Here is a 72089-nt window from a genome sequence, read left to right on the forward strand (position 1 = left end):
GCATGTTATGCAGTACAATTTTAATGTCCTTTTAAATATTTTTTTTATATTTAAGGGCATCTATTTAGAAGCTCCTCCTCCCTCATCACCATGGTATTTGAGCATCTTCCGGACACGAACGTATTTATTTTCATATTAAAGGTGGGGAACTGAGGCACAGAGACACCAACAGGACATACAATACCAGAACTGAACACAAGTCTCCTGAGACCTAGTCCAGCGCTTTAACTGCAAGAAAATCCTTCCACCTCTTTATGAAAAAGGGCAGCAGCTTGACTCACCATCCACCAGTGTATGTCAATTAAGACGACTCTGTTGTATTGCCCAGTGTACCACGATACCAAGAAGTTACCACCAAAGTGCTTACTACCTTGCATCCAAATCATCTCTCCTTTGGCAAAGACAGAAAAAATTGACCTTTCGTGCAGGGGAACTCTGGCCATGGAACTCCAGCAAAGTAACTCCATAGCAGTTACTACAGCCCATTATCTGCAGAGGCTATTGCTGGCAGTGTCCGTCCGTACAGCAGAGTCTGGGGGATTTGGCTAGTGGCTCTGCTGAGTTAGACTTTCTTAGGACCATCTTCCCTGTGGCACCACTCTATGACATGCAGGGCACTGTAGCTCTGCATATGCATCCTCGCATATCAATCCACTCAACATACCTGAACCACTTCCACTTCAGCTACCTTATAGCACTCAGGCATTCACAGGTCAGACTTCCAGGGCTATGACTAAGCTTCTTAATGAAATATTGGATCACGAGTAATAGTCACAGTCCACACACAGCTCTGCCTCAAAGAGCTCACCTTCTTTGGAAAGTGAACCCCTCCCTGTCTTTACTAGTCCAGCGAGTCTAACAAGTGCGCTGCACCATTCTTGTTTCTCTTCTAATTATTTTGAAATTTGGATAAAATAAGCAGACCCAACACTATAGCAGCTGAGGTTCTACAAATGCTTCATTTATAGAAGTGCAGAACATTCGCCTTCTTTTGTTAATTTGCAGTGTGAAAGTAGAATTAATTATATTGTGAAAATAAGAATGGATTAAAGAAATGTTGTCTGCACCTTTAAGCAAAATTGTTGGAATGTTGCAATCCAGGTGTCAGGAACACAGACATTAGCATAGAACAATTGCACCGTTTAAGGGCAATTGGAAAAGTATTAGCCTTAGATCGATACCAATCAGTAAGGACGTGGAATATGCATGCTGTGTCACAGGTGGTTTTTCCTGTCTGTTGCTTTCTTTGTCCCTTTGTCTAAACTCCTGCCCTTTTATCTGTATAAATAAGATAGTTTGTGTCTTGTATGGTGCTCACATTATCTAGGTGTATTAGCAGAGCGCTGTGCTAATAAAACAGAGTGGTCTGACAAACTGAGTCCTGAGTCTAACTTTGACAGCAGTCTATACAGAACACAGAACTGGTCATCATGTTTGTCACGTACATAAAAGGTACAGAGTTATAGAATCTTCTTTATTTGGCTAAGAAAACTGAATCACCAGACCTTCTGAACATGTCTCTTCCATTAGAGAGAGAGAAAAAAAAGAATGCAGAGCAACGTGGGAAGCATGGGGTGCCAGAAAGTCATTCATTTCAGTGAATGTGAGATCAAAGGGAGAGGATAAAAAATAGAGCCAGCTGCAGGTGTGGTGACATGAAGTTTCTCAAATTAGTAGCTCTGTCTGGATTGGACTGACAGCAGGTTTGATCACTGGGACTAGATGGCAAAAGAAAATGAAATGAGATAAATATGCAAGAGAAACTCATTCCTCAGCTCTTGAATTCAGAAAGCTACACAAACTCCTCGAGCAACTCATCATGCATTGACTGTGTAGGTGGTTTCTACATTGGGAGCAATTCAGCCTACAGTGAGTGTAATGCACACTCTCACCAGTGTCCTTTTCTCCCTCCTTGTTAATGAGAAAGTTCAGCCTACCACAACTGTACCTGGCTTTTTCTAAACCTCCTTGCCTTTGATCTCTGAACTTCATTATGAAGTCTGCACCCAGGATGAATCTGCTCCAGAGACTGTCCCTCAGGACCTTGCCTTTACAAACCTGTCTTTAAAAAAGAAAATCTAGTAAAATTCTCAGTTGCAACCATAAGAGTTATTATACAGCTGCCTTTTGCCAAAGAGTTGCTCCACATACTTAAATATTTGTCTTTTTCAAAGTATCAAGTAGAACTAGACTATATTAGGGATTCAATAGTTGCCAATTTTTCTCTTTCTTTTTTAAACATCATACCGGTATCTTCACTAATTCATCTTCTTTAGCTCAGCTACAAAGAGTGTGAAGTAATTTTAACTTTGGCACTTCAAATAGCGTTGCAAATTATCACAACCTTTGCTGGGGAGACAGCGCTGTCTGGTGGTTTGAACCTGGGGTCTACTTCCAGCTCAATCACTGACTTAGTTTCGAGCAGATCCTTTTGTGTCTGTGTGCCTCCGTTTTCCTCTCTGTAAAATGGGTTCAGGATTCAGCCTTTGCAGTAGATAAGTTTTCCAAGCTGTAGAACCCTTTAGTGTCCATACTTACCATAGCTCTGAAAAAGTGGAAAGCTTCTAACAGTTTTCACTGCACAGACTATCTTCAGAACCTGAGCAGATGGCTGAAACCAGAAACATACATGCCTTCTGACAATCAGGAACTGGTCACAGTCCTTCCTAAAGCTTTTTGGGGCAAGGAGCCAGGAGCTACTGAGCCACCATTTTGTTGGGCTGTGTTTGCATTTAGAGGGGTGTTAAATAATTATCATATTAGCCTTCCCCAAACTCCAAAGGCCAGCCTTGCCAGTTAGGGTATGCCTACACTGTAGTTAGACACCGGCATTTGGCCCTAGCCAGCGGACTCAGGCTCACAGGGCTTGGGGTAAATGGATATTTAAGACTTGCCATACTGGGTCAGCCCAAAGGTCCATCTAGCCCAGTATCCTGTCTTCCTACAGTGGCTAATGCCAGGTGCCCCAGACAGAACGAACAGAACAGGCAATTACCAAGTGATCCATCCCATTGCCCACTCCCAGCCTGCCCCTGCTCAGGTTCAGCCCATGCTTGGGGACCCTCAACCCTTGCAGGGTCCTGGAGTCCAAGCTTCAGCCCGAGCCCAAACATCTACACTGCAATTAAACAGCTCCTTCACCCAAGCCTGAGTCAGCTGGCAGGTGTCAGATTGCCGTGTAGACATACACTAACTTCCCTTCCTAACAGAAGTGATGTCAGCCTGGATGTTTGTAACTTGCTTTAAGACCCTCAGACAGAAAGCACTAGATGAGCGTAAAGCATAGCTATTCATGCTTTATCATCACATCATTAAATAATAAGAATTATAATTTACCTACAATTACATTCCCGGTCATTGCCTTTTTCAGAGAATCAAGTAGCATTTAGTCAAACCCTTTGCAGGCCAAGCTCAATGGTTTTTTTTCGTCATGTCTTAAATAGCCTTTCCCACTTTGATCTTGAAGGAAGGGTGTTAAAATTCAGCCTGAAGCCATTACACTTTAAAACCTAACAGTGTAAGGTGCTAATCATGCAATGGGCTGCATGTGGATACAGGGGCCCTCCCAGGGAGAGGACTGAGACCAGTTTGGAAGTCTTGAACATTCTTTTAAGGATAGCACTGAAATGAAAATCAAGTGCTGTTATGGTGCTATACCCATCACGAGCTACAACTAATAATACACTGTTATTATTAACTAATGTATGATCCGTTCTGCTGTTTCATTTTGACTCAGATCCAAAAATCCTTTAATGGATCAGTGTTTTAACAGCCCTTGTAATTAGGTCCAAGTGTTTTGCACCTTGAATAACTGCATGCCTGAAATTCCTATAATTCTCCACCATATACCTTCTTCTTCTTTGCCTCTGTCAATCTATCATAATATAATGCCATTCTGAGGGTGGGGGAAGGGGCACTGAGTGTACTGCAAGCTTTACTATATAGCATGGGGCACTGGCCAGCTCTCTCTATTGTTCCACAGGCATGCACCAGCTCAGCAATGTGGTTTCAGTCATTCTAAATCCCTTCCTTTGTGTTTTCCAGTGAACAGGGACAGTGGCTCTAAACAGTAACCTCCTTGCCTAGTGCACTGAGACAAAGAAAAGTACAACTACATAGTTATGACTCATGACTCAGCTAAAAAGATACGAATCAAACGGAACTCTCCTGAGAGAAACAGGAGCTGCACATTAACCGTGGTATCCGTGGCTTGTTTGTGTTTTTCCAGTAGGTCCTCAGTCAGAAGTGAAGCCAGCTGCTTCTTATAATGAAATGTCAGCTATTTAAACTGGATGTTGGTGGTTTGACCACTTGCTTAACAGAGTTGGCCTTTCAATGGCCAAGGGGAAGTTTTGAAGTTAGCACCCTGTGAAAGGGGGGGGGGGGGGGAACCACTGTTCAGTGTCCTTGTGGTTTCAGTCTGTTCTTATGTAGCTGAAACAAGACTGACGTGCATTGATTTTCTATTTTTGCAACAAGAAGGTACCCTAAGCACTTGTAGAATGAAAATGATGAACCTGCAGAATGTAGCCAACACCCGCAAAAAATATTTATTTTAATTGTGTTTTAACCTGAGCTAACAGCATTTCATGCCATTTTTGCTGACTCATAAAACCAAGATTTTTTTTCAAGGAGTGAGGAATGGAGCAGTTTCTGGCAGCATACTACTAGCTTCCTTACTGACATTGCTATTGCTATCAGTGCTGCAAACATTCAAAAACCAGGAGATTGGCTAAAAATCATGAACTTTTTAAAACTAATATTTGGGCCTTTTATTTTTCTGGCTTCTTTGATTTTTGAACCATTACAGTGATAAAAACTGGACAGGTGCTCAGACCACCCCATTTGTATTCTACCGGCTTGCTGAGTGAACTTGGGCAAGTCATCCAGGACTCTGTGCCTCAGTTTCCCCATCTGTAAAATGTGCATAATGATATGGACTTCCTTAGTAAAGTGCTTTGAGCTCTACTGATGAACAGCACTCTGTAAAAGCTAGGTGATATTATAGCATTAATACTGATGATTTCCTTCACAACCACAAGGGCTAGAAACTTTTAAAACTGATATACTCAGATAATCTAAGGATTCCAGGAGCTGGGACTTTTGAGAAAAATACCAAACATCATAATACTTTCAATATAACTACACAATTGTTGTTGTATGTGGTATTTTATCTGAAACCTGATAAAGAGCAAAGCCTGACAGTTCTGATTTTGTAAGCACTTAACCACATGAATAAATGTATTCATGTGAGCAGTACCATAGGAGTCAATGGCTAAGCAAGTAGTCTGGGGCTTGTTTACATGAGAAAGTTGCACTGGTTTAAGCTAATGTATGATTTTAAACTGATTTAATTAAACTGGTGCAAATCCCTTTGTGGACAGTCGTATTTCAGATTAAGAGAGTCTTATGCAGTTTAATTTACGTTGCTTTGGAGCAGGTTTAAGCTAAACCAAAAATGCCTCTTTGACACTGATGCAGGGGTGTCCACACCGGGGTGTGCACCAAGTAAACTACATTCAAATAAAAACTGATTTAAGTTAAACTGATGCAACTTTCCTATTTAGACAAGGCCTAGAATTCATGATATCTGGGTCTGCTTTCCAGCTCTTCCATAATTTCCTATGTGACCTTTCCTTATGGGGCTGGAGTAGTTAAGCCAACGGAACAGCTTTCTTCCATTGGCTTACAACAGCTACATTAAAGAGCTTACAGCAGTGCGGCTGCATTGGTGCAGTGTAGCCATGCCTTTATTTTTTGTGAAGGGCTCTGAGGAGCAGGAGGGGGCTGCACAAGTAGCTAGAGAGACTGGCTTACCTACAGTTGATGATCTTTAAAGCACTTTGGGACTACTGAGTCATACTTGTCCTTCCACTGTTTAGAGAGGCAAGGTGGGTGAGGTAATAATTTTTATTGGATCAACTTCTGTTGTTGAGAGAGACAAGCTTTCAAGCTTACACAGAGCTCTTCTTCAGATCTGCATAAGCTTGAAAGCTGGTCTCTTTCACCAACACAAGTTGGTCCAGTAAAAGATATTACTTCACCCACAACACTGCAGACTCACATACATTTGATAGTTATCACCCCTGTGTGAATATTTCTCTACATTTGACTCTTTTCTACTAATATTTCTTCAGTTTTGTATTGGCACTTGCACGTTCCCTGTGCTTCACTTCCCTGCTTCTCCACCAAAAGTATTCAGCAATCCCATCTGCTATGTAATCATATAGCTGAAAGCAATTGCTTGACATATTTTACTCGCCCACTCTTTACCCGTAGAGGTTTTTTTTTGTTAAAACAGAAACAGGGTTTTTTGTAGGCTTGTATAACCATGAATGGAATATTAATAAAGATTATGTAAAAATACCCACATTATGTAACTGAACTTCATGATACAAACGCCAAAAAACATTAACAAAAATATTCTGGAAAGTGACATGCATTTTCATGAACATTTCCAAAGGATTTATAGAGCAAATTACAGACTGAGAGTCTCTTTTTAGTCTAAATCCTCAGTTGTGTGCACAGGTAGACCCTACGCAGAACTTCACTGACTTTAATTATCAGGAGGTAGCTGTGTTAGTCTGTATCCACAAAAACAACAAGGAGTCTGGTGGCACCTTAAAGGCCAACAGAGTTATTTGGGCATAACCTTTTGTGGGTGAAAACCCCACTTCTTCAGACTTTAATGGGACACTGGGTGCACATAAGGGTCTGCCCACTGGAGGATCAGGGCCTAAATGTACAAAAACTGTTACTGACAGTAGTGGTGAAAGGCAGTGAGTGACAGAGACTTGACATAAACTAAGAGGAAATTGGATTCTAGTAAGTAACCAATTTCTCTTTAGTACAGGAGCTGATTTAGGCTGCCTTAATTATGTCAAGTAGTGCCCTACTCTGAATATTTCCTTTGGTGAATGTAACTCTGTAAGGTATGTACTTTCCCAGCCGAGCGAAAACAAAACAACCTGTGCAAAGTGTACTGCACATGCAAATTTGAAAGGGTCAGACATTGGTCAGATAAAAACCAAATTTTACTTGAGTTCTTTCTGTACCAAATCTCAGTTTTTACTCCTAGCCATTTTCCCTTTAGAGCTGTTCAAAAAAAACTTTTTAAATGATACAAAAAGAAACTCCCAGTCCCCTTTACTCAAAATAGCTGGTGTTTTTGCTTAATCTTTCAAAACAAAACAAAAAAAAAGCACCACTGAATCACTTAGGCGGTTTGAGTAAGAATGGCAGAATGAGGCCTGGAATTCAAACAAGTACTCAAAAGCGCTTCATTTCATTTTCCTTTTAAATATGCAGTCTATAAACAGAGTTCACCATAGCAGCAATTGTTTGCCTGTTGTCCTCTCGGATGTGAATTGTAGCACAGCAATGAAGGAAACATTTAGTAATCATTGGCTTATCACTTAAAGCAGGATGGTCCCTTGGCCTCACACCTTTACATAGATGGGTAAGCCCCCATGCCCCTCCTTACACTCCACATAGACTTTGGGGCTGGGCTTGCAGAGGTAAGTAGGTATTATTCACTGACTAGTCCCTATGGCTGTCAGGGGGATGGGGAATGAGCAGAGTCCTAGTTCTGCCCAATAGGCACTGGCCAGTAGAGCTGAGCCAGCAGGGGAAGGTCAGTGATTTGTTTCTGGTACAGATCAGAACAGCTGGCTGAAGCCTTTGACGGAACCATATTCTATTGGAGTGCACAGTTCCACCAAAACTGAAATCCTTTATGACATTGGGTTGCTCGGGCCAGAATTTCATTTTGGCAGGAACCCCCCACCCCCAAATTCCAACAATGTTCCCTTTCATCATTGTTGGAACAAAAGGTATTGTTTTTAATTACTTCTCAAATGTTTTACTGTTGCTTCTATTATACAGAAGAAACTTAACCAAAAACAAACCCCCCCCCAACCTCAAAATCAAACCAAAACATTTCAACTGACCTATTTTTTTTATATTTCCTTTGCCGAGAGATTTTAAACATTTTTAGTTTTTGTTCCAAGTTGGAGCTAAGCCAAATTTCAAAACCTTTCCCAAAATGGAACTTACATCCTTTGCACAGTTCTAGTCAGTAGCAAATTACCGTCCCTTGGAGGAAGGCGGGCGCAGGAAGGAAATCTGGCTTTTGAAATCACACTTCATTTCCAGAGATGCTCCTGGGGTGACACAGCAAGTGCTGCTCCGATGATGGGCTGCTGGAATGAATATGCCTAATTCCTCCCATACATATAGTAGGAACTGCCACTACCATTAAAAGTAAGGTCACATGCTTTCATTAACCCTGCTTTCAGTAATTCACACCTACTTGATTTTTCACCTTTCAGGCTGAAGTTTTCCAGACTTGGACACTACCAATGTGAATATTTTTTGTGCGCCTACACTTGTGCGAAAATTTAAGCAAACGATTCAGCAATTTTTAAGTTCCAGAAGAGTAAGGGGGAAATATGTTTCTCATTATAAAGTAATTCTTATGACTTTTTTTTTAAGCAGCCCTTCTGTTGAAATGGCTAGAGATAAACAATTGAAATTCACCATGGAACTAATTCTCCCAATGAAATTTGATTGTACCAAGTTACAACCCTTTGAAGATTGAATTAGCCAGGCATGTAGGAGTGTTAGTGGGGGGAAGGTTACTGAGTGTTGTATTAGACCTGACCCATTGTTTTAAACATGGTAAGAACTGTTTTTTTTCCCCCCATCTCATTCCTGTATCTAAAGTTGTATAAAACACCCACTGGGAAGGAAAAAAAAATCTTTTGAGAACAGGAGCTACAGCCTGGGAGTAACAGCTCAGCCCCTGCGGGGAAGATCCCCTGATAGCTAGTCACCAGGCTAAGTAAGGTGTGGGCCAGGGAAGCACAGAACACCATTACTTGTATTAAAAATAGAAGCTAACCAAACGAAGTAAGGAACCAGTTACACAGGATAAGGAGGAAAATGAATAAATACAAAATGTAAACAGATACAATTTTTTTTTAAACTAATTCTTAATTTTGGGTGTCCAACTTGAAACTTCTTAACAGGGCCTGATTGGATGTTTCAGAAAGTGCTGGACACCCAAAGACCCTTTAAGGTATCAAGCTGGGCACCCAAAACATTCTGAAACAATACAAGCAAGTAAACAAACAGATAAATTTAGACAGGAGAGCGAGCAGCAGCAGGTAGAGAGGCAGAAGTGCAATAATTATTTGAATTATTTTTGACATTTTAATATAGTTTTTCTATTCTATGGGCTTGATCCTGTAAAATAAAGTTAAGCATATGCTGAAACGCTTTGCTCGATTGGGACCAGAGTGATTAACACCTTGTGGATCAAACTCTATCATCAAATGTTCCGGTTCCTTCAGAATAAGAATCCCAGCTAGTCTTGGTCTGCTTTCTAGAAATAAACATTAGACCTACTGTAATTTTTTGTCCTTGCTTTCCAGCCAAGCTTTTCACTTAAAAATAAATGGAACACAGAGCACGTATGTCAATTATGCATGAGATTAAAGGAAAAAAATAGGTATGAAAATCAGAAATCCAAAGACTCCTCAGTCTGGTCTGGATAACTCAAATAGAATCAGTGACATTGGATCTATTTAATGTTTACTGTCTTAACTCATAGATAAACAATCAAAATAATACTCTGATTCCATTTCTCTTCTGGAAATTCAGCGTTAGTGGTCACCAAGGTACAAGACTGACAACACTGGAATCTAAAGCTCTGTCTACAGAACAGTCAATTTAAAAAAAACAAAAAACAAAAACGTAGTGGCCATGCAAGCCTCTCCTCATCCTGTCGCACCTCTGACCAGGAGCATGGTCCCAAGGTTGCAGGGGAAGCAGCTAGTTCAGTCTATGTCCAAACGATCCTTTGGACTATTTGGCACCATTTTTGCTGAGACCAGTAAAAAAGCCCAATTACTTTGTGAACAGAAAACGCAGCCACTGCTTTTCATACAGACAGTACTCACCCATCTCTGCTAGATTTGAAACTGCTGCAGTGGTTAAAGGTTCAGAAGCCCATTCACAATCCCCTAATCCATCCACCACCCACAGCTGGGACATTCTCTGTTTAACTGGAGGCTACAATTCTAATTTGTGGGACGTGATCATTTCCAGTAAGTCACATGTACAAATATTAATTCCATATGAATCTGGCACCATTTATTGTAGAAACAAATTGATGATGCAGCACAGCTTTAACATACTTCCATAGTAAGACAACATGACACTTCAATGCAGGTGAAAACACAACGGTTCTTAAAGCTGGTAAAGAGAAGCAGTAGCCATTTCCTAGAAATGAAGTCAGCCAGACTCCCCCAGAGCACCAGTAGGCAGGTGTGCCAGGCTTCTCTTTTTGTAGTGTTGGTAGGTGGAAAAAAACAAAGCAAAGTGTCGCTCACCAACCTGCTCCTCTCCAGGAACGTTTGGAAAGGGGATTTTTACCTGTATTACATGATGAATACTCTAAGTTGGGTCCCTCTGATTTTCAATCACCCATTCCTTCTAGACTGTAATTTTTATTCATAATTGGGTTTAATCGGGTGTGTAGCAGCCAAGTGTACATTTATAGTAAAAGAAAGCTCCAAGTGTGAATTCTGTACTAACAGCACAATTCTCTCAGACTCAGGTGCCTGGGGCAACTTCCAAAAATGAAGTTGCTCTGGTTCTTTTCCCGATATCACTGATTTTTTAACCTGTGAACAGGGCTAGAGTAACTGTAGAAGAGAACTAAAAAGTATTATCCTTACTCTCTGCACTGGCATCATTTTAGTACATTTCTACTGGCAAATTTATAACATGAGCAGAAGAATCTGAGAGTTCCATTGCTTTGAATGCTTAAGGTCATAAAAAAAGGTTGTCAGATTGAAAATCATTTTAATACATACACCCAGCCATTCCATTTCTAGTGCAATCTTCACATTGCTTAGAATTCAAACCATAGCAACGTACTACTTTGTGGATGCACAGGACACTGAATGTATGGTATGTCAATATCTTTCCCTTCCCCCCTTTCTCAGTGGGGAAGACTCCTTCTGTCTGTCTCATATTTAAGCTGCTTGTTGTAAATTTGCGCTCTAATTACTCTGTATTAATTGTGAAACCATGTTCTTGAACATGAAACATTTACATATTGGAAATGTGTGTAGTAGAACAGAGTCCGATAACACCAATTAAAATATTGGTAAAAAGAAAAATTAAAATATAATAAAAACCTCTCGAGAACCAGGAAGTTCCTGGACATTAAAATTGTAGAAGCACGTCATAAAAATTAAAAAAAGGTTCCTTATTACATACCATTCCTCCTTCTCCTCCCAACACCACACATAATCCCTTCTCTCCCCTATGCCCTGTCAATGATAGACATCTTCCTACCCGTTTTAATTAAGAAAATATTAAGAGGTGGCAGAAAATAGTGCCTAGCACACCGATTTAAAATTATAGGTTTTAGATCAAGTATCTGATAAAGTCCTAGCATGAGGCTATTCTACTAGAGCTAAGTAGTTTCTTGTTACAGAAATAACATACATGCACTATCAAGTGACTTCCAGTACAAACAGTACACAGATAAAATGGTTAAACTGAAAAGCTTTTGTAGCTTTCTGGGCATCAATATGAAAGGCACTTTTCAGGTCACATGACTTTAGTTCAGTGATTCAGTATAGCCTTGATATCTCAATAACTCCTTCAGTTTCCATGCAAGTGGCGGCCATTGACTGCCCAGTCCTGCACTTCTCCACTGCCAAATAATGCAAAGAAAATTGCTCCAAATAAGTTAATAGAAGCAGCAATATAGAAAACAGTCTGCCATTCTCCCACAGTATTCTGCCAAGAGAAAAAAATAAAAGCAATCAGTTTACAGCATCATATCTTAGAACGAAGAGTTGCTAAAAAGACATGCTCTTTCTTGTCAAATGAAAATTCTACACAGTGCATTTTCACATTGAAATCAAAAGTATTACAAACACAAAAGGTTAACTTAAATAGCAGTATGAGTCAAATGCATTTTAAAACCATGCAATTTAACATTGCGATAAGGGCCGTCCCATCCAGTTTGTCATTTAACAAAGTGAAACAAAGTCCAAATGTATTGTCTAAAAATTGTATTTGGGCTAAACCAATGCATGGAAAATGAATCTAATGGAAAAGACTATTCAGTTTTATTATTTGTTACTATATTACTATTCCAGCCATGGGCTTTACATGAACATTTCAGCCCTGGATAGATTTTGGCCCACAGAGAAGTTAACTATTGGCAGTGAAGGGATGTCACTGAAACAAGGATGAAGGTTTATAGTCTAAAAAAAGTCTAGGATGAATTAATGACACTGGCTAATACTTTTCTAAGAAAATAAAAATAAATACTGAAGTTTACATATATGTAGATGTTTTAAGGTTAAAAAGCCACCTTTAAAATAGTAGGTGACTATTCAAACAGGCTTGCAAAGTGTCTTTACTGGTAAAGAAAGGAAAAGGGCAGCTGAATGAGACTGTATTAACACCAAACTAAACAGTATAAAGGAGAATTTTTGTTAAGCTGTCCAGACAAAGCTGATCTGTTTGGACCCACGGCATTAAATAATACTTCAGTGTTTTTCAAAGCAACGGCTGGAGCGATTTATGACTAGGTTACTCAATTCACCAATTGTACTACTAAAGTCACTCATCCCCACCTGCCCTCCCTAAAGTATTCTTAAATAATTCTATCAATAATTTTAAAAGAAAAGCATTTTGGTTATGTACAGTAAAAGCTTTGTTATCCAGCACATTGGGAGAATGGGAGGTGCCAGTAAGTGAAAAATTCCAGTTAATTAAGAGGGAGGGAGTTTGGGTGTGGCAGGGGGCTCAGGGCTAGGGGTTGAAGGGTGGGAGGGAGTGCAGGCTCTGGGAGTTGGGGTGCAAGCTCTGGGCAGGGAGTTGGGGCGCAGGAGGGGTTTCGGGATGCCGGATCCGGGCAGCGTTCACCTTGGGAGGCTCCCCGCAATCAGCGACAAGTCCTTGCTGCTTCCAGGCGGAGGCATGACTAGGTGGCTCAGTGTGTTGCCTCCGCCTGCAGGCCCTGCCCCTGCAGTTGTGGAGCCAGGGCAGTGCACAGAGCCACCTGGCTGAGCCTCTGCCTAGGAGCACCAGGGACTTGTTGCCACTCGTGGGGAGCTGCCAGAGGTGAGCGCCACCCAGAACCAGCACTCCACAGCCCCTCCTGCACTCGGAACCCCTCCCAGCCATTCCTCCGCCTAGAAGCAGCAGGGACATGTTGCTGATTCCAGGGAGCTGTGCGGAACCAGGTAGGGAGCTGTGACAACTGGACTGTAAACCAGACTTTCAATGAAGATCAGAAATGCCAGTTAATAGAGCTTTCTGGTGGTAAAGTGCCAGATAACACAGCTTTTTACTGTACATGATTGTTTCTCATTGTATGATTAAGTAGTGCTGGGAATAAAAAGTCTCAGATTGGGTATCTAAATCATGTCTCTGAGGAACTGTGAAGTGTTTTATAATATATACTAAAATCCCAGGATACACATTACAAATAAATACAATTGAAAGGAGTTCCTTCCTTGCTTTCCTGACAAGTTTTTAATTCAGGATTCAAACGCCATCATTCTTCCATAACTAACCGAGGTAGTGTTTACCTCAACCGACCAACACATGTTAAAATACACCCACCTTTTTTTTTTTTTCTCTCCTTAGTGAAGACAAGGCCAAAGTCATTGACAGCCAAATAGCTAAAGCCCTATGTGGCTCTTTGAAATGCAACTTCACATTTTACTGCTAGTATAACAGCCATCAAAATAAAAGCCAGGGCACAGAGCTTTATCACAACTTAAGAGTAAGACTAGCATATACATCACGTTTTATCCCTATAGAAAACAGCATCTCAGAATGGAGAGTGTCCATTAGAAGAGGGCAGATGAAATTTTATCAGCGAAACAACAAACTAGCAGTCTTACATGATGAGTCAGGCTTTTTGCAATGACTGGCCCCACCATTCCTGGGATAGTGGCAAATGAATTTGTGATTCCGAGCAGGATCCCAGCAAACCTGTAGAAGAAATTGTTCACACTGCTTATTAACTTATTCCCGTATTTGATAAAACTGTTTGTTACAGGAGCCAAACCACCTTTAGCTGTAGTCTCGTCAGATCACATGAGCTAAACAAAGCCAAGGCAAGTTAGTCCTTGCATGGGAATGGCTCCCATTTACTTATTTTAAGAGCAACTCAGTGTCACCTTAAAATGAGTTACAGGCTTAGATGCTTCATGCTGGCCAGTTACAGGGTTGCCACCTTTTAGCTAGGCCAAAACCAGTGAACTGCAGAGTCTCATCCAACCTCTTACACCAAGCCATGCCCTCTTTGATAAGCCCCAACATTTGTCTAGGATGGATCCATTGGAGAGGTGAGGAGAAAAAGGGGTTGGAAGGTGGAGGTGGGTAGTGTGTGGCGCATGACAGGGTGACGTGTGGGATAAACAAAGAAGATCCAGATGCCATTGGTAATAAGACAGGAGGCATTAAGGATTTCTCCACTTATCTTTTATTGCAAAGCATAAGTTCCACCAACGAAGGGCTTTCGAACACATGCTCCATTTGTTCCCTTCAGATTTGTATGGGTCATGGCTATAGCAAACAAATGGTGGGTAGGTTTAACTTACGTCACCCATCTTTCTGGTTGCTACATCTACTTTTTCAAGTCCATTTGCAGACATTTGGATCTCTCTGGGATTCCAGAGTGTGCTGCTCTCAACACACACAGCAGCTGTCTTACTTAGATGTAGACTTGTTCTGTAATCTCAAAAAACTCACATAATCTCTTTGAGCCTCAATTTCTCCTCCCTGTGTCTGTAAAATGAACATATTTACCTCTTAAAGGGGTGTTGCAAGGCATATGGATACCATGTTTGCAAAATGCTCTACCAGTGCAGAACATTAAAGCAAGTCAGTGGCAGAAGTGAAACTAGAACTAAAAATTTTATTCTTCCAGTTCAGAGCTCAAGGGATCACAGAAGCAGAAAGGGGTAACACGGCAAGATCTGCAGGCTGGATTTGCTGCTCCCAGAAGCCACATAAAAAACACTAACTAACGTTGGCCATGAGCTAATAAAAGGGAAAGGAGATATTCCTAATAGCAGTATTGGTTAAACTCACTGTTTAACACAAATGGGATGAAATCCTGGCCCCCCTGAGTACAATGGCAGAATTCCTGTTGACTTCAGTATTTCACCCCATGGAACCTATAGCCTTCCTAAAGAGATATGCACAGCCCTGGCATTTTACCTACCGAAATAGGAGAATCCAGAGGGAATCTCACACTGGAGATAAAAGGCGATGATACGTATGTACAATAGGGGTGTCGGAACATTTTGTATAGTGGGGGTGCTCACAGCCATTGAACCAAACTGTAAACCCTGTATATAATGGAAACCACTTCAAGCTGCCCCGCATCCCCCCCAAACACCCCTTGTTCCAGCACCTATGCGTATAATCAGATGGGGTTAGCAGCATATGTGTGTGTGTTCTCAATATAGCATTTACAAGGGAGCTACACATTCAAGCATCAAGCCTATTGGCTGATTTTTATTTAAAGTTAACACACTTACCAAGCTTTATTAAGGCAGTGCACTGTATTTTACTTCAAACTTTGAAATTTTGACTAAAGTGATACTTATTCTTTTAAATAAGGTATGTATTCATACTCCTTTGGCAACCTGAAAGTGCATAAAAATTAATATGGCATTCAGCTTCATAGAGCCCAAGGGTAAAAGCCTCTAGAGGCAGATAAGTGTATATAACAAGACACTATGAAGCCCTTAATGGACCAACGTGAAATTTCTTCCTTAAAACATTTAAGCAGTGCAAGAATATTAATATGCACTTTCAAAGCTCATCTAGGCCCCACAGAAGCATTTGCAACTCATTCCTGGCTAAATGTCTTTCGTTTTTAGTGTTTCTGACATGGGTTGTGTACTTGATAACACAGTCTGATGCACATAACCGTGGTGCAACTCCCTGTACAATGTGAAGAATCTAACATGAAACAAAGCTAAACATGACAAATCGGCAAAGCAAGACAGTCCAAATGACTAAGATCTTCTATAACATAGTAGGGGGATACATGAATACAATGGACTCATGGATTAAGTAAGGGGCAGAATGAGGAGACAGGGCAAGATATGTGCATTCAGCACATCAGAGAGCCATGGGAACAAGATGAGGGGTCTATGATGAGCGAGATATTAAGAATCATCATCATTAAGGAAATATATTACTGTAATTGGTTGAATTAGCCAACACTTCAGGAAAGAAGCCAGAAGTCATTATATTTTCCCCACACCGACAATTTTTCCCCTTCCCCAATAATTTCAAATGTTTACAACATCCTGGGAAGAGACGCACCTACATTTGTATATTATAATTCATGTTTGCTACTTGGGTATGAACATTTTTGTTCATTTATGGAAATATTTCCTGCAACTTAAATTTATTATACAAATTCCTGCTCTGGTGTGTTACAAATTTTTTGAATAGCAAAAGGCCCTTTGGTAATAGCCAACAAGCTCATCACTATGTTCTTTTATGTGCCCACAGTAATTCCACAATTCATTTGCTTCCCCTTCTATGGCGGGTGTCTGCCTCAGTCTGACTTTTTTTTTGGAAGATTTCAGTCAAAATGGTTCAGCTGTCTCCAAGCATGACTTGTTTTTCCTGGGTCTCATTTTGAAAAATTCTGGCAAACTTTTCTTTGAAAAGTGCTAGGGCTTCCCTGCTTTGGAGCAGGATATTGAAATGTGTAGGGGTGGGGAGTGAGACTGTGTGTGTGTGTGAGTGAGAGAGAGAGAGAGAGAGAGAACTGGGGTGGTGGTGCTGTTGCTTCTGGACTGATCATTTTGCCACCCCTAGGAATATCTGACCAATATAACCTTTGGGTAAAAAGAGCAGTTTTCACATGCTCACTAAAGACTTCTTAGATAGTAGCTAAATTTCCTGAAGATTCCATCTACACTGGGCATATTTAGCAGGATGGGGAGTGGGGGAAAAGTAGGACTGAGTGGGCAAAGACACCTGTAATGGAGAGTCCAGAGAACTGAGAATAGGATGTGCTGGGCAAAGAGATTGGGAACAGAAGCCTGAGGAGTGAAGACTGGGGCTGGCTAGGTGAGGAAGTGAGACCGGGACAAGAATTCAGGAGTAGAAAGAGATAGGTTGGAGGGGATAGGGTGAAAAGGGTCATGCTTGGGGGGAAAATGAACAGAAGATTCTGTACTCATTAGTATCATTCCCTCCACTGTGCCTAGAATGGAACCCACAGTATCTTAAATCTGATAATTCCTCTGCTCCCAGCAGATATCTGTGAAACCTACAGGCAAGCCCCTCTAGTGCTGGTTATGCAGAGGATGACAAACTACTATTACTCTCTGTTACACCATTAGCTCAAGTGGCAGATATCTGTGTGATTGATTTAAGAGTTCCAACCCTGCTGATGGCCCAGGTGAGGGTCAATATGATGGTACTTGTTTGTTTTTTTTTCAGTTTGCTTTTTTTTTTAAAAAAAACTTAGGAAGTCACACATACAAAAGCGATGTTAAAAAACATTAAATTGCTAAGTCAAACATTCAAAACTTAGACAAAGCCAGAATTAAGAATGTCCGTGTAACCTTAATTCGGCCCTCTTGTGTGCACTATAATACAGTTTCTCATTATCTGATTACATAATATTTTTTGCAAAGGACTTGTGACTTATTCACTGCACAGGATGGACCTGCTCTGGGGATGAATCAGGATTGGGTAGGGAAGGAGATTGGACTCCAAGACCCTAGCCTCACTTGTTGCAGAAACTGGAAGGTGTGTAGTGACTCTGGAAGGGGACTGCAGAAATAGAAAGAAAGGTTCATGGTTAAGGCAGTTAAATGCTGCACCTAATACATGGATTCTACCCCTGCCTCTTCCACAGAGTACCTGTGTGATGCTGGGCAAGTCACTTAAGCTAAACTTTCCACACAGTCACTCACTGTGATTTTAATTCCCCATTTTCTGGGTATCCCTGGGATCTGATTTGCAAAAGTGCTGTGCACTGACATTGAAGTCAACAGGAATTGTGCTTTCCACATACAAAATGCTATATAATGACAAGTTCTTTGTAAAATCAGATCATAGGTACCTCTAATTGGGTACTCAAAATTTTTAAGTATCAGGGGGTATCCGTGTTAGTCTGTATCCACAAAAACAACCAGGAGTCCAGACTCCTCAACATTTTTAAATACTTTAGACCTTATATCTCTGTGCCTCATGTCTCCATCTGTAAAATGGAGTAATATCATGCCCTTACCTCACAGGAGTTTTGTGAAGATAAAGTCATTAGCGTATGTGAAACACTCAAACTGTAGTAATGAGCACCACAGAAAAGCCCATGAATAAATTAATAATTCTGTCTTTGGAGCAGGGTTCCAATGTTGTGCTGCATATAAGGCCTGGGATCTGAACAGTGGGGACAAAACAAAATATTGAATAGCTGCTCATTAAGTGAACACTGTTCATTCTGTGGAACGAATGAGGCAAGGGTCCTGTGGAAAAGACAGTATCGTCTTCAATGACATGATCACATATAATACAAGAGGCCTGCACTATGGCTGTACAGGCAACCTTAATTCTGTCACTGCCTATCTTGAGTGCCTTACTTTGCAATCAGGGCTGGCGGCCAACACAAAGGGGCTGCACTCCGTCCGCTATTTGGGTGGCATGTCCGGGTCTTTGGCAGAAATTCAGTGGCGGTTCCCTCAGTCCCTCTCTTCCTCTTTGAGCTGCCACCGAAGAGGAAGAGAGGGAGTGAAGGATCTGCCGCTGAACTGCCGCCGAAGAATGGAGCGGTATGATTGAGCTGCCACCAAAGTGCTGCGGATCAGCTTTTTTTTTTCCTGAGTGTGTGTACGTGTGTAAATAAATACTAGGCCAATGATTCAGGGCAAGAGATCTGCAGGATTGATCTGCTCATAGCCAGTGACTATATACTGCCTGCTTATAACACAGTAACATCTGACCAATTTACACAGCATGTTTTTCAAATGCAAATAACCTTTCTAAAAGGTTATAATGCTTCATCATTGTTAACATTTAACACTAAATGGAACACATCACTCAGCTTTCGTGTTAATTCATGAGGAAGATCATCAAAATGTCATCTGTATTAAAACCAGCTTTAGCAACACTTACGATGGTGCTATGTCCAGGTGGTTGATGCCAAAACCGGATGTACAAAAGCCTCCTAATGCTGTTGATATGGTTAGGAATGCAACAGCCAGTGTGTAGTCACAGCCTATGAATCCAGCTGCTACTAAAAATACTGCAGGTCCAATCATTCCTAAAAACAACAACATCATTTAGAAATCTCTAGACTCTTACCACCACGGAGATGCTTAAATATTATTTATCATACGAAGAACCTAAAACTAAGTTATGTACTTCGGTGTATTTTCTATATTATTACTGCCACCTAGTGCACAAAACATAGCATGGTACTATTTAAATTAAAATGGAGATTTGCAATTTTATGGCTCCATTAGAAGAGAATCCAGGATGTCTGTGCTACACGAGCCCACTGAAGTCCAGATAGAAGAGAAAACTTGAATTGGATGAAAGCTCATCAGAAATGATACTGATCAGTCTAGTCTTATCAGATCAGGTCAATTTTATGTATATACTATGATAAAATTAACAGAGGCTGCAATAGCAGATAAAATGGGGGAAGACTAGAGCTGTGTGAATTATATATGATGAATAAATTATCTAAATTGAACACTTTCTTTTTGATGAACTGATCCTGACTTCATTATCTGTAATTGTGTAAACAGATGATTTGACCCACTTTCAGCCTCTTGGTGTTTGTCAAATGTTTAGTTTGACTGGTCACTTAAGTCACATGTATTGTTTCTGCTCCCTCAGGGGTGACAAACATTTTAAGACAGGAGAATAATGAATAACAAAAGGTGAATAATGAATACTGATGTTGGGCATAAATACCCCCATTCAAATGCCAATATAGCATTGTTCTCTTCATGTGGAGAACAGCCATTCCCCAACCATCTGAGTGACCAGAAACTCATTTGCATGAATATTTGCAAATAGGAAATAAGGGTGGGTATAAGTGAACCAAACCACCATTTGAATTCAAAGGAATGTCTTCAAATACTTTCTGGTCTTCAGGCAACTCTATATGTAATTAGTCAAAATAGTCTGAGCTTTGCAAACCATGAGATACCAAGCAGGAACAAGAGATTATGAATTCTGTAGTGAGATTCAGACATTATACTATCTACAAGTACACTCTAATGGAACGGTTTGCTATCACAAGACATTACTTTAGATAGTCAGTTTCAAATGGTTCCATATGTTCCTCAAAAGCATTAGCTTCAGAAAATTCTGATGCAGTATTTTGTCATAGCTCTTTCCAGTGGGCTCTTTACAATAGGTAAGTTCTGGAGCATCTTGAGACATACAAGCATGCAACCAAATCACAAGTTTTGGATTTATGTGAGTTTTATCAATATACTGATATGCCACAACACTTGGATACTGAAAAGATGGCAGTCAGTTGTAAATAAGTTAAAAACATATGCTCTAGCAATACATTTGGAAACTATGAATCCTTCCTTGCCCTCTTTACCACAGATGGATGTGGTTGCATAAAAGGATGAAGACTTGTCTTAATGTCGTCTTTTTCAAGCTAAATGTATCTTGTTAAGGAGTCCTAGGGAAAGCAGAGAATTTCTTTTTAAAATGCATATTTCTGAATTTTTCATTTTGAGTTTTGCTAGCCTGGATTTAAAAATGTTCTGTCAGAATTTTTACCCCTTCGTCCGATTTGTTAATTAGCTGTTTTTTGTCTAATTTACAGGCATGTACAAAAATTGAAACAATTATAGATTTTCTTGGGCATGGGTGACTAAAATCAGCCAGGTACTGCAACCTGGAAGATACCAAGATTAGTCGGTAACAACCACTTCATAACATTCTAAAGTGCATTGAACTACAGATAGTACTTTACGGGTCTAAAGACTGGTTTACACTTACAGCACCGCAGTGTCGCAGCTTGGCTTAGTGAAGATGCCACCTACGGGCACTCCACCTTCCCGAAAGGCAGTAGCTATGTTGATGGGAGAAGCCCTCCCATCAACATAGTGCTGTCTATCCCAGGAGTTTGGCTGGTGAAACTGCATAACTCAGGGGTGTGGATTTTCTATACCCTTGAGCAATGTAGTTATACTCATGTAAGTTCGTACTATAGACCAGGGTTAAGGGCATGTCCTCACTAGCAATGTTAAAGCACTATAAAAACCCCACCTTCAAGAGAGGAATAGCTCCCAGTGCTGGTGTACTGTCTACACTGACACTTTACAGCACTGAAACTTGCAGTGCTCAGGGGGGTCCTTTTTCACAGCCCTGAGCGAGAAAATTGCAGCGCTGTAAAGTGTCAGTGTAGACAAGCCCTTAGTCTCATAGACACCGACTCCATGAGTGCTCCAGGGCTGAAAAATCCAGGGCCCATGGGGAAAAATTGGTGGGTGCTCTGCACCCACCGGCAGCTCCCCACCCCAGCTTACCTCCACCTTGCCTCCTCCCTTGAACATGCAGCCATGTCCTGCTTCTCCCTCCTGCCTCCCAATGCTTGCGCCACGAAACAGCTGTTTCGCGTGGCAAACGTGGGAGGGAGGGGGAGGAGGGGGAATGTGGCGTATTTGGGGGAGGAGGTGGGGCCAGAGCGGGGGTTGGGGAAGGGGTTCAATAGGGGCAGGGAGGGGCAGAGTTGGGGCAGGGACTTTGGGGCAGTGGTGGAATTGGGGCAGGGGCGCGAGCACCCACGGGTGCAGAAAAAAGTTGGTGCCTGTGCTTAGTCTCACCAGGGCTGTCTCCAGGCACCAACTTAGCAAGCAGGTGCTTGGGGCAGCCACTCTGGAAAGGGGCGGCACATCCAGGTATTCGGTGGCAATTTGGCGGAGGGTCCCTCGCTCCTGCTCGGAGCGAAGGACCTCCCGCTGAATTGCCGCAGATTGGCCTTTTTTTTTTTTGGCTGCTTGGGGTGGCAAAACCCCTGGAGCTGGCCCCGAGTTTCACTGACTTTTAATGATTCCCTCGGTCACTTAGGTGACTGAAAATTTCACCCTTTGATGCAAGCACTGTAAAAGAAATTTCTACTCCAGCAGAATCTGTTTTTCTGAGAAATCCGATGACAAAAGTTGCTTTAAATAGGTATTTTCATCTTTGCTTGTTAGAGGACAACATAGTAGAATGCTAAACTTTTTTCCCAGAAGATATTTCAGTGCAGATCAGTGGGAAAAAACAGCAGGTTTATTATTATTTAGAAAAAAAGTCTGACATTGAATTTCTTCAGTCATGTATATATAACGTACCCTCAACAGCACGGTAGACAAGAGTTTAGAAGATTTCTAAACTTAAAATGTGCCAAACACACTTCTTAACCCATTCGTTGCTGGGAACAATAATCTAACAGTTGAAGGAATTTGTAAAAACATTTGCAGCTCACCTTTTAAGAGCTTTGCTCCCCTGACTCTTAGGCTTGAGGGAAAGAGGGGAACCGCCCCCCAGCACTCACCAGCAGCGCGGCTGTGAGCCGGCGTGGGGTAGTGGAGCAGGCTGGGTAGCTCCACTTCCCACCGCCCAGTGAATTCAGGGCAGGACCGACCTCTGCTGCAGTCCCCCCAGGATGTATAGCTCAGGGGATGGGGTTTGGGGGGGAAGTGCAGAGTGGAGGTGGGGCTGGGGGCGGAGCAGAGTCAGAGGGGAAGGAGTGGGGCAGGGGCAGAGGCAGCTTTCCTGGGCCCTGCTGTGCGCAGCCCATAAGGGGCCGGCTCAGCCATCCAGGCGATTGGGCTGGCTGCTGGAGCTGGACACAGCTGTGTAGGGCACCAGGAAATCTGGGGCAATTTGGTGCCCCACATTTCTGGTGCCCTATGCAGCTGTGTAGTTTGCGTATAGGTAGGGATGGCCCTGTTGGTCCATATCAAACCAGTCAAACTTAAGAGATATAGGTCCAAAGGAATCCTAGGAAATAGTGTAATACTGATGTTTAGTCCAGCAAGCAAACACATACATTTTCGTACAACTTCTGCATGTGCCCCACAACTCTTGGAGAGCACCATGATTACCAGTATTAAGGAACAGCACCCCACTCCACACACACGTATACTTGGACTGATGGCAGACCGTTTGTAAGGAGTCAAACTCATGATGCCTACATTATCCCCAGCTAGGCACCATTAAGTGTTCTAACCTGCAGAAAAAGCATGGACATTATTCACCTAATTTACCTACCTATTAGAGTAAATGTTTTGCGCACGCACACAGTGGACAAGTTCTGCTTTTCTCTTAAGTAATCAGCAATTTGACCAGACATGATTATAAACAGCCAGCACCCAAAATAAGGCAGTGCAGATAAAAATCCATTCTGGAGAAGAGACAAAAAGGTGGTTAAGTTAAAATACTGAAATAAACATAAAATATTCTGAAAACGCACTTATGCTGCAGCGATAAGAAGATACTTTGCTCTACTAAAAATGTCAAGTGAGCCAACAGGATAGCCATCTGTTGTTTCATAAGACAATGAGATATCTGGTGATAAGGTAGGCAGATCATTACTTTTTTTTACACAATTATTTTATTATATTTCAGACCGCATGAGTGCATGAATACTGCTGACATAAACAGATAGTTAAGGGTTAATGCCTCTTTTACTTGTAAAGGGTTAAGAAGTTCGCCTAGCCTAGCTGACACCTGACCAGAGGAACCAATGGGGGAACAAGATGTTTCAAAAGGATGGAGGGAAGTTTCCTTTGTTTAGTCAGTTTCAGCAGGAGTGAAAAAGATCAAGAAACCAGCCTCTTATCAGAGTAGTAAGTTTTAGAAAGGGATAAGTAGGTTTATGTTTAATTTTCTTTTGTAACTTGTCTTGGTGCAATTAGGGGAATTATCAAATTGGGTATTCTTGTGTGTATTAAGGTTTTTGCCCAGGGAAACATCCTTTGTTTTCTATCTATTGTCTGTGAGATATGCTGTTTCCCAGGGTTTTTTTTCCTTTTTTTTCTTTTATCTTTCTTTTCTTTAATTAAAAGCCTTCTTTTTAAGAACCTGACTGATTTTTTCCCCCCCCTTGTTTTTTAGATCCAAGGGAATTGGATCTGGACTTACCAGGGAATTGGTGAGGGGAAAAAAGGGAGGGGGAAGGAGTAATTCTTCCTTGTTTTTGAGATCCAAGGGAATTGGATCTGGACTCACCAGGGAATTGGTGGAGGAGTCTCTCTAGGCTACCCAGGGAGGGAAAGGTTTTGGGGGGAAAGTGTGTTCCAGGTACTCAGAAATCTGGATGGTGGCAATGAGACCAGATCTAAGCTGGTAATTAATCTTAGAAGTGTCCATGCAGGTCCCCACATCTGTACCCTAAAGTTCAGAGTGGAGGTGAGACCTATGACAACTGCTCAGAGGCCACCACATACAGTCAGTCTGATAAGTATTCCGTTTCACAAAAACGGGCTTGGAAATGATTGTCAGATGAAAGCCAACAACTCAGTTTAAAGGACAAGAGAGAAAAGAAGTGGAAAAACTCTATATAGTCGGGCTAACAAACACCATATGGCCAAGTCACAATTCTTAAGGCTAACAAAATTTTGATAGTTATATTAAACCTCATGGTTCAGAGTTTAATCTAATATCTATTAGAGATCCACTTGAGACCTAATGTGGGAGAGTCAGATTATCGCAAATCTGCCTTTTGTGGGGTTTCTTATCCAATGGCAATTCCTACATCCTTACAGGCCCTTACAGTGTTGCCACTAAATAAACTGCAACACACACATACTGATTTCCACAGAAGCAGGACTGGGTCCTTAGTGTGCCCTTGTACTATTCCAAGTGGTTCATCTGATGTAGGAAATCTAAACTACTGAACTGTGATATATGGTTCCCAAATTAACTCAACCTTTTTGCCTTTGCATTTAACTTGAGGGCTGATTATCTGCAGTGGCAGGGTAATTTGCAAGTATCTGATGTAGTCTTTGACTTCAAGAAGTGTTTGGATGTTCACTAGATGGGGTACATCTCTTAGTTATTAACAAAATGATAGGCCAAAAATATTATGTTACTCATTAAATGTAAAATAAATCAGGGAACAAGAGAAATTTCTGTATGACATTTAAATTTAAATCAGAGCTTATTGCTATATTTGAAAACTAAAGCAAAAGTCTCATCCCAACAGGATTCCTCCTAATCAACACTCAGAGATGCTACCTGTTGTTTTTTAAATTTCTGCTTTTCAGAAGAGGAATAAGTAAAAACACCTAAAATCAAGACACAGTCTCAGCAATAAAGATCCCCCTTGTGAAGTGCTTTTCAAATATCTATCAGCATTTTAACAAATTCCTTTTTATGGGTTAGACAACTAATCTGATACCGTAATAGTGTTGACACTGTGTGGCAGCTTTGCATTTTAAATGTTAATGTAATTTCCAACTGAAAGTGTGGCAATAGGCTAAAACTGCACTCTTATGCAAGTGATTTTTTTAAAAAATGACAAACATGTGGCAGTCTGAAGTCAACTTGCTTTAAAAACGCCAGGGATACAGGAAAGGTGCACTCAACACAGTACCTGATAACATTTAAGCAACGGTTTTATACAAAGTAGCAAAATTAAAGGCTGTGGTGGCAGACACCTCTGTCATGGGCTTGCTTGAACAGCTCCTGAGTCGACTGCCTGTGTTAAATAGGAAAGACACTAAGCTATGCTTTCCAAGCTCTTATTTAACTTTGAGCACCTCTGAATTTGTTCCTTGCTTACTTCTCCTGGCAAACTATTTCAACAGTGATGCTGGAACTTTCTTCTTAATATAAGCATTGCAGTCAAGTGGCTTGGGCACCTGCCTAGGAATCAGGACACCTGGGTGCTGAGCTCAGTCACTGCAGCATGAATATGGTCAAGCCACTTCACCTGTTTCCCTTGGTCTGTCTCATCTGTTCAGATTCTGATAGACTTTTTCAAAGGTGCTAGGCTCTCATTTGTGGCTTCGAAAATTTTCCTTTGTAAGCAAAGTAGGCCTCAATCACAATTGAAACCTTTAGGTGCTACTGTAATACAAATAAATGAAATCTAAATCAAGGGTTCTCAATCTTTTTCTTTCTGAGGCCCTCCACAACATGCTATAAAAACTCCATGGCCTGCCTGTGCCACAACAACTCATTTTTTGCATATAAAAGCCAGGGCCAGCAGTAGGGAGTAGCAAAAGCAGGGCAATTGCGTGGGGCCGCACACCACAGGGGGCCCTGTGAAACTAAGCTGCTCAGGCTTCGCCTTCAGCCTCAGGTGGGGGGCTCAGGGCCCTGGGCTTCAGCATCACGTGGTGAGGGTTTGGCTTTCTACCCTGGGCTCCAGCAAGTCTAACACTGGTCCTGCTTGGGAGCCCCCCAGGTGTCCCGGACCCCTAGTTGAGAACCACTGATCTAAATTATAATTTTCCTTTTGTTCAACTGCAGCCAGTCAATCTTGTTTTAAGAAGTGTCTAATGTTTTTCCTCTCACATCATCCTCATGTAGGCATTTACACAGCATAAGCACGTTTCCCCTTTTCAGGATAAATAATTTCAATTACTTTATCATTTTCTCTTATGTCCTGTCATCATACTCCTGAATTATGCTACATTTTTGGACTTCAGCTGGGCTGTAGCACAACTAAATCCTGTATTACAACAATGATTTGTATTTTACTTCTGCTAAGAAGGAAAAAAGAAAAAGGAATACCGTGTTTTAAAAGGGATCCCATCAGATTAAAAAACGTTGCCTAGATTTCAAATAAAAGGGTTAAAACTAATTTAAGATTATAAAAACGGCTGTACTGGGCCAGACTAATGGTCCATCTAGCCTTGTATCTTGTCTTCCAACAGTGGCCAGTGCCAGGTGCTTCAGAAGGAATGAACAGTTTCAAATACTATACCTGCACATCAACCCCCAATGTTTTTGGTTTGATCATTTCTCTTCCTTTTCTGTTGTTGTTGTTGCCAGGTGGAATACCCATCAATCCCTCTTCCCCCCCCACCCCCCCGACACCCTCCATCCCCACCCCAAACTGCCAACTAGGCAAACAAAAGAACCCAATCCCACTCAAGAGAAAGACTAGCCAGGAAAATACCCTGATGCACACAAAGCATTAACAAATGAACAACAAAAAACTCAAAGAATTTCCCACCTAATCTTCAGTAAAGTAACTTAGATGTTCTAAACAACAGTAAAACATTCAACGAAAGTGATTTGTGTAGTGCTAAGTCCTACAATTCACATCCATTGGCAATTTCACAGTCAGGATTATTAAAATTCCTCAGTTCATGATTCAGCTATTTAACCTGAAATTCACAGTGTTGTATTGTAAGGCCCTGACGAAAGAGATTTGGGGCTGCAAGGTTATTGTATGGGGATTAGTACTGTGCTGGCAGTGGCCAGGTCTACACTGCGCTTTAAATCGTTTAATGCCGATATACACGATTTAACGCTGTATCGTTCACACGACGTCGTCATTAAATATCGAGTTAAACGGCTCCTTAAATCGATTCGGACTCCTCCCAACGAGAGAGTAGCGCTAAAATTCGATAGTGATAACTCGGATTAGGGTTCATGTGGACGGAAATCGACGTTATTGGCTCCGGGCGGCATCCAGAGTGACAGCACTGACCGCTCTGGACAGCAATCTGAATCGGATGCAGCGGCAGGTAACAGGAAAAGCCCGCGAACTTTGAATACATTTCCTGCTTGCCCAGGCGTGGAGCTCTGATCAGCACGGCGGCGATGCGTTTGAATCGAAAAAGAGCTCCAGCATAGACCGATACGGGAGCATCACCTAGTCGATCGCTGTATGGGACAAATCTGTGATCCACTCGTTACAGAAACACGAAATGCCAAAGCGTTTGAAAAAAAACTCAGGATACACAGCGCTGTGTACACGTAACGGAAGCCAGAGCTCATATGGACGCTCATGAAGGGAGGGAGGGGGGTACTGAGGACTCCAGCTATCCACAGCACAGCAGTCTTCTGAAAATATTTGTCAATTCTGGCTGAGCCCATTGTCTGTGGTTCAAACACAGTGTCGCGTGGTTCAGGAACAGCTCCTCAGTTTAATCCCCCAGCCACCACGTGAAAAAAAAAAGGAAAGATATGCTGTGCATATGGACGTTGCTCAATCACACTCGCGCAAAAGGAGCCAAAGGTTGTCTGCTGGCCTCACAAAGGAGGAGAGCTGACCAGCAACCACCGGGCAGAGTTTCTGCCCCATCAGGACTGGCTCTCAACAGGAATGGGAACTATGGAATAGCTGAGGAACAGCTACCACAGTGCACGCTCTGAAATACGAAGATGGTATCTTGGACCATGGACGCAACAACGATTTCGGAGATCCCCTACTGTGGACCGCCTAAAACCGATTTTATTAGATCTGTTTTGTAATATCGGTTTAAGCTAATTCGAAATAATCGTGCAGTGTAGACGTACCCAGTGATGTTGCCTTCAGAGCTGGGCAGCTGGAAAACGGTGACTGCTGGCCTGGAGCCCAGCTCTGAAGGCAGTGCAGAAATAAGGGTGGAAATACCACAACCCCCTGAAATAACCTTGCAACCTCCCTGCAACTCCCTTTTGGGTCAGGATCCCCAATTTGAGAAACGCTGGTCTCCCCTGTGAAAACTGTATAGTATAGGGTAAAAGCACACAAGAGACCAGACTTCACAAGAGGAGACCAGATTCCATGGTCTGTGATGTGTTTTTCATGGCCATGACTTTGGTAGGGGCCTACAGATGCCCCTTGAACTAAGTCCCTTGGCACAGAAAATATTACAGTGTAGATAGGATCTCAGATGTATCCATTTAGTCCTGGAGATACACATTTTATTAGCTGATATTTCATTATTTTCTAACTGCACTTGTAGCTTCCTCTTGTTCCTCAAATTCATGCCACTTTCAGAACACTGATTCTTCCTTCTTCTGAAAAATATTTATTTAGGAATTCTATTTTCTCCCCTTCCCTGTTCCACTGTGCTCCTACTTTTTATGATTATTATTATTATTATAGAAAAGGACAATCTTTGCAAGAACACAAACAAAAAACATTGGAGAGAGAACATAGTGCAATTAAACAATGTTAGTAGCTATGGAATAATTTAATGGACATCAGCAGGAAAAATTCAATACGTGGAGACTAGTGATGACATGTCAATGACAATCTGGGGTAGAATCTGAGCTTCCCGACTGAGTACCCTGTTCTACATACTAGACCATATCACCACTCTGCTACACAGAGGAAAAACTAAGTCATGAACTATAACAGGAAATGGATTGGAATATTTTCATTTTATCTCACCTCTTGTGCATCGAACCGCAAGATCTCCTTCATGTATGTAGGCAATAGTGTGAGAAGAGTGTAGAAAGTCCAGTTATAAGAAAAGTGTGCCACTACAATAGCCCAGAGTGGAAGGGATTTCAGCATGGGTTCCCATGGTACAGACTTCTGAGTAGAAAGCTAGAAAAATGGAGGGGAATAATCAGGATAACTCCTAGGAATATTTATTCTAGATATTTTGAACCTTACCTAAATCTGATTTTGCATTCTGAAGAGCACATTCAAAGTCAACCTGAATCCTTAGATGTGTGTTTTTTATTGTTAAATTATAGTAACTGAACTAAACAAAACTTGACATATCAGGAAGCAAATGGAAAGTCAGAACTCTATTATTATGGAGTCAATTATTATGCCATATTTTTTGCCTTTTAATTTAAAAAGCTATTGCAGCTGAAACCCTACTGAAACCAATAATACAAAAGCGGGTTTATTCCCTCAATTACTTTGGTATGTAGGTGTGACATTATCTGATTAAACTACGACCATGTAGATCGTTGCTACCACTGTTATACAATTGCAACAAAACTTGTTCAAAATGTGGCCCATAAGAGGTCTATGGAAACGTTATGATTCACTGAATATGATTATGTTATTTGTATGCATGTATCATTTTTGTAGCTGAAGTTAGGAATATCAACTATTACCTGTATTTCTGAGGTGTTTGCTTCTGGGTAACACTAACAAGGTGTTTACCCAGAACATTGTGAAGGAACTATTCAAGTAGAATGGCCCATTAAAGAACACTTAACTTACAATGTATTCATCTGACGAAGTGGGCATTCACCCACGAAAGCTCATGATCCAAAACGTCTGTTAGTCTATAAGGTGCCACAGGATTCTCTGCTGTTTTAACTTACAATGGAAGATGTCCATCTACTCTTAATGGACTCCTCCTCTACCCCCATCCCTAAGTGAAGTCATGCATGGACATGTGACTTGCCCATGTGACTCCAAACTCCATCTTTTACCTGTAATTTTCCACAGTAAGAACAATAGGATTCCTTTCCCTTGAGAGAAGTTACAAAAGGCACTGGAAACATCTCAGTTTTGCCTCTTTCCTGCTCAAACCTTTGGTCTTATACAAACGGGAGCATTCTAACCAAGGGACTGAGGACCTTCCAATGATTTGGAAGCAACCAGAGACTTGACTTAAGCCAGCAGTTTATTCCATCACTGCCATATGCCTGAAAGAAGAACTTTGCAATTACTGTATGTATTTGATTCCTTTAACCAATTTTAACTCTCATCTTTCTTTCTTTTTATAAATAAACCTTTAGATTTTAGATACTAAAAGGATTGGCAACAGTGTGATTATTGCGTAAGATCTGAGTTAGATATTGACCTGGGTGTGTGGCTGGTCCTTTGGGATCAGAAGAACCTTTTATTTGATGAAATTGATTTTAAAGTACCACTCATCTCTAAGTTTAGTGTTTTTGGTGGTGATACAAGGACTGAAATGCCTAAGGAAGCTGCTTTTCTGACTTCCTGTTAGTCATTGTGGTGAAACAGAAGTTTACTTTTGTTGCTGGTTCGGTGTATCCTATGGGAGAATAACCACCAGTTTTGGGGTGTGTCTGCCCTATTTCTCAGTAGTTTGTCCTGAATTTGGTATTCTCAGTTGTGACCCACAAAGGCCCGATTACAGTCGGCAAAACTCTTATTTTTTGATGTGTTCAGGCTTCATTGAAAAAGCACTAAAAACATAGGACAAACAAAAATGTTCCTCTATTTGATATGTTGCAGACAGACAATGATTTCAAGTAGGCTTGAAATCAAAATAAATTTCTGAATGTTTGTCCTCCTGTAACAACTCAATTACCCCCTCCTTACTACTATCAACAATTAGAGACTTAAAATCACTCCTCAAACACATGTGAACTGAATCTCTATTCTGAGATTTTGAGCATTGAGAGCACCATAGACTCTCAACATATAATATTTGCATGTCTTGTAGTTAATAATCATTTGAGTCCATTCATTTCTGAATTATGTTAAGTGTTCCTGTATGCACCCAAATCACTTATCAAAATGTGACATATGCCAACAGGCCAAATGAACCTTTTTTTAAAATGCAAAACATTGTGACTCCCATGTCTCAGTTTAATGAACTGCAAATAAGAGCTCCACTTTTCTTTTTTTAATCCATTTTAGTATGAAGTATTTTTGTCAATCACAGTATCTTTTATGCAAAATTAGACACAGAAGCAAAAATCAATGTCTAGAGCAGGGGTCGGCAACCTATGGCATGCGTGCCAAAGATGGCACATGAGACGATTTTTAATGGCACACTGCTGCCTGCCGGAGCAGCGTGCCACTAAAAATCCTGCCCAGCCCAGCCTGCTCTTCTCCGCCCTCCTCCCATACCGCGGGGGCAGAGGGCAGAAGCATAGGTGTGCACACAGGGTATACCTAGGTACTCCATAATGCAGCGGTGGGCAAATGGCCCCATTCTCTCAGTGCAGCAAGCCATGAGGTCCGCGCTCCCAGGCCTGAGTGCCTGGCCGAGCACAGCAAGCCGCCAGCCCCTCCCCCACCTTCCCCCCTGTCCTGGAGCCATGTCACCATGCACACAGCGCTCTGGGGGCCGGGGCTGCGTGCTCCCGCAGGGCAGTGTTTGGCTCCGCGGGGAGGCAGACACGCTCCTCTGTCCCCTGAAGCCATGCCGCCACGCATGCAGTGCTTTGAGGGGCGGGGCTGCCTGTTCCCATAGGGCAGCATGTCTGGCTCTGCGCGGAGCAGAACATGCTGCTAGGAGCCTCATAGTAAGGGGTCCGGGGCCAGAAGGGTTTGATAAGGGGAGAGGGGGGGAGTCAGGGGACAGGGAGCAGGGTGGGTTGGATAGGGGGCGGGATCCCGGGAGGGTCTCTGGAGGGAGTAGGTGGGGTTGTATGGGGCATGAGAGTCCTGGGGTCTGCAGAGAAGAAGCAGGGGCAGGGCCTTGGGGAAGGGAGTGCGTGGGTGGAATAGGGGCATATCCCCTCCAGCCCCCTGCCCTGACCCCCCACACACCCTAGCCCTCTGCCCTGAGCTCTGACCCCCCCCCCCCCCGGCCCTCTGCCCTGAGCCCCGCACACCCCCCAGGTCCCTGCCCTGAGCACTGTACCCTGCTCATACACACTCAGACCTCTGCTTGACTCCTCCACCTCCCCCGACAACCCTAGCCCTGACTTTGGCACTCCCCCCCGCCCTGACCCCTGCACCCCCCTCACATGCCCCCAGCCCTCTGCCCTGACTCTTGCACCCCCAAACCAGGGAGAAGGTAGGTACCCACTGTATGTGGGCAGGGCTGGGACCCCAGACTGGCAGCAGGCTGAGTGGGTCTGGGGTCCCAGCTGCCGGTCCCGCACAGCCTGCTGCCGGTCTGGAGTTCTGCTGCTGGGACCCTTGCCAGCCGGGGTCCCGGCTGCAGGCCCCGCTCAGCCCACTGCCGGCCTAGGTGAACAGAACCCCAGACCAGCAGAGTGCTGAGCAGGCCGGCAGGGTAAGATCAACATTTTAATTTAATTTTAAATTACACTTCTTAAACATTTTGAGAACCTTGTTTATTTTACAATACAACAATAGTTTAGTTATACAATATATAGACTTATAGAGAGAGACCTTCTAAAAAACATTAAAATGTATTACCAGCACGCGAAACCTTAATTTAAAGTGAATAAATAAAGACTCAGCACACCACTTCTGAAAGGTTGCCGACCCCTGGTCTAGAGTTTGCATTTCCCCAATTACTCTCCTTTAATTATACATCTCTATACTGTCCAGGCAGAAAAAGGTATGTTGTAATGCAAATCAATGCATTAACAGGCAATCCATGTTGCTGGAAAATGTGGATGGCATCCACCTGTGTATGTTGTCATACTGCATTCACCTTTTGGGGATATTTACAGAATTAACATGCATTCACATTACTTTTTGATTAAACATATTCAAGGGTAAAACTTACTTTCTTTTTGCCAGGTATCTCTCTTTTCATGACTAATGATTGTTTCTCATTGATCTAACAGTCCAGCATCTTAACATCCTTTCTTTTATTCGATTTTTTTTTTTATTAAAGTTTACTCAGTTGCTTCAAATTAAGAATGTTGATCTAAGCTTCAATTTTTCCTTCAACATTATGGCGGGTATGTCCCTCAGTAGCTCCTGCTCTTATTTAAATAAGAAAAGCTGCATCAAAAACTACATACCTGATTTTTGAGGGAAGAAAGAATATATTCCCTTTCAGTGGGAGAGATTCTTCTGTGAGTTTCCGGAGTATCACTCACTAACCAGATCCAGAAGAGGAACCAGAATACTCCAAGTGCACCTTCCATTGAAAATGAATAAATAAAAGCTGCACATTAAATTGAAGAAAGCCCTCAGGTACTACACAGATACAAACACTTAGAACCACAAAAGGGTAAAATGATTCTCTCAAGCAAATAAAAATGGTATTAGAATATTTGGGCCAAACTCTACCCTCATACCAACAGTCCCTGTTGGTGAGGACAGAGAATGGACCTTAATATTTAGTGTGGGCAAGGATTCATATGCAGGACCTAGCATGGAGACATCTTTAAAGTGACCTTATTTGCAATAATGGTAAATAATGAATATGTCGTCAGTCCACTACATGGAACAGCTACAGAACAAGGTGTCCGGATGACACAGGAAGAAAGTAACATATACAAAATTTTAATCTAAAAAATTCACAACATGTGCAGTTATGAAAAGCCCAAGTGATTGCAGTATATCTATTTTTTAAATATAAAAATAATAAACTATGGCTGTGTTAAAAAATGTTATTTAACAACAATAAAAAAATTGGCAGTAGCAGCAACAAATACTGCACTATAAATCATGGAAAACAGTTTCTGTGGTGGGATACCAGATCACAGCAGTACTACTCAATTGTGTTTGTTTTATATAATAAAAATGGTCTTCTCTTTCCACTAGTTTATCCATGTTTTAATGCTTTTAACCCTTTGTTTTGCTTGGAGGTTAGGGTTGGTTTTGTTTTTTAGGAACATGAAACCAGGAGCTGTTCAATACTTCATAATTTATTCCGGGTCTCCTCTCACAAATAAGGTAGATTTGGAAGTAGGCCAGATGCAGGGGAAGGGTTGTTGAAGGCAGCAGTTGAACCTGTGGTGGTCATTTCAAATACATTCTCTCTTTCCTTGAGGTGTGTGCACTGAACTGCTATCAGCTTTTAGGATGTGATTCTCGGTAAGAAGACTACATACCACTTTTCAACGCACTCTTTAGTGAATCCCCAGCTCAACTCCTGTGGCTTTGCTAGTGAAACACTGAGTTTCACATGTAAATGGAGAACACATGCAAGTTATGTTTGAGAAGGTCTTCAGATAAGAGCAGCATGTTTATTCCAGGGATCAAAGTTAACTCAATTTCACACAGCAAACAAGAAATTCAAGTCCTAGCTTTTTCTACATTGATTGACCTCAGAATATTTGATAGGTAGCAGCATTTAGCCCAATTTAAGGACAAATTTGCTTACTGAAGGCATAGTTTACAGCCTCCAACAGGAATTTACCTTATATTAAAGGCAGCAGTTTTGCTGAAGAATCAAGCAACAATGGAAGCAATGTTTTAATGTTTTTGGAAGTCTGGATCAGAATAAAACAATAAACCTTGTATTTCTCCTGGGAAATATATAATATAATTATATTTTCCCTCAGGAAGTTCTTGTGAATCACTGTTCTTGTAAAGCAGGGGAAAGTGCCTCTAGATTTTCCATGACAGAAAATGTCACTGCATCAGCGGCTTCAGAATATGGACAAGCACATCTTTAGAAGTATTTGATCACTTATTTGCAATCCTATGGTAAGAGGTGTCATAGAAATGCAAAACGAAATCTTCACTAGAGGAGTACGTTTGGAATTTAAAAAACCCAAATACTTACCAAATATGTAGAATACATAAATCCAGTTAACGTAGTAGCAAATTAAGCCAGACAATGGAAGAGACACAACTGTTCCTAACTGTGCACCTAGAAGAAAACAGTTTGTTTTTCAATTTACCAATGCACATTTAAATAGCATATGGATTCATCCAAGAAAACATACAATGGCTGGAATTACCACTCAGATTTTGTTGTTGCTGCTAATGCTGATTTACTATAAAGAAGTGTGCAGATAAACATTTTCTCCACCACTAGAGGGCTGTCATTTCAGCTACTGGGAACAATAGTGAAGTTCAACAGTAGTACTGTAACTGCTTTGATAAAATGAAAAAAAGGAATTGCAAAGTCTCATAACATTGAACGCTACCAATGAAAGATCTACGAAAGAGTTCTTGGCCTATTACTGATCTCCGATAAACTGGCGGGCTCCAAATGTGAAATGGAGGCATACTAAAAACACAGTTTGACTCTGAAAAGTGACAGCAAAAAAAGGGAACTATTCTTAGGTCAAAGATCTGTTCCCTACAAATCTTCTGAGTCACATCTACTGACTCCCTCACTCAGTTTTTACTGCTCTTAACGGCAGATAGCCACGCAAAGGCAGCACAGCTATGAATGTGAAAGCTGGGTAGTATTCCCATAATCAACAGAACTGTTAACTAGGTTCCCTTTGTAGGGCCACCGTCTGCTCTCAGTTATGCAAGGCAAATCCTATTAACCTCTGTGGGATTGTACAGGTAACAGAAGAATTTCATGTGCAAAGCTATTACTGGTGATGCTTCATAAGCAGGAAAGAACCTTTCTTGACTTTCCAATCCAAGATTCAAGTCGAAGAGATGGCAGTTAAGGGGGAAAAAACCATCATAGTGCATCTAAACTAAGGAAAATGATTCTCAGATTAGATTAAACACAATCAGTACAGAATCTCAAAATGCCATTTTACAAAATCACTTTCCAAACCTAGTCTGAAACCAGCAGATATCGCTGTGTTTATCTGTTGGTCAGACAGGTTCAAAAAGTAAGAACAGACTAAGGTGTCTGAACTGTGCTCTGGCTGAAATAGGGCAATATGAAGACGTGATCACATTCAATTTGGGAAAAAGCTTCAGCCACAAATTGGCTAATTAAACAAAACACAATGTTCATGTAAAACACACATCAAAATAATAATTCCATGAATATTTAAATGACAACTATATATTACTTTAACATTAAGTGTTGACAAAAGAAAATAAGCCCAAAAATCACAGTACTGCCAAGAATGAAAATATGAAGAAAGAATAAAAAGACTGTTCTCTGAATTTACATTTAAGGTATCTTATAGCATTGAACGGGGTTTGGAATTGATAGACTGATTCTCCTCTCACTTTTATACCTAGCTTATGCCACTGTAACTTTGTTAGCTTCTTTGGACTCTATGAAGTCTCAAAAATTCTCTTGTTTTACTCTTGCCTGTGACTATCTTTCCTCCTTGGTTCCTAAATGTTTTAGTTTATTATTTACTATATAGCGTCTTTGCAGCATAATTTTCAGTAATTTGTTGCACCATCGTATATAACATAACTCTGTCAAAGTGTTTTAGGACCACAGAGACAAGTTGTACTGCACTGTACTTTCATGTGCGGAGCAGATAGAAAGGAGAGAGTCTCTCTCTTGTTATTATGGGCTATTTTCCTAAGTCATTATCCTGAAGAGACATCTGAGAACAGACACTGAAAAAGTAAACAATAGCTTGCATAATGAGGGTAAATTATGGTTTTAACTAGATATATGAATAGTTTTTAAAAGTGTTAATAGACTAAACATTTATAATCCTGTTATCAATCTGGACATTTCAATCTCTTTCACCTGCATACGAAATGCTAAGGAGCTTGCTGCGTTCCAGTGGTGGAGCCCAAGACGACCACATGGCATGCATAGCAGGAAAGGTGACACCCTGGAAAACAATTTTGTATTCTGTTGAAATATACGGTAATTCCAGAATTATCTACTCAAACTTTCATCCGTCAATTAAATCATACACTTCAGAAGAGCAGCTCAACTTATTAGTCTCATGAATCAACGAGAAGCTGTTTGACAAAAAATGCACAAAGGCAGTGAGGCAGAATTAATCTTTTGCTTGTGAATATGCCTTGTGCATGAAGAGGATGCAAAAGTACAAATAAAAACTCTCTTTTTAACTCTTGGTTTCCCATGTGCTAGACAGGGGTTCTCAAACTTCATTGTACTGCAACAGCCTCCTGACAACAAAAATTAGTACATAACCCCACAAGGGTGCGGGGGCTGAAGCCTAAGCCTGCCCAAGCCCTGCTTCCCGGGCAGGGGAGTGCCAAATCCAAATCCAAATCCCAATCCTAAAAACTTCAACCCGAGGCAGGAGGCCTGTAACCTGAAGCCCTCAGGCTTCAGCCCCAGTGCCCAGCAAGGCTAATACCAGCCCTGGCGACCTCATTAAAACAGGGTCCTGACCCACAGTTCGAGAACTGCTGTGCTAGAAGAACAAAACTATTTTGATACAGGAAATGATTCCAATTTGGATTAAGGGAATACAAGACAATGTGGTGTACCTCTCCGAGCCCCTCCAAGGCTCTGACTGCTATGAGGTATCCAACCCCCAAGTCCGCCGCTAAGGGGGTAAACAGAGTGAAGACAGCGGTACCCAAGATGCCAAACCCCAGCAACAGCTTTCCTCCTATTTTACGTGCAAAATATCCACCAGGAATCTGAGTAATGATGTAGCCGTAGAAAAAGGAACCAAGGATCCATCCTTGAGTATCTGCATCCCAAGAATACTTTTTACCCTGAGGAAGGAAAATAGAAAAAGGCTTAACTAGGACTCCTTCTGCATCATGCAATACTAATATCAGACAAAGAATGTAATTAAACCATGGTTCATTATTTAGTCCTGATGACTAAACTTTGAGGGTCTCATTGCATTTCATTTTGGCTTTTACTCACTTGGCCTTTACTTAGGCAGACAGTTTTTGGAATAGGTATAGCCTGATGCAAGCCAAAATGCAAAGAGAAAGGAAAGGAAAGGAAAGTAGAGGTGAGACGAAAAGATTATATGGGGCAGGATAAGCAGCAGATGGAAAAGCAGACAAATGTATACAGGAGCAGCAAGGTTTCGGAAAGGAGAATGTTGTGATTACACTAAATGCAAGAATAGACAGGGACACGCTAGTGTGCGCGAGAGATCAGAGTAACGGCATGGGCAGACAACCTTAGGAGACTGGAGGACAGAATGGTAAAACAAGAAACCAGAGAGGCGAAGTTTTCAATTATAAAGGTAAGAGAGAGAAGGGCACTGACAGAGGCAGAGGTGGTGGTTTTGGAGAGCATGAGACACAAGTTCTGAATCATCATTAATTATTTTTTGAGAATCCATGTGTGTGGCAGGCACTTCACAAGAACAAGGAGGGATCTGGTCCCTGCCCTAAACAGCTTCTGGTCTAAATTCAAACACGACTAAACAAGCAAGTCCTAAATGAGCCAAAAAGGTGAGTCAGGATGAGTTTTACATTAATAGGATGCACAGTTGTAAGTTAAGACACGCACACATTTTTATGGGCCCTCAACTTTTTTATTTTTTTAAATCATCACCTCATTTTTCATAGGCAATATGACAAAGATTCCAGGAAGAGCTTCAGTGAAGAGAGATGGCTTGGCAAATCAGTGTTCCAGGAGAGAATGGAAAAAAGCACTGATACGGAAAAGAGTAGGAAACAGAAAGGAAAAATCAATGTGTTTGCTAGAAATAGATCAGAGAAGGTAGTTTCAAAGGTCAGAAAGTGGGAAGGAAAGAAAGAGGATGAATATGAAGGACCACCCAGAACTGTGACAGAGATCACAAGTGAGGAGATAAAGAACATTATGTATGCAATAAAGATGTAATGAAACTTGTCTCTTTCATTAAAACAAAATTTCATACAAAGTCAAGACTATGGAAAACAGATGTAGCTTAATAATATGGCAGAGACATGGAGTTCTCAATTGCTCTGACGCAGATACAACAGGAAATGTCCACTTCACACATACAATTCAAAGTGAGTCATATTAGACCTACAAGGTCAGTGTAGCCATTTTGCTAAGCACAGTTTAGAAAGGACGTAATACAGTCTGTCCTTTAGGACAAAACATTATTCACCTAAGTTCTCAGAATAGCTCTAAATGAGCCAATTTATACTCTGAGAAGGTCTGCTGGTAAAAAAACAAACAAAACAGTGCATTACTCCTCTACTGTTAACAGAGCAGTTAAACATGAAACATCAAACTCAATCGCAGCATGCTGTTGAAAATAGCATCGCATATTTTAGAAAATATATATTAAATCCTACCGTTGTATTCCGAGGTACGTTTAGGGCAGAAGAATGTTCTGGACACACTTTGGAAGTTGTATTCTTTGCTAAACTTGTATTAGGTTCTATCATGTCTACAAGAGCAACACTTAGATTCACACGTAATGCATACAACAGGAAGAATCCAAAAAAGGCCAGTAATGCTAAATTGTAGCGAGCGGAGCAGCATGTAGGCACTGAAACAAGAGATTTTAAAAAGTTAGATGCTGCAAAAAAGGATAAAAAGCACTTTGGTCAGTATAATTTAGATATTTATGTATAAAAAGTGAGAAAACAAGTTTATTTACCCTGAAAAACATATTTTAGATATTGAGTGACTCGGTGGGAGTGGGAAGAAAAGTTTTTGATCTAGTTCCCTGCTGACATGCAAACCATACAAGTGTAGCAACTCTCCCACACATATTGGCAGTTAAGAGCATATATACCTATTGGTCAAAGGGCTGATCCTCAAGCATAAATGTAGGGCATGATTTTTACAAAGGGGATTTAACAGTATGGTTACAAAGGCTTCAAGAGGTCTTCTGAAACACAGTGATTCAAAATGAAACTTTACAATAAAAAAAACAACCTAAGATTAGTGGCAAGTATGTTATACACTTGAAAATGTGTGCAGTAGCTTGTTTCCCTTTGTGACTTAAGAGATTTCTAATTCTCCAATGAACTCAGCCTTGGATCTGGAAGTCAAGTGGGTTCTGTGTTTCACATCACCAGCACTAATATAGATTCTGTAGATAGAATGTGGCATCATCAACAGAATTGAAAATGTGAGCCATGAAAGTCCAGCTCATGATATCAATGCTGATGGGACTGAAGAGCAGTAAAAATGTATCTTTTGGATCAGTAAAGTGACCAGATCTGTTTGCTACACCTAGAAAAAAAAAATCTTACCCTCTCCTTTACAGCCAGAGAGATATCTCCAGCAGCTCAAATAGTGCAACTCTTAGACACTCAGCGTCAGATAAAAGAATTTTTTGGCTCTGTACACTATGGAAATTGGGAACTACTCATCTTTCTTATGCCAGACAGATACTGTTAGGGGAATTCTGAACTACTGCACACACATACAATTAATAAGCAGTGCATATTTTTATTTTTTTGTGCAGAAAAAAGCATCTGCTGAAATGTTAATGCAGTTCGGCCTTATGCCCACCTGAGGGTGCTGTGGCACAAGAACAGTAGCAGCTCCCAGCAGAAAATTACTTCTGCAGTTCTGCCCTTTGCCCATCTGAGGGCACTGTGGTGACAGAACATAGCAGCAGCTCCTGGCCAGCTAGGGAAGAGAAAAAGTCTGCCTTCATCACAGCACCTGTCAGTCCAGGTCAAGAGACAGGGATATAGACAGTGTGGGGTGCTGGGGGTGTGTGTCAGACAGGGGCTTATAAGGGCTAGTGGGGGAGGACAGACTGGGCAGGGGCTGAATGGGAATGGAGGCGCAGGGCCATATGGTGACAGAGGAAGGAGTGCAGAGCTACATAAAGACAGGGTGGCTAAGTGGGGGAACAGAGACACATGAGGACAAAAGGACGGGGTACAGGGACGGTGTGGCTGAGCAGGGGCACAGAGATACATGGGGAAGCGGTTCCGGGCCACATGAGGATGCAGAGGTGTCTGAGTGGGGGTGGAGGGACACGTGGACAGGTGGTACAAGGACACATGGAGGTGCAGGAACACATGGGGACAGGGACTGATGTGCCTGACTGAATGGGAGAGGCTAGGGGTCAGACAGTATGGGAGAAGCTCCCTAACAATCCTTCCCTGCCCCCACAAAAACCTGTTCCATATTTTTCCAATCCATACCCAACAACCCTACTAGTTCATATCCCAGGCTCTTTCCCAGCAATTTACTTCCCTCTCCCTCAGCTCCTCCATTACCCCTACTCCTTCAAGCCTTTGAACTGCTTCTGAGAGGTGCGGGAAATATGGCGCTGTATTGTAGTTTAAATGAATTATTACTCAGAGTTTTGAATTAATATGCCTAGTAAGGAATCTATTTGTCAAAAAATTGTTCATGAATCTTTTTTGTTGTTACAGACATACTTGTTCACAGATATTTTGAAATAAATGACCAAAACAATTGAAACTGGTGTGATTATATGGTATTATTTTGACAAATAAAATATGCAAAATTTTAAAATAGTGTGCAGAATTTTTAATTTTTTGGCAGCGCAGAATTCCCCCAGAAGTAGACAGACCAAATGATATACAGTTATAAATATGAGAACATCTCCAATTATTTATTAGATTGAACACTTTAAAATATAATATGAAATATATTTTATTATACTAAGTATATACTAATAAAGCTAGAATATTTAATTTCCATATACATGGCAATTTGATTTTTAAAATAAATCTAATATTTACTCTCTCATTTTGTTTTGAGAAGCATTTGCTAAGTAGGCTAATTGCCTGTGCATATTTATGATATGTAACTTAGAAATGAACTTGAACAAGTCCAGCTGGCTCCCCAGCTCTAGTGGAAAGGGTTCCGGATGAAAGCAGAACTTGCTGGAGACCACACATATCAGAAAACAGCAAGTGCATTAGTGCATTGGATATTTGAGCCAGAGATGCTTTGCTGCCTTTTGAAAAATAGCCAGGGCTAAGAGAGGAAGTTTACCAGCTCCTAAGGGAAAAGGGCACTGAGTCTTAGATGGATCCGGACACAAATTTGAGCTGAATTAAGGGACTGATGCTGAGACACCAATTCCAGCATTTGGAATCAGCAGCCAAGCTCGTTCTTGTCCCTGTGGGAAGACTGGTGGACTTGGATGCCATTATGGCCAACTACTAAGACCCCGAAGAGGACACCATGGCTCTGACAGTTCATGACACCAATACCAGCGAGGTAGCAGAATGACCAAAGATGAGCTGAACCCCAAAAAGGAACCTGAGAAGGCAGGCCTCTCCCAGAAGCTCCACTCTACCCCAATCCCTCTCTTCCCTATCCAGGTGTCCCCCACCACTCCACCTAACCGCCCGACACTTCTCTTCCCAGCAATCCCAGCACCACCATCAGCCAGAATCTCTCCTTTCCCCTCCCAGGTTCCCTAACACCACCACTAGTCTGACCTGCCAGGTTTTTTTTGTTCCATTTGTAGCTTACAAATTTAAAAAAAAAAAAAAAAAGTCACCAGCACCCTGAAACTGGCCACGCAGAAAACTGGCCAGGTAGTCAGGTGCCCTGTGCAAGTGCAACCAGTGTATAATGGTTAATTCAGGCCTGCTACACATCGTGGAGCCTTGCTTTGTGAGGATTCCATGCCTGGTAGCGGGCAACCCATAGGATTCCCTGTGATGTGGATCCTTCCCACACTGGAAGGCAGAACATTAGTAGTGGACGTGTTAGTGAAGCTTCAGGGGTGGAAGAGCAGTTGAGGAGCAGCTCTAAAGCCTGAGCATATATACTAATCTGCAATAAACTGTACTAGGGCAAGCTGTGGCTCTAGGGCAGATGAGTCCTAAAAAAAAAAAAGTGGGAACGTGCGGAAATTACAGAGATTCTTAAAAGCAAATACTGAATCTTTGGACTTCTGGAGTTGGCCCTATACCTAACACCTGGCTATTCAAGCTATAATTCAATCTGTATTTTCCCAATTTGTCTTTTATTTTAAGGTGAAAGCAATACCTGTTCTACACAGTTTGATTCCTGAACATGGACAAATTGTAGTTAGAGAAATAAGATTTTAAAACTCCAGATAATGCAACAAAAATAATCTCCCAATATATGAATGGGATAACTACAGTAATAACAATGTTAGAAACTAAACAGCTGATAAATGTTGAGATAAAAGACAATAATAAATACAATTTAAAGCATTCCCATGACAAGAAAACACATTCAAACAAGTATTTTTTTGGTAAGAAATCCAGAAGACACGTTTATGAACGACTGAATTATGGACCAATTAAAAACATATCTGATACAGGATAGAATAAATGTTAAGAATGAATTCTAAGATATACATCTTTAAAAGTAAGTTAAACTTATGCTTCCTGCCAAAATCACTAACATTCAAAATCATGGCCATTAGGCCAGAACATGGACTGATCAATCACAGAAAGAATGGGGAATACAGGTAAGACTTGAAAAATCAACTGTTGTTTGCTAGACCTTCAAAGCAACATTTGCAGAATTAAAGGTAACACAGGACGATCAGGAACTGCACACCTGCTTACTCAAAAGCAATGGATTATAGTAGTGAATAACTAAAATTATACAATGAGCATGACACAAGGAGAAAAGAATCTTCTCTGCAGTCATACCAGAGCGTACACTGCTTTATGGGCAGCGTTTAGTATTATAAGACAGGCTCATCAAAGAAATCTGAACGCACACCAGGGAAATATAATGCTACTTTGCTAGAGGAATCTGAACTGATGCCCAGTATTTATAGACAGGAGTTTCAAGGAGTTAAAAAAAAGAATTATGCTGAATTTGTAAAAGGTTGCAGGACAATGGGATTTCCACTACTGAGCTAAGTCTGGAGCTAATGGAAATTTTACCAACAGTGCACATGAAATGTAAGTCTAGATTGGTGACCATCACCTCAAAACGCTGTGACAGTATAAACTGATCACATCTTTTTCTGCATATATTAAAAAATTAAATACAAAAGAAAAATCTAAAACTTCAGTGCAAAAGATAAACACAGGTTCATCTTTACCAGGATGTCATAATTCTGAAAATCTTGTTTTTAAACAGTATTTGAAAGCGGCACATCTCATTTTTAAGTGAGATCAAAGGATACAATTGAGATGTACTAGGTGTTTAAAAAATAATTCTTCAGGAAGTCCTCAGTGTGCAAAACTAGTCAAGCAACTTTATCCTCTCTCAAGTTGCTTTGGAAGCAATAGGTCCTTAATACAAATTGATTGATCATGACAGTTTCCAAAGAACAAGTACAATTATGCCTAAATCTGTTTAGACATCACGGTTAATAGAAAGGTTAAACAAATGAAGCTTCACATTTTTATGATCTAACACTTCCTTGGAAATGCAGATTAATTGGAATTTCTATTACTGTTCCTTTAGAAATAAAGTCTGGAAAATGAATGCACTATGCAAAAATCTAACAAACATATGACTCCACCATACAGTTAAGTTGGAAACTTCTCACCATATATTTTGCTTAATGCATCTAAATATTGATATAGATGTTATTTGAGAATGCTTGATCAGTCAAAGCACAGAAAGCTCCAGATTTACTTTTCTAAGATAAATCTCACTTTCCTCCCACCTTTTAAAATGATTATGAAGAAGAAGAAGGCCACTGCAGGGTCCAACACAGTCAGAAACAGAGTTTAATTTCTTACCCTGAACAGTGCCTTCTGCTCCTACTTCTGTTGCTTTCAAAAACATGCTTTCCTGTCTTTCGGTTAGAACTGTAAATAGTCTGCCCTGCTCCCCTCTTTCTTTCTTTTTTTTTCCTTTTCTTTCTTTTTTAAGAGAAAGTCTGTATTGAAAGTTCCCTGATGCCGTCCTTTTGCAGTTTAAGGATGTTGTTCTCTTGTATTTGTTCTTGTGGGTGAGGTGAGCCACTCAAACTAGAGCATGGCACATTGTGCAAGCTTAAGAATGTATTGCTTTAACAACTGACAAATAGAAAGCCACAGTGTCTGGTGCTCCCAGGAACCCCATCATGCCTTTCTTCCTCACACCCCTATGGTGGAACCACCATCACCCTTTGTTCCCCAAAAGCTGTAAAGCAACTACCATTCCTCCTTACAACTAACTTCTACCATGACTCCTGTGAAACACTGTCAGCTGATAATAGTTTAGGCAGAAAAATGTGTTAGGACTCCGTAAGCAAACCTATGCCTCCCTCACCTATATCTCTACTTTGTATCTACAGGCTGTCTATACCGCTCAGCTATTAAAAGACATGGTTGTATTAGTATCACTATAACTGTTTTCAAAAATCCTTTTAGTTTGTTTTAAAAATCAAAGACATTTAAAAAATGTTCAGAACTGAAACACTGATTTGTCAAACCTAAGCATTTTGTTCAACTCATAACAATATTTTCTTCCACTTTCTGAAACTGCCAACAAACTGAAAAATCTATTTTTTTGTCCAGTTCTGTTAACTTCCTCTTCTCTTGAAATCCATTTGTTTGCTTTTCCCACCAGTCAGCGTTTAGGTCACGAGTTGATCCTGCAAAGACTTAACTTTAAATCAACAGGACCACCCTTGTACTTAAAATTATGCACATGTGTAAGTCTTCACAGGATCAGGGTCCAAGACTGTATACTCTTTGGTGTAGAGACTGTCTTGTACCATACACCAGTACAATACAGAACAAAAAGGCTGGGGCCTCTAGTATGCTATGGTAATATTCATTTTAAATAAAATGAGAAATAATAATGAGAATGCTGCTCAAAGGGTCAGAACTGATTTACTTTTCCTGCCTCATTCTTTAAAATGACCTGTGTTTTAGAGTTTCCTCTGCCCTATTGATTTTTCTTCACCTGTATGCACAACTCACAACACAGTGCTCCCCTAGCAACTAGTTAACAGTGCATAAAGGACCACAGATTCAGATGAAGATTAAAATACCGAGTGGAGAAATGCTCAAACCTTCACAAAGATTTGGGACACTGCAGAAAATTTCAGTTCCCTGAAAGTGGCTTTTAGCAGCAGTCTGCTGGGTAACAGAGCACACACCCTGCGTGATCCAGGACGGCCACCCATCTCCACGATCATCCGTGTAGCTGGGGCGAGATTTAGAAGAGGCGCCACTCTCCGCAAAGACACCTGATCCGGGCAGCGCCCAGCCCGGGACACCCGGGCCAGCCGCGAGAGGATACCCGGTCCCGGTGCACTGGGGCTGGGAGAGGGGACCGGGCATCCCAGCGGCGGTTCTCAGGGGAGCAGGGGCCGGCACAGCAGGCTCAGGGGGACCCCTCAGTCCCTGCGAGGAGAGCTGGGCTCGCAGCCCCGCTGGGCCAGGCTGCTCCCGCTGCCACAGCCTTGCCGGGGCGCCCGGACCCCCGCACCCCGCACGCTCGCTCTATAGCAACGCGCGGAGGCCGCTCGCCCGGGGCAGCTGCTGGCCCATCCCCCCGCCCCGGCTCTCACCTGTGCCGGGCTGGGACTCGCCCAGCAGCGGGGTGCGGTCCGCCCCGTCTTCGGGCTCCGCCGGGGCCCGCATCGCGCCCAGCGTCAGCCCCCCCGTAGCCACCGCGAAGCGGACCCAAGTCCCGGCCAGGGCTCTGCAGCCAGCCCGGCGCGGCCAGGGGGGCCGGGGTGGGCGGCAACGGCCACGTGACTACAGCCGGGCGGAAGCTGCCTCCGCCGTGGCACCGCCCGGCCGTGAGCTAGGCCTCAGCTGCCATCTTTGGTGCTGGCAGCGACTCGGTTTGGTGCTCACAGAGTCTCTCTCTCTGGGCGTGGGGGGGATTGTGCTGCATCCATCTCACACGTACCATTTCCAGGTCTCCTCTTCAGGCCCACGTGAAAGTGGTGTCTGTTGCAGGGCATTAGGCTGAAATTTCTAGGATACCCCTATATTTACATGCACCAAGGGGCCCAAATCCCAGTCCCTTCTGACCTGCGCACACGGATCCTAGCTCCCCCGTTTGAGTTCAGTTGCAGACAGACATTTAACTTCTCTATTTTATTGCTTTGGATTCATAAATAACTAAAATGCCCAATTCAGGGAGACAAAGGACAAGCCTGTGAAAACTAATAGACAAAACTTACTTGTAAGAGATGCTTCTTATTTAGACCTTAATTACCACAATTCATATCCACTAAGCCGCTAGTGGGAAGCATTTCCTCCAGCAAAATAAAAGCTAGCAGTATTCAACTGTCTCAACTTTGTCAAAAATAGTCTGCTATATTTTTCTTGCACTCCTACTGATAAATTCATTTTACATTAGGTTTGATAAGTACAGTTAGGGACCGTCAAATTGTGGAGGTAAATGCGTGGTTACGCAGGTGGTGTGGGAGAGAGGGCTTTGGTTTCCTTTACCATTAGATGATCCGGGAAGAAGGAGTGCTAGGACATAGGTGCCGAATTATATTCTTTTGTGGAGCCTGGGCTCCAGGAATATTCAGGACTAGGGGCCCTGCTCCAGCAATATTTGGAGCTGGGTCTCTCCCGCAGCCCTGCCTGGAGAGGGCTCCAGCCCCCGCGCCCCGCCACGTCCCTCCCTGAAAGAAAGTGACGTGTCTCTCCCGTGCCTGCTTGTGCTGCCAGTGTAGCACATTCCTACGTGGAGCAGTATCCTACACTACACTGGCTCCCAGCATCAACTGGTGTCTGCTGCCCCTGGGTAGTAGTGCCCCCCTTACTCTGCCCTTCTGCCCTAGTCCTGAGCCTCTGCAACACCCCAAACCCCTCTTCCCCAGCCCTCATCCCCCCGCACCCTAATCCTTTGCCCCAGCTCTGAGCCCCCACCTGCATCATGAACTCCTCATCCCCAGCCAGAGACCTCATCCCCTCGCACCCTAATCCTCTGCCCTAGTTCTGAGCCCCCTCCTGCATCATGAACCTCTTATCTTCAGCCCCACAGCCCTCACCCCACACCCAAACCCTCTGCCCTAGCCTTGAGCTCCCTCCTACACCCCAAACTCCTCATCCTCATTCCTCACCTCTGCATCCTCTCCTATCCCCAAACTCCCTTGCAGAGCCTGCACCTGCTCTCCCTTCCCACACACCCCCTTCTGCCCCTAAACTCCATCCCAGAGTCTGCACCCCTCACCCCCTCCTGCACACCCACCCCCTGCCCCAGCCTGGAGCCTGCATCCAGCACCCAAACTCTATCCCAGAGCCTGCACTCCAGACCCCCTCCCGAACCCAAACTCCATCCCAGAGCCTGGACCCTGCACCCCTCCTGCACCTTAATCCCCAGTCCAGGACCTGCATCCCAGACCTCCTCCCACAACCTAAACTCCCTCCCAGAGCCTTAGGCAGGTGGAGGGCAGAGTTTGGAGGGGGGCAGAGTTGGGGTGGCAGGTTCTGGGCACCACCAAAATTTCTACAAACCTGCCACCCATGCTAGGAAGAAATGGGATCGACCTAAGGAAAAGAGGGAAGAGTATCTTTTCAGGCAGACTTGCTAACCTAGTGAGGAGGGCTTTAAACTAGGTTCGCCAGGGGACGGTGACCTAAGTACTGAGGTAAGTGCGGAATTGGGATACCAGGAAGAAACACAAGGAGGAGGGTGCAACAGGGGAGGCCTCCTGATTCATACTGAGAAAGCAGGGCAATCACACAGTTATCTTAGGTGCATGTACATGAAAGCAAAAAGCAGAGGAAACAAGCAGAAAGAATTGGAAGCCCTGGTACAGTCATGTAAATATAGGGGTATCTTGGAAATTTCAGCCTAATCCCCCGCAACAGACACGACTTTCACGTGGGCCTGGAGCAGTGAACCGTGGCCAGTGGGAGCTGCAATCGGCTGAACCTGTGGACGCGGCAAATAAACAAACTGGCCAGGCCCATCAGGGTGCTTACCCTGGCGGGCCACGTGCCAGAGGTTGCCGACCCCTGGAATAGTAAATATGGCAGATGACCAGCTTGGCTTAACAGTGAAATCTTCAGTGAGCTTAAATTAAAAAAGAAAGCTTACAAGATATGGAAACTTGGTCAGGGATGGCTAGGGAGGAGTATAAAAATATTGCTCGAGCATGCAGGGGTGTAATCAGGAAGGCCAAAATGCAACTGGACTTGCAGCTCATAAGGGATGTGAAGGGTAACAAGTAGGGTTTCTCCAGGTATTTTAGCAACAAGAAAAAGATCAGAGAAAGTGTGGGACCCTTAATGAATGGAGGAGGTAACCTAGTGACAGATGATGTGGAAAAAATTGAAGTACCCAATGCTTTTTTTGCCCTGATCTTCACAGAGAAGGTCAGCTCCCAGTCTGCTGTCCTGGGTAACAAAGTATGGGGAGGAGGTGAGCAGCCCTAAGTGGTGAAAGAACAGATTAAGTACTATTTAGAAAAGCTGGACATGCACAAATCCATGGGTCCAGATCTAATGCATCCGAGGGTGCTGAGGGAATTGGCTTATGTGATTGCAGAGTCATTGGCCATTATCTTTTGAAACTTGCGGTGATCGGGGGAGGTCCTGGACGATTGGAAAAAGGCAAATATAGTGCCCATCTTTAAAAAAGGGAAGAAGGAGAACCCGGGAAACTACAGACTGGTCAGCATCACCTCAGTCCCTGGAAAAATCATGGAGCAGGTCCTCAAGGAAACCATTTTGAAGTACTTGGAGGATCAGGAACAGTCAACATGGAGTCACCAAGGGCAAGTCATGCCTGACCAATCTGATTGCCTTCTATGATGAGAAAACTGGCTCTGTGGATATGGGGAAAGCGAAGGACGTTATATATCTTGACTTTAGCAAAGCTTTTTATATGGTCTCCCACAGTATTCTTGCCAGCAAATTAAAAAAGCATGGATTGGATTAATGGACTATAAAGCGGATTGAAAGCTGGCTAGATTGTTGGGCTCAATGGGTAATGATCAATGGCTTGATATCTAATTGGCAGCCAGTCTCAAGCGGAGTGCCCCTGGGGTTGGTCCTGGGGGCTGGTTTTGTTCAACCTCTTTATTAATGACCTGTACACTGGGATAGATTGCACCCTAGCAGGTTCATGGATGACACTAAACTGGGGAGAGAGGTAGACATGCTGGAGGGTAGGGAAAGGGTCCAGAGTGACCTAGACAAATTGGAGGATTGGGCCAAAAGAAATCTGATAAGATTCAACAAGGACAAGTGCAGAGTTCTGCACTTAAGACGGAAGAATCCCATGCACCTCTATAGGCTGGGGACCGACTGGCTAAGCAGCAGTTCTGCAGAAAAGGACCTGGGGATTACAGTGGAGGAGAAGCTAGATATGAGTCAGCAGTGTGTCCTTGTTGCCAAGAAGGTCAGTGGCATATTGGGCAGCATTAGTAGAAGCATTGCCAGCAGATAGTGGGAAGTGATTATTCACCTCTATTTGGCACTGGTGAGGCCACTCCTGGAGTATTGCGTCCAGGTTTGGGCCCCCCACTACAGAAAGGATGTGGACAAATTGGAGAGAGTTAAGTGGAGAGCAACAAAAATGATCAGTGGCCTGTGGCACATGACTTAGAGGCTGAGGGAACTGGGCTTGTTTAGTTTGCAGAAGAGAAGAGTGAGGGGGGATTTGATAGGAACCTTCAACAATCTGAAAGGGGGTTCCAAAGAAGAAGGAGCTTGGCTGTTCTCAGTGGTGACAGATGACAAAACAAGGAGCAATGTTCTCAAATTGCAGTGCAGGAGGCAGAGGTTGGCTATAAGGAAACATTTCACTAGGAGGGTAATGAAGCACTGGAATGGGTTACCTAGGGAGGTGATGGAATCTCCGTCCTTAGAAGTTTTTAAGGTCTGGCTTGACAAAGCCCTGGCTGGGATGATTTAGCTGGTGTTGGTCCTGCTTTGAGCAGGGGGTTAGACTAGATGAACTCCTGAGGTCTCTTCCAACCCTAATCTTTTTATGATTACCTTTGTGGTACCAGTCTTAATAGCTTCCACATGATCTCACAACATGGCCTAGCCTACACTAGGAATTTACATCGGTATAGCTATGTTGCTCAGGAGTGTGAAAAATCCACCTCCCAGGAGAGAGAGCTATACTGACCTAACCCCCGGTGTAGATAGAATTCTTCTGTTGACCTAGTTACCATCTCTTGGGGGCAGATGGCTTACATACGTTAATGGGAGAACTGCTCTCCAGTCAGGATAAGTAGTGCCTATACTTAAAATGCTACAGTTGTCAATGTCCTGGCACTTTTGTACTCACCCGGGGGAGCAATTAAAAAAAAAAGGCACCACCCACTGCGGCACCTTTATTTTACTCACCCGGTGGCTCTCTGAGTCTTTGGCAACACTTTGGTGGCGGCATTTTGGCGGGACCTTCACTCACTCCAGGTCTTCAGCGGCATTTCGGCGGCAGGACCTTCAGACACCCGGAGCGAGTGAAGGGCTGCCGCCAAAGACCCGGAGCGCCGCCGGGTGAGTAAAAGTGCCACAGCAGGTGGAGCCTTTTTTTTATTGCACCCCCTGTTCCCTCCACCTGGCTACGCCACTGGTGCAGCTGCAGCATTTTAAGCATAGACAGTGGTTTGGTCTACATTACAAACGTATATTGGTATAACTACATTGCTCAGGGTTGTGGAAAATCTACAGCCCTGAGTGATGTAGTTTTACCAACCAAATCCTCGGTGCAGGCAGTGCTATGTCGATGGAAGGGGTTCTCTAGTCAACATAGCTACTGCCTCTCAGGGAGGTGGATTACCTGTCCCAACGGGAGAAGCTCTCCTATCAGTTTAGGTAGCTTCTTAACTAAGCAATGCAGCTGTGCCAGTGTAGTGCTGTAGGTGTAGACAAGCCTATCTTTTTATACTTTGCAAGTAATTCAAGTAAATCTAAAAAAAAATTACGATTATGAGAACTACCCTGTTTCTCATCTGAACCTCTCAAACTAACCACCTCTCACCTAAGTACAGCAAAATATCCAAGAGATTATATAAAACATTGCACCATGTGTCCTTCTGCATCTGATAGCAGGTTTATGTTATGCTCATACAAAGCACATGGGATCTTTAAAGAGGAAGGCAATACACAGCATTTATTGAAAATACAACAGTTAGCATATGCTTTTCAGAGAGACACACACACACAGTCCTGCCAGTGATGTTTATAGTTACTAGTCTGTTGTAGCTCAAGTCAATCTAATGGCCAATTAGATTGAGCACGAATGTGGAGCTAGGCTCTTGTTGGTCACGATTCTATGCTTCAAGGCTTTGCAGGACTGAACCCAGAGTTCCATAGCAAAACACCCCAGCTTTATAGTTGTAAATTTCCATTTGAGTCCATGCATTTTGCAATGTAATCCTGTAATCATTAATTCTTAAGTGGTGTTATCATTTGATGGTTATTGTCGGGCTTCCCATCGTTATCTCCTATTTGTTGTCTCATCTTCGGGGGTGCCTGCCTCACATCTGAGGTCGTCAATGCTGCTAACATGTTTAGCATTGGATACAATGAATGTTTTCTGATTGTCTTCTGGTCTTTCCAAGTTTCTCACTTCTTGACCATCTGGACATTTGTGATGGCGTTCACACCTTATATTTTCCTGATCCATGCATTACTCATTCACACAAACAATCTCTTACAGAAACTTTCAAAGATATACAGACAGCAGTATTTTATATTTAGCAGAATACATTGTAAATCAAGCCTTGCTAAATCTTATAACTAAAACAATTCACATTGGGGCTTCAGGACCTCAACATTCCTCTAATCTCCCTAACATAGATACAATACAAGATCCTCTCTCTTACTTACTAAAACCTTAAAACAAAGAAATGTATATTTAACTAGAGTGCCTAATTTGTAATACATATAGGAAACCATAGTAGACATTATAACTTATCCTAAAACAAAAAAATGACCATAATGAGTCATAAGGATTGTTCTGGTCTGTTCTTCCTTTCTGCCATTCAAAAAGGGTGGCTGACAGGATGAAATCAAATCATATATTAATTCTTATGGGACATTATAAAATCCTGCTCCTACATTTGCTTACCTGTCAACTGAGCAACGCTTTTCCAATTATAATGCAAGTTCCATCCAGCAAGAAATTGCCTCCATGTGTTCCTTTGAACACTAATATGCAAGTATGCCAACACGAAAGTGGAAAGAGATAGTGACCCAAGTGTTATGGTTTGCAATGGCAGATGCGGAATTTGGATAGAAAAGCAAACAAGTTAAGCTGAAGGCAAGAGTTGAACTGTATTTTAACTAAGATGGCTGGTGTAACTCCCCAGTCTTCAGCTGACAAAGAACCATGATTTTAATACTTGCCTTCTGTTGCATTTGCAAGGCTAAAGTCTTGTTCTAAATTAACAATAGGGCCATGTCTGCAGTAGAGAACTTACAGTGGCACAGCTGTACCAATGCAGCTGCACTGCTGCAAGATCTCTCGTGTAACTGCTCTATGCTGATGGGAGAGAGCTCTCCCATCAACATAATTAAACCTCTGCAATAAGCAGTGGTAGTCATGTCAGTGGGAGACGCTCTGTTCCCAACATAGTGCTGTCCACACCAGCGCTTCTGTCGGTGTAACTTATATGTTGCTCAGGGGGATATTTTTTTTCACACCCCAAGCAACATAAGTTATACCGACAAAAGTGGTAGTGTAGACATAGCCTTAGATTGTTTTCTAGCAAAAACCAAGAAAACAGAATCCATCATTTGTGGTCAGGTAGCCGGATCTGTTTTGTCTAAGTCAAAATTCTGCCACACACTTTCAATAGGTTTCAGAGTAGCAGCCATGTTCATCTGTATCCGCAAAAAGAACAGGAGTACTTGTGGCACCTTAGAGACTAACAAATTTATTTGAGCATAAGCTTTTGTGGGCTACAGCCCACTTCATCACGATGCAGCAGTGGAAAATACGTAGGAAGATATATATATCGCATAGAGAACATGAAACAATGGTGTTACCATACACACTCTAAGGAGAGTGATCAGTTAAAGTGTGCTGATTACCAAGAGAAGAAAAAACTTTTTGTAGGGTAATCAAAATGGTCCATTTGCAGCAGTTGACAGGCAAGTTGTGAGGAACAGTCATTGTGTGTGTGTGTGGGGGGGGGGGAATAAACATGGGGAAATAGTTTTACTTTGTGTAATGACCCATCCACTCCTAATCTTTATTCAAGTCTAATTTAATGGTGTCCATTTTGCAAATTAATTCCAATTCAGCAGTCTCTCGTTGGAATCTGTTTTTGAAGTTTTTTTGCATGCATGTCCATGACAATTGCATTAACACCCAACAGACCGCTCTCTGTCCTGGAATTAGAGACACCAGGACCCAACAATTCAGCACCAAGTTTTGTGCCAAAATCAGATTTTGGCACCCAGCAAGACTGACAAACCCAAATCAACATCCTCACTTGCTAAGGAAGGCTTAGAAGTGTGAGTAGCAGAAGGATCTGCAGGTTGTTCACTAGGAACATGGTCAAATTTCTCACTTTCAAGAAACTTTGTAGATCACTCACATTTTTCTGATCCTGTTTTTTGTGGGCTTGCTGCAGCTTGGACTTTTGAGCACCACTCGTGCTTGTAGGCACTTAGGGTGGAAGTCACAGTTGACTACAAAAATTCACCTACAAAGTTCTTCACAAAGGTTTGGAATGACGGTGGTAGCATGTGGAAGAACTAACTAAGTCCTGGAAACTGAGAGAAATCAGATGAAAGGTCATAATATCTCAGTGAAATTCAGAGCCTTAGCCGGTGCTTAAAGTGGGGAGGCCAAGTGTAGGAGAGTGATGACCCCCCCCAATTATTTATTTTCTTTAAGCGCAAGAAGAGTTGCTGAAGCCCATACAGCACTTCTTCTAGACCTGTTGCCTCATACAACTCCCTGGGTTCCTGCTCCACTGCCCAATCATTGGCCCATCACTCCGCACATAGGGAATGGGTGATGCCTGTGAAGCAACAGAGGTAGCAGCTCGGAGTGGGGGTTGGGGCGCAGTGCAGCCTAGAAGCTGGGGAGGGGCTGGTAGAAGCTGCAGGGGACACTGACCCTCCTGTAACAGCTGCCCAGCACCAGGGGACAGTCTCTGAGCCAGGCCCTGAGCAAGGCCAGCATGTACGAGGCCAGCACAGAGGGACAGAGCCAGGAGAGCAAAGACAGGGTTGCCAAGAATCCTGAATGACAAGGGACATCCCTTATTTCTTCATCTCCGTACAACAAGACCGGGAGTTGCTGAGTGCTGCAAAAAGCAACAAGAAATATGCCCTGGTGAATGTAGGTAAGTACTGTTTCTTATTATTTATTATTAGTATTATTATTAATAATAATGATAATAATACTATTGGGAGAAGGAGTGGTGCAGGGGTGAAAAGAAAACAGTCTCTTATTTTTGAAACACAGTGTTGGCCACCTGTGTGGCACTAGAGTTGCCAACTTCCTACTCACACAAAACCAAACACCCTTGCCTGCCCTTGCCCCGCCCTTCCTCAGAGACCCCGCCCATGCTCCTCCCCTTCTTGGAGCCCCCCTCACTCAATCCATCCCCCCCCCCCCGCATCACTCGCTCTCCCCACTCTCACTCACTTGCTCATTTTTGCCTGGCTGGCTCAGGGACCTGGGGTGTGGGTGGGGGTGAGGGCTCCAGTTGGGGGTGTGGGCTCTGGTGTGGGGCCAGGGATGAGTGGTTCGGACTGCAGGAGGGGGCTCTGGGCTGGGGCAAGGGGTTGCGGAGCAGGGGTATGTGCAGGCTCTGGCTGGGGGTGCAGACTCTGGGTTGGGGCTGGTGATGAGGGGTTTGGGGTATAGGAGGGTGCTCTGGGCTGGGATTGAGGGGTTCAGAGGGTAGGAGTGGGATCAGAGCTGGGGTTGGGCCATGGAGGTGAGGCCTGATAGGGGGTCAGGGGTGCAGGCTCCGGGCAGCGCTTACCTCAAGCAGCTTCCGGAAGCAATTGGCTTGTCCCCACTCCGGCTCCTAGGCAGAGGTTCAGCCAGGTAGATCTGTACGCTGCCCTATCTGCAGGCGCTGCCCCCTCAGCTCCCATTGGCTGTGGTTCCTGGCCAATGGGAACTGCAGTCGTGGCACTTGGGGCGGGGGTAGGGCATGGAGCCCTATGGCTGCCAGTATATGTAGGAGCCGGAGGGGGGACATGCCAACTGCTTCCTGGGAGCTATGTGGTGTGGAGGCTAGCAGGGAGCCTGCCAGCCCCACTGTACAGTGCTGCCAATCGGACAGTCAATGGCCCAGTCAGTGATGTTGACCGGAGCCACCAGGATCCCTTTTCAACCGGGTGTTCTGGTTGAAAACCGCACACCTGGTCACCCTACTTGGCACAGGCCCAGGGACTCAGAGAGACCCCCTTCCTCATCCCCACTGTCATTGTGCCTCCAGTCCCAGAGAGACTCCAGCCTCACTGAATCTCACTGTAGTTCCATCTGCAGAGAGACACTGCTGTTTTGGGGTGAATATCAGTGACATCTGTAAAGCACTAAGCAGAGGCTGCTGAATACATCATTCAGGGTACTAAGCGGGAGCTTCCAAATGGTCCATTTGTGGCACTAAATAGAGAAGGCTATGGCCCCATGACAGAAGGAAATAGCAAGAAATAACCCTCCCCTCCAAAAGGGTCCCATATGGGCCCAGTTCTTGTTCCACTGGAACTGTTTAAACCTCCCTTAGCACAGCCCTGCTGTGGCCTTCAATCTCTTTCCATAGGTCAAGGGAAAGGCAGGTCGCACTGATACCTTCCTCCTTCTGTGACAGCTTCTTCTGACTCTCCATATCATCCACTCCCTCCCCCACAGAATACCTTTTGAGTCAGAATTTGGCTGCTCTAAGGAATGTGTTTTGTAGATAGGGCTTCAACATTAATTTAAAAAATAAGGAAATGTTTTCTTAGCACAACCATCCCTCCTCCCAACATTAATTATTATTATTATAATCGTTATTAATAATAAGCAGTACTCCCCTACATTCACCAGGGCGTATTTCTTGTCGCTTTTTTGCAGCACTCAGCAACTCCCAATCTTGTTGTACAGAGATGAAGATATAAAGATTTCCCTTCTAATACAGGGAAGGGCAAACTTTTTGGCCCGAGGGCCACATCTGGGTGGGGATATTGCATGCAGGGCCATGGATGTAGGCATGGGGCAGGGGGATAGGGTGCAGGAGGAGTTCAGAGTGCGGGCTCCTGCCTGGCACCGCTTACTTGGAGCAGCTCCAGGGTGGCAGCAGTGTGCAGCAGGGCCAGGGCAGGTTCTGTGCCTGCCCTGGCCCTGCGTCACGCCTGGAAGTGGCTGGCACCACATCTCTGCGGCCCCTGGGGGAGGGGAGGCACAGGGCTCTGCATGTTGCCCTCGCTTGTGGGTACCTCCCCTGAAGCTCCCATTGGTCATGGTTTCCCATTCCTGGCTAATGACAGCTGTGGGGGGCGGTGCCTGCAGGTGAGGGCAGCACGCGGAACCCTCTGCCTTCCCCTCCCCTGCCCAGGGGCTGCAGGGACGTGGTGCCGGCCACTTCCAGGAGCAGTGCGGGACCCGCAGGCCATGGGGGTGGCAATTCCGCCGGCCGGATCCAAAGACCTGATGGGTAGTTTGCCCACCCCTGTTCTAATAGGTACTGTTGGCAACACTGGTGAATGACTCCCAGATTTGGGGAGGCTGGGCCTCAGCACCAGAAGCACCTAGAAGTGTGTAGGGGGCACCGGCGCCTGGACTGTGGCTCCCCGCCCCCTGTTCCGCCCCAAGGCCCGTCCCTGCTCACCCCTCCCAAGACTCCTCTGCCAATGCCTAGGCCTCTCAGAGGGTGAAGAGGTGCAAGAGGTGCGTGGTGGGGCTGTGGGGGAAAGGGGTGGAGAAGTGCAAGTGGTGGGCAAGGAGTGGCTCTTTGGGGAAGAGACAGAGTGGGGATGGGAAGAGGAGCAGTGTGGGTGGGGTGATGGGTAAGAGCAGGACATGGGACTGGGACCTCTAGGTGGAATCAAAGGCAGCAGCCTGGCGGCGCATCTCTAAAGGGAGGTGTGCCGCATCCTGTTTGGGGAGGCTTAACTTCCGCAGGCCTATTATATCCGCTGCCCACGGTTGGCAACCCAATAGCATAGGTACCTGATACCTTGTTCAGCTTTGAAAGATGTAATTGGGTGAGAAAAGTTCTTTATATCTCCCTCTTCTCAGCACAAGCACACAATCTTATGGGGCTTCAGTAAGTGAGTATGCAAGTAATCACACTGAAATCACTGGGACTATGTACACTGTAAATTCCTATTCCACATGAGTAAAGGAAGCATAATCTGGTGCTATCATTTCTTTCTTTTATTTTTTAGAGCAGTGGGCTTTATCCTGAAAGATGTTTAGCATCCACAGCTCCCACTGAAGACCAGGGGCAAAATACATCAATGGCATAAACCTGCACAATTCCATTGATCTCAGTATATTTATTCCAGGGGTTTATATAGCCCAATGGGAGTTGTGCGTGATCATCACTTTAGAAATTAGGTTCTTTGTGAGCACTGAAATATGTGTGCAAATATGAGAGTAATCCTTATTGAAGAAAAATTGTGACTATTAAGATTTAAATTTCGGGTAGACAAAAAAACAACAACAACAACAACAACTATCAACACAACCCAAAAAAACTTTTAGAGGACTGTACCCCAAACCTCTCAGGCTTTGTAAAAATCTGACTAGAGCAAGTCACTTTTCTTGCCAAAGTTGCACAATTTCAAATGGATAAGAAAATAGCATGAGATCATGAAAATACATGAGCCACACTTCTCACCTTTGGAAGCGAAAAAAAGCTTGCTCAGAAACCTGTGGCTGAATACATCACACAAGACTGCAGATTGCAAGAGGAAGCTGATGAGACCACATCTGTTCTTCTGTGCCCTTTGCAAGGCTGGAGTGCTGCTGAGTCAGAGTAATGACCCCACTGGTAATCCTTTTAGAACATCCTGCTCTGCCGGCTGTCCAATGCCCTTACCTTCATAGCTATGTAAAAAATAACTGCCTGGAAGATCTGCAGCACTAGCGAGTGCAGGGTGAATCAGAACAATCCTGATATTGCTGCCAACTGCATCATCACATACAAAGTTGAGCTTACAAGTGTCAGTGGAATAACAACAATTCTGTTCCACATTGGTGTTAGAGTAGTTCAAGAGCATGAAGCAAACTAGAAACACATTTGGGATTTGTTCTTGATCTTGTGCTTAGGACAAGAGGAGAAATTATATTTCTATAGTTATAGAATCCTTCCTGTCAGTTTATTTAGGGAGACCAATCTCCATGCTATGAAAGCATTAGACACTGTTGATTGTTCCTATCACAATGCATGCCTGCCCTGTAGCACCCCCTGGTGCCATAGTGCTGCCACAGTACAATAGTCTATAAGACAAAATTCCCTTGCTGGGGTTGTTCTTTAATAAATACAGATAAACTTGAAGAAAAAACCAATCTCTCCCCTTGGGCTCAAGAGCTGCACACCTCTCATCCTTGGAGTCTTTGGTTTCTGAAGCTCCTCTTCCTTCACAGAGCTTCTCTTTCTGTGAGCAGCACCACTATCCTCCAACTGAGCCCCAATAGCCTTTTAGCAGGCCCAGGAGCTTGTTACTCAATTAGCTGCCTAAATAAGCTCCTTCCCCTTAAGTTAACTTAGCATGGGTAGGTTGAGCCCAGACTCCCCTAAAGGGGCCTGCAACTAGTGACAAGTTCACATTGTTGCCGTAGTAAGCACTTGTATATAGTGCTCACCTCCTAAGTAGGAACAAGTTATGAACACACTGTATCAGTGATCTGTAAAGGCTACTCATTTGCTTCTGGATGCAGTTCAAAATATTGGTTATGCTCTAAAAAGTCCTAAAAGGTCCGAGACACATCTATATGACCCCACTATGCGCATTCATTGCATTTGAGACTGACTTGTTTCCTATTGTGAATTTCTTGAGCTGAATTCTCCAGGAGCAGTGGCAGGGCATTCCCATTAACGCTCTTACGAGTGGCCTGCCAGAACCTGAGTTTGATGAGTTTAAGGTCAGAGTAAAAGACTTTTATCTGGGTAGGTACTTGGTTGACTCATGAATAACCACTACAGCTATTTACATAACATATTAACACTTTTTTTTTTATTATTGAAGACCACTAATTATTAGTGGACCACTGGGTTGGGCACCATTTACAAACTCAAATATGTAAATATAATAGTATCTCATGAGACACTATTGTGTGCCAGTCAAGAAAATAAAGTCAAAGACAGTGAGAAGGTTTCTATTCTATTCAGATTCTTATACTGCCTTCATCACCATAGTATGTGACTGTTCTCCAATAATGGATTAAGCAACATGACTAACATCTATCTCCCATGTATGTGTAACCCACACACCTTCTGGATATGGTGTTGTCAAGGTTTTTTCTCCCACTTTGAACTTTAGGGTACAAATGTGGGGACCTGCATGGACACTTCTAAGTCTAATTACTAGCTTAGCTCTGGTTTACTGCCACCACCCAGAATTTCAGTGTCTGGGGCACTCTCTGTTCCCCCAAAACTTCGTCCCCTCCCTGGGTTGCCTTGAGGGACTTCACCAATTCTCTGGTGAACACAGATCCAAACCCCTTGGATCTTAAAACAAGGAAAAATTTACCATCCCCCTCCTTTTCCCCCACCAGTCCCTGGTGAGTCCACATCCAATCCCCTTGGATCTTAAAACAAGGAAAAATCAATCAGATTCTTAAAAAGAAAGCTTTTAATTAGAGAAAGAAAAGGTAAAAATCATCTCTTGTGATGGGGCAATAAGAGAAGAAGATGAGGAACTTTGTCACACTCTGTAAAATCAGGATGGGAAATGCTTACAGGGTAATCAGATTCCTATACCAGAAAGGCCCCCCCTAGCCTTAGTTTCAAAGTTACAGCAAACAGAGGTAAAATCCTTCCAGCAAAAAGAAACATTTATAGTTGAGGAAACAAAAATAAGACTAACACCCTTGCCTGGCTAATTACTACAAGTTTGAAACATTAGAGACTGATTCAGAAAGATTTGGAAGCCTGGATAGACGTCTGGTCCTCTTAGTCCCAAGAGTGAACACACAACAAACAAAGAGCACAAACAGAAAGACTTCCCTCCACCAAGATTTGAAAGTATCTTGTCCCCCTATTGGTCCTCTGGTCAGGTGTCAGCCAGGTTTACTGAACTTCTTAACCCTTTACAGGTAAAAGAGACATTAACTCTTAACTATCTGTTTATGACAGGTGTTCTGTCCCACCTAGTGGCATCGAGACCACTTAGGGCATGTCTGCATAACCCTCTGGATCAACGAGCAGTGATCGATCCATTGGGGATCGATTTATCACCTCTAGCATAGAAGCAATAAATCCACCGCTGAGCACTCTCCCATTGACTCCGGTACTCCACTGGGGTGAGAGGTGCAGGCGGAGTTGACAGGAGAGCGTCAGCCGTCGACTTACCACAGTGAAGACACCGCAGTAAGTAGATTTAAGTACATCGACTTCAGCTACATTATTCACATAGCTGAAGTTGTGTAACTTAGATCGAATATCACCACCCCGCCCTCCAGTGTAGTACAGGCCTTAGAGAGAATTAAATGAGTCTGCTTTACAGCCTTAGCTTTTAGCTTGTGCAATAGAGACTCGTATTTAGCTCCAGAGGTCCCAATTTCAATCCCTCCTGCTGACTACTGGGGTCTGTCAGTGTTACAAGTAGGGGCTTATCTGGGAAGTATCTGAAGTTTGGGATGTGCTTCCTCAGCTAGGGGAAGTATGTAACCACACACCTTCTGGGTGTGGTGTTCTGTCTCATCTAGTGGCACCGAGAGCACTTAGAGAGAGTTAAATGAGTCTGCTCTACAGCCTTAGCTAAGAAGCAGTGGGCTTTTAGCTTATTCAGTAGAGGATCATGTATTTAGCTCCAGAGGTTTGACCCTGCCTACCGATGATGGGAGTCTGTCAGTGTTACATATGCAGTATAGTTATAGCTGTGTCAGTCTCAGGATATTAGAGAGACAAGGTGGGTGAGGTAATATCTTTTATTGGACCAACTTCTCTTGGTGAGAGAGATGGGCTTTTTAGCCATGTACAGCTCTTCTTCATGTCTTCTGTCACCCCTGGTTAGGTACACCTGGATCCATTGTTGGCACAAGATATTTTAGTTTCCACATTTTTCTGTCTATTTCTTTGTAATGCTGTGAAGATTATTTAACATCATTCATATTTAAGGTTTCCTATCACAATTGCGTTATACTTCTACATAAGACTAAAAAGACATACTTTATTGACATACTGTAGATAGAGCAGCAGGTGGCACTGTTTCATTTAAAGTTCTAATTGGAAAAAAAGATTGCATGTTGGAGTCTTTCCCGGGCCAGAGAAAACGTGAACTTGTTGCTGTGTTGTCTTGTATCCTGTTGGTCTCACCTTAAGAAGAGTTCTGTGCAGTTGTGTAGTTACACATCATGAACAAGGTTCCATAGCATTGATCTGTCATAGGCAGATGAGTGCTTTTCTTTTTCAAAAAACATGTTAGGCACTGCCTGTTTTAACTACAGTGTATTGTACAGACGGTGCAGAAGTGGGTAAAATTTCAACTACAGGCCAGGGAGGATTTCTTATCAGGGACATGCAGTGCCAATCTAATTTAAAAATTGTATATAGTACTGTAATAGCTTTCGTTCAGGCACGGGAGTTTTATGAGGACACAATTTAAAATGGTCAGTCTCTTAGGATTTTCCATGTAGCCACAAGTCTCTTTATTTTGATCTTCAGACACTCATATTAAAGAACAATCATGTTTACTATGTCCTTAGAGAGAGCTTAACTTTTGGGGTCAGATTTAATCAAGGAAAACAGAAGAAAGGGACAGGAAAACATTGTGTATTTGAATAAAGTTACAAAACTTATGACTTCGCAGTAATGGAAACAGCCAGGCATCTCAGAAGAACCAGCTAAACAGTGAAAAGATATGAGACTAAATAAAGATAAGTATATCTGCTAGTAAGACTATTTAAATGTACCTCATGTTAGAACCATTATACAGTTTTGCAGAGTAGACAGACAGTTACCTCCTTTGAGCAGCTTCGGGGTGGGGAGGGAAGAGTCAAAATAGTAAGATCATTAGATGAAGAAAGGCAGTTATGAGCAGGACTGAATTTCCAAGTAGGCACAGCAGGCACATGCCTACGGGTGCTGGGTGTGCTCAGAAATTGCAAAGTACGTGATTGTAGTGCACTTGGACTATTTTTAGCTGTCAGTTGCCAGGTTTGTTTTTTTTAGCAGTTGCGAGTTGCGGTATTTTGGGCTATTCTGCTGCCCTGCTGCTGCTGGCTTCGCTGCTTGGGACTTCTTGGGAGGGAAGAAACCTCCTGATCTGCTCCACGTGCTGCTTGTCTCACGTCGTGCCCTCCTCCCATTATGAGACGTTTACAGCACGCGCAGAAGTCAGATTTTTTTTTCTGCAGAAAACGTGCTGCAGTTCTGCATTTTGCCCACCAGAGGCCGCTGTAGCGCCAGATCAGCCTGAGCTAGGTGAGGCTGACTCGTGTGGCTGGCAGTGGCAAACAGGGAGCAGGAGGGTGGCGGGTGCATTTTTTCCTCAAGTGAAAAAATCACAGCACCCTTCTTGGAACTAGGTTAGGAGGCAGAGCGGGCCACGCAGGGCTGCTGGGGGGGGGGGGAGTGGGGAGGTGCTCCAGGCAAGGCCCTATGGGAGGCGGTAGGGGGGTGCTGAAGATGCTGTGCCTAGGGGCCGTTAGGTGTCAATCCGGCCCTAATTATGAAGCATGTTCCCTGTGTAGGTGCCAGCAGTCCCTGTGCTTCAACAGTGATGGTGGGGTTAAGGGGAAGGAAGAGCAGAGGCAATCAAAAGGAGAGCAGAGTTTGAAAGCAATTGTCCAGTGCAGCCTGCTCAGGTCAGAAAGCAGCATACAAAATATTACTAAATCATGCATAAGGTAATGCTGACCAAGTTAGAATTGGCTTATGTGGCTCTGGCAGTACAATGTCTTTTCCAGCTGTCTGGAGGCATTCTGTCTGCTCCAGATGGACTCAGGGCTCCCTATCACCATAGATTTTGCTATTTGTGAATCTAGGCTGAGAAGGGAGAGGATGCCCCCAAACCCACTCTCTCTGCTCTTTCATTGCAGATGCACAGGGCTCCCATGGGTTCTGTGTCAATGTTGTCTTCTATAAAGTGCTGAGGCAGAGTCACCTGGTTCTTCCAACAGCTCATTAGAAGGAAGCCTGTCTCAGAAGTTGTGTGGCCATCATGGTGTGCCTACTTTTTTGTGCTTCTTGTACTCTCTACAGCTCATTTTAATGGCACTCCTTGCATTCCTCTTCATGCAGGGAGTGGCAGAAACGTTAGTGGCATTGCTTGGAGTGTCAGAAAGCTTGGAAAAGAGCTCCTTGCCCTTACCCCCGTCAGCAATGCTGGGATGGGGGATAGGGAAGCATACCCTCTCCAAGATAGCGCAGCAGCAGTGCTCCCTTGGGGTCCCTGGAGACATTGTGCTACCTGAAGCACACTTTCAAGAGTTACCACTGAAGCACTGCATCTCCTAACTATCCCCAATGCATTAGTGCCTTATTTGAACCTAGTACGTAACACATTGATGTCACTGCAAGTCTTTGGCAAAACAAAATAAGAGTAAGTCACAGTAGAATACATTTTATTATAATTAAAAACAAGAGTGTGGGGACAGTTGGGCAGCCCTGCAAGTTCTGGAGCACTGACGTGCTGCGGAGCGCCTCACAAGGTATCTGAATAGATTTTCTCTTTCTTCTTGCTGGGAAAGCCTGATGGAAGCTGGGATACGAAAGTGAAGATGCCAATGACTGAAAATGCCTGACAACAAGTTGCAGCTGCCACTTAGGACACTTATTTTGCTCCTAAAAAAGAAGCTCTGCTAAGGTTAGAATCTTCAGTGGGAGTGGCTGTTGCTATTTTGAATTCTCCCAGCGGAGAGACAGTTCTGTTTAATCTCAAAAGAGCTGTTATGTAGAGTATGGCCATAGTGTAGAAGAGGTGAGACTCTGTGTCTGCTATTGCTAAGAAGAATCCTTTTTGCAGAAACTACAAGAGGATGAATAAAAGATAATAGCTGTAAATCTGCCCCACAGGGCAGGCTGGCACATCTATCTCAAGGAAGGCAAAACAATGCTGTATATGAAGGATTAACTTGTGAATTAGGAATCTAAGCACTGTTTCACTCCTAGACAATGCTGAATCAGGAAACTTGAAGTCTTAGTGCAGTGGTGTCAGGATCTCAAACTGGCAGGATCTCAAAGTCTCTACCAGGAGACTTCCAGGGAGAAAATTTTCAGATTTGAAGATCCTGTAATCATCTGCAAGAGTCTAGCAAGCAGAAACAATCTTCTTTCAATTGTAAAAGAGATTACTCATTTGATTATTTTTCTTTCAAAATTGGGATTTACCCTGAATATTCTGCACTTTTAGTCAAGAGATGTAAAGGCTTTTACAACAGATGCAAATCTCAGGCCCTCTCACAGGTACAGAGAGGCCTGGCCCACTTCCAGCTTTTGAGGCCCGTAGCCATAATAAAAATAAAAAATGACGACACATGGTCTATTCTTGTGCCATCAGAACCGACATATTTTATTAATATTTATGAACATTTTAAACTCTTTAATATGACAAAATCTATATCAGTTAACAAAAAAATTATATGTTTTACCAAATCACATTTCTTATTTGCTTAAATTTGCAGCTCTAAGCTGAGAGAGTGTGTCACATTTTGGTCTGATAGGGATGCTAAGGCAAATTGCGAAACTTATCAAATGCCAAAAAATTAACAAGTGTTTAAATTTGAGGCCCCCTTTGAACTTGAGGCCCAGGTCAAGTGGCCCTCCTGCCCCCCCCTATTGGCCCTGGCAAGACTTACAATTCCAGTTTAGCATGTTGTACTCAGAACTTGAGCATGGTTTCTGGTACTAATAATACTTAGCTTTTGTATAGCACTTTTCATCCATAGATTTCAAACCAAGGTGCAAATGTAGGTAGTTATCACCCCCTTTTTACAGATGGGAAAACAGACAGATAGGTAACTGATCTGCTCAAGGTTACATAGCAAGCCTCTGGATAAAACCCACCTTTCTTGACTTTCAGTCCAGTGTTCTATCCACTAGACCAGTGGTCTCCAAACTTTTTTGATCATGCACCCCTGTCAGTAAAAAAAATTTTTGAGCACCCCCCCAATATAAGTATATTTATTTATGTATAAATTATATACAGTACTACTATACTAATATGTACATTATAAAACATACAAAAATAGAAATTAAAAAAGGATGAGATAAATATGAAATAAACAATATTTTTAAAATAATTGTTATTGTATTTTATTTATTAATGGTACAAAAAACCTTTTTGATCTCACAAAAATTATTAATAATATTTTTTAGTGAGAGCAATGTGATTGAATATGCTTCATTATTTCTGAAAATCTTGGTTTAACACTTTGTGATACAGCAATTCAAAGGTCTGGAGTAGGGTTACGGTGTGGGAGGGGGCTCAGAGATGGGGTGCAGGGTCTGGGAGGGAGTTAGGGTGTGGAAGGAGGCTCAGGGCTGGGGCAGGCAGGAGGTGCAGAGCACTTACCTGGGGCAGCTCCTGTATGGTGCAGGGGGTGTGCTGGTGGCTCTGTGCAGCACAGCACCGCCCCCATGACCACGATTCTGGGAGCCATGATTCTGGGAGCATCTCCCCACTCCCCCGGGCCACCCAGAATGCAGGGGCTTTAGGGGCTGCAGGGCCCTGGGCTAAGGGGGCCCTGGGGCTCTGGCCTGCAGCTCTAAAGCCTCTTTCAGAATGTGGCCCTGCGAGCATGGGCTGGAGGACTGAGAAGGAGCATGGGCAGCCGCACAGCCAGTGGCTGGAGAGAAGTGCTGCTTTCCCCTTCAAAGCGCTGCTTCTCTCCAGCTGGCTTTGAAGGGGAAAGCGCTGCTTCTTTCCTGCTCTGGCTGTGCAGCTGCCCCTGCTCGTCCATGGGCCGGAGGACTCAGGCCTGCATTCTGAAAGGGGCTTTAGAGCTGCAGACCAGGGCCCCAGGGCCCCCTTAGCCCAGGGCCCTGCAGCCCCTAAAGCCCCTGTGTTCCAGGTGGCCCTGCCTGCAGGGGGTGGGGCAGCTTCCCTGCTTGCTCGTTGCCTCCCTCCTCCAGCCGCGCTTCCCCCGCACAGCGGCACTCCTCCTGCTGTGCCCCGCAATGGATCGTCTTGCGCATTAGAGTCAGAGGGGTTTTCTGGGCAACCATGAGGAAGTTGGAATCCATTTCAGAATCACTGCTTGAAAGTTTAGCCTTTGACACAGCCTGATACGTGAACTCTGCTGGGAATGTTTTTACTTAGGACCTGTGGCTCAGTCTTACTTCATTCAGCATCAGAGCCTGCCACAGCCTCAGGTTACAGCTTTCCAGAGGCAAACAAAACGGTCACAACTGGTGCTGTGCAATGACTGGTTTACTAACAAAGGGAACAATTTAACTCAGAACTGGAAATTACCAGCCTCCTTATACAGGCCGGCAATCCATCAAGCCCCTCATGGGCTCCTAATTCCCTTTAACTGTTTTTGCTTCACCTCTCGGTGCAGGTAGTTCCAGCCTGGCAGGAGTGAAAATAATTAAAGGACTTACCAGTACACCTGAGTCCTGAGCAGGGGCGTGGCCTCAACTGGAAGAGGTGGGGCCTTTAAATCAAGATTTAAAGGAGGGCTCCATCTGCAGCTCCGGATCACTCCGGAGCTACCAGTTGCAGAGGCGGCTGGGAGCCCGGGGCTCAGGGGTGATTTAAAGGGTCTGTGGCTCTAGCTGCCACTACTGCAGTGGCGCTCCGGGCCTTTTAAATCACTGCCGGAGCCCTGCACCACTACCCTGGGGCTCTGGCAGTGGGGCTCAGCCACTGCAGGGAGGCCCAGGCCCTTTAAATCGCCAGCGTAGGGTAGCTGCTTTGGTCCGGCACAGCGTACTGGCTCTTGCCGACTTACTTTCACCTCTGCAACCAGGTCTTTTCCTCTAGCTGGTAGAGAGAGCTTCTTCACCAGTCCTTCTTCACTCCAGATGCCATCTGGATTCCCCACACATTTCTGTCCTTCTTCCCTGAGTTTCAGGGCATCAGGGTCCAGGTTTCTCTCCAGTCTGCAGAGCCCACTCTAAGGAAAACTGTGGCAGTCAAATGCCAGGTCTTGGACCTTTCCTAGCCCTGGGGCTCCCTCTCGCTCTGAGAGCAGACTCCCTCTTATGGAAGACCCTGCCCAGGCTATTATGTGACATCTGGTCATCTAACCCGACCACAGTCTGGGCCTAGGCCTAAATGCAAATCCAACTCCTGGGAGTTGGGAACTAGTCACAAAAGGTGCTGAGCCCAACCCACTTTAAAAAGCCAACTTTCCCTCCACACCAGAGGGTCATTAGCTTTGTTCCCACTCTTTTATATCTTGATAAGATTTGCATTATCTTAAGTTTCCTTTGTTTAAGATTTTTACTGTTGCACTGATAATTATGTTTAGATGATTATTTATTTCCTTTATAAACTTCTAGAACTTAAGATGGCACTTTTGTACTACAGGTGCATTGGGAGAGAGACTGTGGATCTGATTTTGACTTCACTAACACCAGTGTAAATCAGGAATAACTCCAGTGAAGTAAGTGGAGTTACACAAATTTGAGAGCAGAATCAGCCCCATAGTTTTCTTTTGTAAGCAATCAAGTATTTGAGCAATCAATCTGATTGCAGTGGAGCAGACCGAAAAACTGATTTTTTGGTTTACTGACAATTGCAAAAAATTGAAAAGTTTTTAATTCCGGTCAAACTGAAGCATTCTGGAATATCTGTTCCATTGCTAGGAACTCCGGAGCAATGGCCACTTTGACCAACCTGGGGAGATAATAGATTCTGTTTCTCTGGCTTGTCAAATCCTGTTGTAAAACATCACAGAGGAGCAGAATGTTTGGAGTTAGTTTAGTACCTGTGGATTATTATTTTCTGTGTCAGAAAAATTCAGAGGCATTATAGACCCTGCTGTCGGTATGGGCTCACTCTCTCTGGCTTACCTGGCCTCTAGGCATATGTCTGGGAGCTTATCCTTTTTCTTTCCTCTGCTTTCTTCTTTATCCGTAGTTTACTCATGGTCCAGATAAATGGTGGTTTCTATTGAATACAGAGGAAGTGTATTTCTTTCCTTCTGAAATGGGGTTAGATGAACCAGACCTCTGGAGTCTATAGTTATGTTCCTTACCATTTTTGAAATACAGCATGTTACAATGTCCCAGCTGTGCTTTACTTATATATGCTTTACTGCAGTACTTTAAACTTTAATCTTAATAATAATAAATTCAACAATGACTACATTAATATCTGAATGGCTGAAGTAATTATTATGGCTTTTTTTCCCTCCACTCCAGAGACCAGACACTTTGAGAGGGGAGAAACATAATTACATATATTATGCACCAATGCATAACATATGCATAGTATGCCTTGATCTGCACAGATCAAGCTATGCGGTAATAAAATGACATGTACGTCTGTTTATTTAATTGTGGATGTTTTGGGGAAAATTACAAAGTCAAAAGTGTTGTAAGCTTGTAATACCAATAATCCTACAGGAACTGAGTTTTTATAACTCAGTTAATTTCATTGGAGTTCTGAGCTTTCCCAGCTATCTGATCAGAAGACGCTTGAGTCATGTAGGCTATTACGAAATCACCCACCTAAACTAAAATATAATGTCAGCAACTCTCTCAGAGAGCCTCCCATTCAGGAACTCCCTTCTTCAGAACCTAATAAATGTACTTTGGTGGGGAAAAGCAGATACTAATAGAAAGGGTTGCACTTGTTCAGTACCTTGTTGTGCTAGGCAATACTATGTGCATGTATGTGGGGAGTGAGTTTATGGATTGGGTAGTATTGATCAGCTTTATGTCATTTTTTGTATAATGGGAGCTAGATACAATGTCAGTCCTTAGTGGTGTCAAAGCACAGTGTGTCAGAGTTTGTGCTGCCCCTGATATGGCAGCCCAACACAGTGCCTATGCCAGGCAATTCTCCCCTGATCCTTTGTGGGCTTTTTATGGCCCTCGTGTATAGGGTCCAGACTGGGAAGCAGAATCTCCCAACCCATGCCAACCTCTATCCTGCTCCTCTGACTCTCCGTATTTCACTGAACTAACTCTAGCAACTTTCAGAAAATCCTGTCTGTCTCTTTCTCTCATGTGGGTGTGTCTGGGAATCGTTACCCTGAAAACTGTTGGTTTTAAGCATGTAGAGACTGTCAAGCAACTAATGAGGGCTTGCTGCTTTGGGCAGCTGATCCTGCACCACTTTATTTAGAAAATTCTGTTTGGCTGCCTGTCACCTAGATTATACCCCCAACTAGACACTTGAAGTATGTTTACACTGCAATTAGACACCTGCAGCTGTCCTGTGCCAGCTGACTTGGGCTCCAGCTATTTAATTGTAATGTCAACCTTCAGGCTCAGGCTGTAGCCGGAGCTCTGCGACCCTCCCACGTTGCAGGGTCCTAGAGCCTGGACTCCAGCCTGAGCCTACACTGCAATTAAACAGCCCCTTAGCTGGGGCCCTGTGAGCCCAAAGCAGCTGGCATAGGCCAGCCCCAGGTTTTTAGTTGCAGCGTAGATATACCTTTGGGGTGCTCAAGAACCAGGGCATTCAGAAAACTTGTGTGCATTCAGAATTCCCTAGCTGCTCCTTTCTTGCTTGCACCCTTAGATATACAGCAGAATGACAGACATTTTACAATTTTGGCATTAACCTATCTACCTCAGTTCACCTATCTATGAAATGTGGGTGTTAATGCTTACTTGCCTATATAAAATGCTTTGAGATTTATGGATGAAAGCTACTGTAAGTGATCAGTACTATCACATGGATGTCTGACTTATGTTTATGGAATTTTTTGCCCGAAGAGATCAAATTAAGCCAGAGCCTACCAGTAATTAGGTCTAGATTGCTTTTTCAGGAGAGCCTTTCCACCAGGAATAGTGCCTGTGAACAATAACCGAAAGACATCTCCCTCCTTTTAATTATAAATGAATAAACCTCAAACCCAAATTCAGACATTCCGTTTGATGGAGAGTAATAGCATCGTTTTTTTAAGGACTCTGATCCTTCTAAATTTTGTAAGATAGTAGGTGCTTTAGAAATACCATATATAATAGATAGATAATGAGTTATACCTGGCTGTACTATGTTATAAGGACATATTGAGCTATAAAACAGGCTGTCTTGTAAAACTAGCCCATATTTCTGTATGAAATAATCTAATAAATAGGCTTGGCAGAATTTGATTTTTTAAAATAATTTTGATGGATAATATATTTATTTGTAAGCATTTTTTCAAGTTTTATTGATTTAAATTTTCACAGCTGTGCATAATTACAGGTTTGTAAGCATTTTTTCTAATTTTATCAATCAATATTTTTACAATTGCAGGAAATTTTGGAGCGGTCAGACAAAAGAGGGGTCGAACAAAAACTACTTAATGATATTAAATGTTGAGATTCAAAAAAGTTAAAGCTTTATAACCATTGAAATACAAGTTGTCACCATCACGTCAAAATATTCAAAGCAAATATCCTTCAATCAAATTCTAATATCTTATCCAGAGCATTTTTCTTTCTTTGCCTATCTGTAAATTTTGATTATGGAAATATTTTTTCATGAGTTTGTGCATGTACAGTGAAATAGACGTTGACCAACATTTACTGAAAAACAACTAATCCTTCCAAGTCTAATAGTAGTTGTTAGAAAAACATGTTTTCATAAAAAATGTTTCCACCGTTTTTTTAACGTGTTTATTTGAAAGTGAAGTAATAACATATGAATGCATGTACTGCAGAAGGTAATAATGTATTTTATGACA

The 72089-nt window shown here is 43.1% G+C and overlaps 1 protein-coding gene across 4 annotated transcripts; it reads right to left on the reverse strand.

The window, feature by feature from the left end:
- Nucleotides 1–10133: 10133 nt before the first annotated feature.
- SLC17A5 (solute carrier family 17 member 5) lies at nucleotides 10134–46944 on the reverse strand. Of its 4 annotated transcripts, none has more exons than XM_032764082.2 (11): nucleotides 46759–46944; nucleotides 39659–39855; nucleotides 37889–38122; nucleotides 37170–37257; nucleotides 35322–35408; nucleotides 33607–33725; nucleotides 29384–29542; nucleotides 23314–23446; nucleotides 19198–19345; nucleotides 13944–14034; nucleotides 10134–11817 (listed from the first exon to the last, which is right to left on the reverse strand). In XM_032764082.2, the coding sequence occupies exons 1-11, from the start codon at nucleotides 46829–46831 to the stop codon at nucleotides 11680–11682; spliced, it is 1467 nt and encodes a 488-aa protein (XP_032619973.1). In that variant the 5' UTR covers nucleotides 46832–46944; the 3' UTR covers nucleotides 10134–11679. The 4 variants fall into 4 exon arrangements, with proteins under 4 accessions (XP_032619973.1, XP_032619974.1, XP_074919903.1 ...); XM_032764083.2 differs by lacking the exon at nucleotides 46759–46944 and adding an exon at nucleotides 44996–45490; XM_075063802.1 differs by lacking the exon at nucleotides 46759–46944 and adding an exon at nucleotides 40830–40949.
- Between the last annotated feature and the right edge of the window lie 25145 nt (nucleotides 46945–72089).

This window comes from Chelonoidis abingdonii, chromosome 3 (genome assembly GCF_003597395.2).
Source record: "Chelonoidis abingdonii isolate Lonesome George chromosome 3, CheloAbing_2.0, whole genome shotgun sequence".
Taxonomy (NCBI): Eukaryota; Metazoa; Chordata; order Testudines; family Testudinidae; genus Chelonoidis; species Chelonoidis abingdonii.

Coding starts and splice junctions, on each gene's coding strand:
- SLC17A5 (XM_032764082.2), bottom strand. CDS start 46,831: ATGCGGGCCCCGGCGGAGCCCGAAGACGGGGCGGACCGCACCCCGCTG. Junction 29,543..33,606: donor TTTCTTCCCTCAAAAATCAG/GTATGTAGTTTT, acceptor CCATTTTTCTAG/CTTTCTACTCAGAAGTCTGT. Junction 23,447..29,383: donor TGCGGTTCGATGCACAAGAG/GTGAGATAAAAT, acceptor TCTCTTCTCCAG/AATGGATTTTTATCTGCACT.